The 61,938-nt window shown below is 33.8% G+C and overlaps 1 protein-coding gene across 1 annotated transcript; it reads left to right on the top strand.

Moving 5' to 3' along the window:
• Positions 1 to 32,624: 32,624 nt before the first annotated feature.
• On the top strand, positions 32,625 to 43,922 carry LOC128550001 (uncharacterized). Its single transcript, XM_053527822.1, has 3 exons — positions 32,625 to 33,285; positions 33,477 to 34,076; positions 43,852 to 43,922. Exons 1-3 carry the CDS (start codon positions 32,625 to 32,627, stop codon positions 43,920 to 43,922), a joined length of 1,332 nt encoding a protein of 443 aa, XP_053383797.1.
• Positions 43,923 to 61,938: the final 18,016 nt, after the last annotated feature.

Consider the following 61,938-nt stretch of genomic DNA (forward strand, 5'->3'; position numbering starts at 1 on the left):
ACTCGACTAGACTACAGTTACGACATGCCACCAACCTGTGTTTGCAATTGCCAAATAGATGCAGTGGAAAAGGACAAGTCATGTCCATGAGCTTGCTATATGAAGTTTGTGTAATCTACAACACAGTGCATTGAATTCTTAGTATCTCTCATAGCATCTTCATAAGAAGAAACCGTGTCATATTTCAAACCACTTTTCAGAAAACAAACCAATTGATTGTCCACAAATACAATGTTGGAGGATCCCGGAAATTTGATGAAACTTAATGCTAGCCTATGTAAATAATTTCATGTTACATTTAGGGATGATTTACCTTGCCAGTGAAACAATTAATGCATAGACGTGAACACTAGTAAGTATGTCATGGAAATGATAACAATTCATTAGGTGAACGATCGTTAACTAATACATAACTGAACGCAATACTATTCCCTCGAATACAAAATGCAAGACTTGTATCCACAATATGAAAACGTATAAACTTAATTCTTATCACACTTAATTTTTCTCTGTATATCTGATTGATTTAAAAGAATCACTGTTTTTCATTTTTATGGTATAAAAACAATTCCGTTCCAACATTGCCTGAATAATTAACGGCTTAAAGAATATATATCTAACATATTTATCACCTCTCTTGTTCTGTTGGTTTTCATTCATATTATTAATTTATCAGTTACAGTACTAATTACTTATTGAAAGACAGTAGTAAAATATTATTTCCTTAGTAAGTTTTTTAAAATAAGTTTTATAATTAGCTCACCAGTCACAAAGTGACAAGGTGAGTTTTTGTGATCGCGCAGCGTCCGGCGTCCGTCGTCCGTGCGTGCGTCCGTGCGTGCGTCCGTCCGTGCGTGCGTAAACTTTTCCTTGTGACATCTCTAGAGGTCACAGTTTTCATGGGATCTTTATGAAAATTGGTCAGAATGTTCATCTTGGTAAATTCTAGGCCGAGTTCGAAAGTTCGAAACTGGTTCACGTGCCGTCAAAAACTAGGTCAGTAGGTCTAAAAATAGAAAAACTTTGTGACCTCTCTAGAGGCCATATTTTTCACAAGATCTTCATGAAAATTGGTCAGAATAATCATCTTGATGATATCTAGGTCAAGTTCAAAACTGGGTCACGGGCCTTCAAAAACTAGATCAGTAGGTCTAAAAATAGAAAAACCTTGTGACCTCTCTAGAGGCCATATATTTCATGAGATCTGTATGAAAATTGGTCAGAACGTTCACCTTGATGATATCTAGGTCAAGTTTGAAACTGGGTCATGTGTCATCAAAAACTAGGTCAGTAGGTCAAATAATAGAAAAACCTTGTGACCTCTCTAAAGTCCATATTTTTCATGGGATCTGTATGAAAGTTGGTTTGAATGTTTATCTTGATGATATCTAGGTCAATTTTGAAACTGGGTTACGTGCGGTCAAAAACTAGGTCAGTAGATCTAAAAATAGAAAAACCTTGTGACCTCTCTAGAGGCCATATTTTTCATGGGATCTGTATGAAAGTTAATCTGAATGTTCAACTTGATGATATCTAGGTCAAGTTCGAAACTGGGTCACGTACCATCAAAAACTAGGTCAGTAGGTCTAAAAATAGAAAAACCTTGTGACCTCTCTAGAGGCCATATATTTCATGAAATCTTCATGAAAATTGGTCAGAACGTTTACCTTGATGATATCTAGGTCAGGTTCGAAAGTGGGTTACGTGCCGTCAAAATCTAGGTCAGTAGGTCAAATAATAGAAAAACCTTGTGACCTCTCTAGAGGTCATATTTTTCAACGAATCTGTATGAAAGTTGGTCTGAATGTTCACATTGATGATATCTAGGTCAAGTTTGAAAGTGGGTCACATGCTTTCAAAAACTAGGTCAGTAGGTCAAATAATAGAAAAACCTTGTGACCTCTCTAAAGGCCATATTTTTCATGGGATCTGTATGAAAATTGGTCTGAATGTTCATCTTGACGATATCTAGGTTAAGTTCGAAACAGGGTCATGTGCGGTCAAAAACTAGGTCAGTAGGTCTAAAAATAGAAAAACCTTGTGACCTCTCTAAAGGCCATACTTGTGTATGGATCTCCATAAAAATTGGTCAGAATGTTCACCTTGATGATATCTAGGTCAAGTTTGAAAATGTGTCACGTTTACCTTGATGATATCTAGGTCAGGTTCGAAAGTGGGTTACGTGCCGTCAAAATCTAGGTCAGTAGGTCAAATAATAGAAAAACCTTGTGACCTCTCTAGAGGCCATATTTTTCAACGGATCTGTATGAAAGTTGGTCTGAATGTTCACATTGATGATATCTAGGTCAAGTTTGAAAGTGGGTCACGTGCTTTCAAAAACTAGGTCAGTAGGTCAAAAAATAGAAAAACCGTGTGACCTCTCTAAAGGCCATACTTTTCATGGGATCTGTATGAACGTTGGTCTGAATGTTCATCTTGATGATATCTAGGTCAAGTTTGAAACTGGGTCAACTGCGGTCTAAAACTAGGTCAGTAGGTCTAAAATTATTTAAATCTTTTGACCTCTCTAGAGGCCATTTTTTTCAATGGATCTTCATGAAAATTGATCTGAATGTTCACCTTGATGATATTTAGGTCAGTTTCGAAACTGGGTCACGTGCGGTCAAAAACTAGGCCAGTAGGTATAAAAATAAAAAAACCTTGTGACCTCTCTAGAGGCCATATTTTTCATGAGATCTTCATGAAAATTAGTGAGAATGTTCACCTTGATGATATCTAAGTCAATTTCAAATCAGGGTCACGTACCTTCGAAAACTAGGTCAATAGGTCAAATAATAGAAAAACCTTGTGACCTCTCTAGAGACCATATTTTTCAATGGATCTTCATGAAAATTGGTCAGAATTTTTATCTTGATAATATCTAGGTCAAGTTTAAAACTGGGTCACATGAGCTCAAAAACTAGGTCACTATGTCAAATAATAGAAAAAACGACGTCATACTCAAAACTGGGTCATGTGGGAAGAGGTGAGCGATTCAGGACCATCATGGTCCTCTTGTTTTAAACAGGTGACCGAGTATTGCAGTGGCAATACAGAAGTCCCCTACCAGTGGAAAACTTTGTTAGTGTTCGTCCCTTGTGGTTGTTGGCAACAGTGTTAGAACTAACATGCTTCAAGGCATTTTAGAGCTAAGAAAAACACTATTTTTACTACATTTTTATAGAGACCTTGACCTACAAGCACAAATCATATACGCACAGATCACTGCCTCACCAAGGAGAACGTTTTTGTGTGCAGTTCATCAGTGCACATAAAAGTTATGGAGCAGAAATAATTTTACTTGACCTTCAATAGTGACCTTGACCTTTGATCGACAACAAATGGTCATGTGCATGACGCATAGACTAATCATGTGGAACATTTCTGGGATGATTTACCAGAATTTATCCGAATTAAATTTTGACTGCGACTTTCTGCTTGACAGCACTGCTACAGTAGTAGAGCTATCAATCATTGACACAAATGATAATTTTACCTTGTATTTATATACTCACCTGTATGACATCACTTAAAATGAACAATGAACTAACTGTATGGTTGAAAGCCTAGTGAAAAGTCATTTCATTGTAATGTCAATTTTCAAGGTAAATATGTCTTGTTTTCCCATATGATGTGTGATATAGTACAATTAGCATCATATCTAAATTTCAGCTTAAAAAGTGTATCTGAGTTCCTTTTCTCAGACTTACAACATTTTCTGATGTTGTACAATATGCATTCATTTTACAATTTTTTCATAGTCAGATAAATCCAGTGATAACTGGGGATTTAATATATATCAAGGACTCGGAAGGTTTGACTATCTGTAAGAGGGGCTGCATGAAAAATAAATTAGAAGTTTCATAACTATAGCTTCAATAATATGTTTAAAATGACCTATCAAGACCGTGAGAGGTGTTTCACATTTCATTACCTCTCATGAACAGACTCAATCAAACCGAGTCTGCTATTATTCTGCTTTGTTGCATGTTATGCTTCCAATATATCATTCTACAGATTTTATTGTTTTGTACTATACTTGGTCTTCAATGTTACATGTAAATACTCAATGTTAGAGGGTTTTTTCATTGGTTTTAATATTTTTTAAATTTTAGGTACTATCTCTACACTACAACATATATATTACTCAAATTTGATATTTGCTTAAGGCCATACCAAATAGATAATGTCGTTCGTAGAAACGACCGCATCAGTGATTTCATTCTTGAGAAACACATATAGATATACGGATTAAACATAGAATTATTGTTCATATATAATTTTTATTTCAAACCATTTGTTCAGTGCAGTTTGTTAGATCTAGAGCCAAAGATGAGTTTTATCTTAAAAGAAGTTTGTTTCACCGATCAAGTAATTTTTCTCAGCCCAAATCATTTTGAAAGTAACATTTTTACTACAACAGTCAAATATTCTGTCAAAATGCATTTAGTCAATTTCAAAAACGGTTTAGCTTTTCAAATAAGTCGTGTAAAATATAAGAATTACTCCTGATAATATCTGCCCTATTGCAACCCCAATTTTCCCTGTCTGTATCTTAATTGGCTGTGTATTGACTGAGAGAAATAAATTAAAACAAAACAAAACATACCTACTCAGCTGTAAAATTCTTGGTAGATCAAAGCACAGCAAACAACATTTTTAAGGATGGCCATATTGGGATCATTCTTTGTCCATCTGTTATCATTTTTGCTTGAATGAACCTCTACCACAAAAATTCAAGCTAGCCTGATCTGTTAAGAAATTATCCCCCGCCACCCCCTGGGATTCGGGCAATATCAAAGCATTTTAATGTCCTACTCTGTTTGGTCTCTCTGGTCGAGTAGTTAATCACTTTCCCCTCACCTCTGTTGGTTCGTGTTTCACTAGGGGCACAAAGCTGCTCATGTCTCGAAGTCATCTAACTGGGTTTCAGAAGATATGTGGTTCCACACAGGTGCCCGTTTTGTCTTAAATATTCCTCATCCTCTGCCGTTAAAGGGACACGCCTTCAGATTAATATAGAAAAATCAAAATTAGAAAAATACACATATTACTTAGTAATTGCAAATAAAAAGAAAAAAAACCAAAGTGTTCAGTGAGATTTTGCAAGAATTTATTTGCAAAAGCACTCATGTAGTCTTTAAACTATGTAGATAAGCTATCTGTGTTAGTCGCACTGTAAATTTTTTATTTCTGTGTTATTTCTAAAGAAACGTTCCCGTCATGTATAATCATATCCGCCTCTTTAAGGGTCTAAGTTTCGAAAAAAGCAAACCGTTCGCTCCATGTAAAATCTACCTGCCTCTGAAAAAGTCAAAATTGAGAAAAAATAATATGAAAAAAATTCGTTTGCCCACTCCCTTTTTTTGAAAAAATTTCCGAATAACTATTAATCAATTGGTTATAGGCCTAAGTAAAATATTTTTCACTGCAAACGTTCTACTTACTTGATAATGATTACTAATCGTCAAGAAAAACTACCACAGTGAATGTAAATCGCTATAAAAAAAGGACATATATTAAACAGGGAATGCCATGTTCCAAAAACAAAGAAATTTTCATTTTTTTTAAGTTTTCATATTTAACTTGTGACTACGTAAAATTACAGTGTTTGGAGTTGAGTATTTAATTTATTGCAGCAGGAACCAGACAAACGCACCTGTATATGGCGTCATTGTCAATAAGCAACATGGCAAAAGTGTCAATCAATACTAAATCAAGCACTTCCAATGGGAGAAAGCGTTTCTGTAAGAGAAGTCCCATTTTAATGCGAAATAAATTCTATTTTTGTGTAAAATATTGATTCACGGACAGATAAAAATGATAGATAAACACTTGTAATAAAAATAAAAGACATAACGATTTGTTTTATGAATAAGTAATGTTGTCAATAAATTAATCTGCGGTCCAAACACAATATGAGGAAACATTTATTGAATCAATACCCGTAATACATTTGTAAAAATAGCTACCTGTTCTAATAGCCATCGACTGATTTCCTGTATATCTCTATTGTCAGCGAAGAACGAGCTCGCGCATTATGGATTCGAACAATATTTGCAAGTTCAGTAATAGTTTTGTCTAAAGAATACATTAATTTATCATCACAGGGGTGATGATTAACAAAAAGCTCCTGAAAATTATAGTACCTTGAATGATATGCATAATTATCTGGTTGGCTAAACTGACATAAATCCCTTTTCATTTCTCTGCTTTGACGTCAACAAAGTAAGACAAACGTACTATATATATATATAGTAGAGAGAATTTATACGAACTAAATCACCATCACAATATACCAGACCAATTACGACAAAGCGCCTAGCAGTACAAACGAACACGCACATGCCACAGCAAGTCCACTAACCCAATAAGATTAGTTTCGATGCTGCTTTATATACGAGCCCAAATTGCACTACACATTCGTACTGGTTCAACATTTACATATATATACTCAAATCTCTGTTTTCATGTCTCACAAATCAGTAGTGACATTTTAGTCTTTTTAACTGATTGGGAGTATATATATATATATATATATATATATATATATACTGCCAGTGGCCGTTTGAGAAAACAATGTCATATTATTATTAGCACCAGCGAAACAATCAAAATACGATTGCTAAAGTGTCATACAAGAGAAAATTAATTGGTTTCAGTAGTATACCTATGAAATGTCATTTATAACATACTTTCTTGCTGTTCGAGGAGTTTGTTTTAATTCAAAAGGGAGGTAGCTACTTTGCAAGAAAGACATCGTGTTTACTGATGTAACATGAACAAAATATTGAAAACAATCTTCTCGGCAAACTTTGATAAGAGAATGGACGTTTAGAAAAGTATTTGTCTACAGTGAGAAATGGCAAATAAATAGGTTTATGTGCTGTTATACATTTCTTTTTATATATTTTTAGTAATGTTAAAACATTTAAACAGTTATGTTGCAAGTACGTTGAAACTCTCCTCTTTGTGTGTTTTTTTAAGAAAACAGTTTAGCTTTTTAACATACTAAAATATCAGAAACATTTTTTTAATATAGAGCTGTAGTGCTTTCTAGACGAAAGAAACGAACACTCCTCCGGCTGAAATTGCTATATTGTTTTCCAAGGACGTAATCTCAGACATTTAACTTAACTAACTTTGTGAATCGATTAAATATATTAGTGGAATTCACCGTCAGAAAGAATACAATAATTGAAATATATGACCTTTTTGTAGACAAATTACAAATGGGTATTGAATAATAGATGAACTGTAGATTTGCTGTTGATATTTATAGAATATTGATACTAATCCCCAACGATAACAAGATTCCCGCGCTAACGTCAGGACGAGTCGACTTTATAATAACGGACAAAACAGGAGTTAGGCTATTTCCAGCATCAGTAAATATGTTTAATACTTCTGTTATACTACTATTTACTATCTGGCGCGATAGCTCAGTTGGTAGAGTACTACGCCCATTACTTATTACATCGCAGGTTCGAAACTAGGTTTTTGCTGTATTTTAATTGTATAAATGCATGTACTTTTCAACTAGATAATTATGTTACCTGCGTTTTCATAATTAACTTTACCCCCTTTTCCTTTCCTTTTATTCTTATTTCGTTTATTTATTTTATTTATCGATATATTTCATATTGTATATATTATTTCATTTTTGACATGTTATTTTAAGCATGAAATACATGATATAAAAATATTATAATCAATTTTCGTCTGCCGTGTCAGTTTCAGAATTTTCTCCTTTTGAGGCAGTATCCGTTGCTTCGTCACTGGAGTCTACTAAAAACTCAACTTTGTCCATTTCTTGTTCGACAGCAATGTCTTGCTCCCAATAAGACCGTTCTGCATCCTCACCATGCTTACAGCAAGACTTCCAGTACTCACTGGTCACATTCTGGAGGGCTTCTTCAGCCAATTTTGAAACGTCCCGCCAGTTTAAATGAGAAGATTTTGTCTGCGACTTCTCTTTTCACTTTCGCCCAAACAAGGTCTATTGCATTAAGATTTGCATGGTATGAAGGCAGCCTGATGCAGTCATGTCCGTGACTCTTAAGTATTTCATCAATTACGAACTTTGGTTGACATTTGTATTTCTTGCACTGTTGCAAAAGCTCGGCTTTAAGCATACTTTCTGAAAAAGGAATGTTATTTCTACGGAGCCAAGATTGTATATCTGACTTCTTCATTGCCTGTGTCGGACATCTATCAACCTGGATACTGTGGTAAGGTGTATTGTCAATCACAACTACAGAGTTTGCAGGTAAATTTGGAATGAGTTTATTTTGCAGCCACTTCTTAAAGTTTTCAAAGTTCATGTCATCATGATAGTCTCCGCTTTTTGACTTACTTTTAAAGATTAGGTCCGCTCCATTAACAAAACCATTCTCTGAACCCGCATGTACTATTATAATGCGTTCTCCTTTGTTGTATGGGACATGATGTTTAGTATCGGAAGACTGCCAACATTTCTTTGGTGAATGTCCAGCGTGTGTGTAGGTTTCGTCTGTGTAAATGACTGGCCTTCCTGTAGCTCTCAATCATTTCATTTTTCTAAGAAACTGCGCAAGCAAAACAACTATGTCTGTTAGCTCAATCAGTATTTTCCGGTTTGTTGAAATCCGTGACCACTCAAATCCAAGTTGATGAAGGGTATGACGGATATGTTCTACTCCTCCTCTGTAATTTACCGACGATTTAAGAACTTTGTGAAGTGCTGGAATAGTGGGCAGAATTTTATTTCTTGTTATCATGTCATTCACAGTCCTTCGTATAACACACTGGTCAAAGTCATCCAGCTCCAATTTGTCAGACCTTTTCTTCCTTTGACCTTTATCTGTCATGTGGATAATTCTAGATACAGTCGTTTCTGATACGCCCGTCATGTGAGCAGTACGCAACACTGGTGCCGTCAATGGAATTTTCAAACTTGCGCTAGACTTCTCCTCTGAGCACACCTGAAAGTAAAGGAAAATAGAAACAAGAACAAAGAAAATGTGAACAAGTAATTTTTGCAATAATAAATTTTCACGACAGTAATGATAAAAACCTTGTAAACATGCCAAATGATCTTTTTAGAATCATTAGAAAATTGTGAATAGTTTCTTCTTTCATTTTCTTTAAAACCCTGTGACATTGCCATTTTGTGTCCACTTTGAAATAAAGTATGTTTAAGTCATGCGTTACCTGATTTTCGCGCATCTTGATTTTCACGTGCAATTTGGTAATAACGCCGTGTGCAAAAATGACGTACACGTGATTTAAGCTATCAAAAATAAAAATATTTGATACCATATATGAAACAAGGAGTGATATTACTGTATACACTCTTTTATTCCTATGAATAAAATTGATTTTAAAATAACTTTCAAGAAAAAGAAGTCGCCGTTAGGACTCGAACCCGATCGTTGAAAAATAACAGCTTGTAAAGCGACATAGCTTACCACTGCACCAAGCCTTCACCGATGATAAATTCGTACCATATTTGGTATATAATAATACCCGTTTTGTTTCAAGAAATCTTGCATACTAATCCCCAGTGATAACGTGATTCCCGCCGAAACGCGAGGACGAGTCTAATTCATGATAACTGATGAAATAACCATTCATAATCATAATGCTTGCACATTACTTGACAAGCAAATATTAGTATTTCTTTCATTTCAAATATCCACTAAGTATATGGCAACATAGCTCAGTTTGGTAAAATGCAGACAATAATTGGGTGTAAGCAGATCGTTTTGTGGGTTCGAATCCTCACGAGGGTTGTTCTTTTTTAGATTTTTTTTTGTTTTTCCTATTCGTTTTCATTTTTGCTTCCGTATTTTTGTTTCTTTTTTTGATGGTTTGTTGACGAGAACGCTTGCGGTGAGCTCGATATAGTCGCTACTTTCGGTGTATGTGCGTGCGTGCGTTCGTCTGATTTTATCCGGACAATAACTTTGACATGCATGGACCAATCTTGTTTATATTTCGCATTAATGTTTAACTCAATGAGAAGGCGTGTCATGCGCAAACCTCATGTTCCTATCTCAAAGGTCAAACTCGACATTCTGCCCGTGGGCATACTTGTATTTGTGTATATGTTCATTATTTGCATGGCTAAGTGCATGCATTTAATCAATATCATCTTTGTTATGTAATAAACTATTCTGATCTGCCATATCGCCTTTAGATACCTGTCTGTCGTGTTGTCACAGAGCTCATGAAGGAATCTTGATTTTTATGCAAAAGTGAAATAAAAATTTAAAAAAAAATTAAATGTCGATGCTAAGTTTCGAACCCACACGGCAAAAGATCTGGTGAACATGGACTTTATGCTTTACCACTGAGCTAATTCGTAACTGGTACAAACCTGGAAATATTTAGATTGTAACATGTTGAATTCCCGATGTTCCATTATAATCTATTTATGGCCATGTTTGTAAATATCAAGTTATTGTTGGGGCATAGTACCCTAATTTCTGTATTGATGTGTTCAAAATCTATTTATAGCCATAGTATGTTTATGCCAATTCCCACTTTATGTTTTATTTTATTATTATTATACCAGATTTATATAGCGCCCTTTTCATGATAAACACGTTCAAATAGCAAACGCAGTCGAACAGGGCGCGAAATTCATCCTCTACTAGTACAGACATAGAGTGATCTGACCAGAGGTACAGAGTGAGATAAAGCCCCCAGAACAGATAGAGAGAAATCCTTTTTAGATACAGACTTGTCCGGCTAACTTAGCCTAGCTCTTTTCGAATAGACAGTCTGGTTCTTTAACGTGCCTGGTGTATAGTACCGATACACGCGAAGCCGTCTTTCCTGGGGAGAACCAGTACAGGCCTCTAAGGTTGGTGGGAGACACTGAGGAGCATCTCAGAAATTTCCAGTGCCTGGACCGGGATTCGAACCCCGGACCTCTGGATTGACATTCAAGCGTGTTACCACTAGACCACCGGCCCATCTTTTTAGTTCAATTTCAATTTGTTATTAACAGGTATTGATGCCGAAAGTTTTATTGTTTCTGTATGTTTAATCTAACCCTTGGCGGTGCAATATCTTTATAAAAAAACCAGAGTGATTTTAAGTCTAAACATCTAACTTTAGACGCCGTACCAGTGTGCCATATTTGTTGAATGTTTTGAAAAACTGCCTTCTCTCTGCGTTCTAATGTAGAACCTTGGATTCGTATTTATATCATATATGTTTACAGGTCATTAAAAAGCTATGAAGGAGATATATATTGTAAAAGGAGAGCAAAAACAATAAATAATATAAATAAAAAAAAAACAAAAAAAAAAAAAATACAACAACAACAACAGCAAAAACATGTTTGTTTTTTTTTGTACATGGATAAAAGGCTATGACAGATGAGATGTTGAGTTATAAAACAAGGGCCCTGTTTGTAGGAATCAAACTCTTCATATGTTTTGGTCCACTATGTCTGGGAAAATGGTCGTCCATAGAGTTATCATAGGTAGACCGTTCCGTGTCCCATCATAGCCATCACATACAGTTATTTGTTTTCTTAAAAACACCTAAACAATAGCTGGAGACACGCTATTAAAATGGATGACGGGATACTTGATATGTCTGTCTGTCTGCAGGTCTTTTTTATATAGGACTGTTATTTTGTAATATATTTATATATAATATATAACTTCACGAGCGCTCGACTGAATTACAGCGATCAAAGCACAAACAAACGAAGGGATGAAGGGTACTTGTTCTATCTTTCTGACTACACATTCCTTTCTTGCTATATTTGCTATTACTCTTAATAACTTAAACATTCGATTCCAAGTAACCGCATAGCATCGACTTTACGCGTAACCGCATAACATCGACTTTACGCACATAGATATATATTATCCTTGATTAAAATAACACCAAGGCATTAATCATATTGTAAATTGTAGACAAAGAATTTAGATTGCATTCAATCATTTCTATAAAAAAGAAAATAGGAATACACAATTTGAAGGACTGTTTATTTTCTTCACGCTTATCTTGACTTTGTCTGGTTATCAAAATGTTTGGTATTGTTAAAGGAAACGAGTTTTAGCTATTTCACATAAAGCTCAGTATTTCTATTTTGGTAAAGTTTAATGAAATAGAAACAGTTCAAAGCAAAATACTGAATTAAAATTATAGTAATGCTGATTAAAGGTATGAATAATTTAACAAATTAGACTTCCAGGTGAATAAATCAATCTAAAGTGCGGAATTATTGTTACAGTACAACGCCGTCAAATATTTGTGTTTTGATACATGCCGCCGTGTGCTTTACGGCAAGTTTCCCCCAACATCCAACCGTGTTATCTACGCCTTACCCCCCCCCCCCCCCCCCCCACACACACTATTTTTCTTCATTTTGCATATACTTAAAATGTGCTTGTTGTTGGATGTTTGAAGCAACCCGTCGACAATATTTTTCGGTTACGGCTTTTTTTTGTTAATGGTCTACTTTGTGATGAAGGCTCCATGGCTTTGTTTGAGGGTGTTCTCTGCTTCCTGGAAATCTACCCTTACCTTTTATCTTTAGTAATAATGATGTCAAAATTTTAATTAGCTAATGTTAGCAATACTTATTTCTCGTCGTCATCAATATACATTACCAAACGTGTACATCAACGTTCCTTGAATATCAAAATATATTGTCGCTTAAGGAACATTGATGAAGAGTCTTTCTAGAAACAAACATTTGTGTGTGCGCGTGAGCACGCTTGAGTTTGTTTGTACGTGTTCGCAGTAAGAGATTTTAGTTTAGCAGTGTGATAACATTTACCATAATAACATTTATAATTTACGTACCTAAACCTTTGACTCTGCTAGACTACGAAAAAGCGGTTTTAAAAAACTTGTTGAAGGATGTACGAGTGTTTTTCTTTTCAGGATATCAGCCATTTTGAAAAACTGTTTCTTCGATTACTTTTTCTAACAAATTTGAAGTCGAAAATAAATGCTAAATAATCAAAATATGTCTAATGATATACAATTTAACCAAACAGATTCTACTTGTTGCGAAAAAATAATCAGCCTTACTTTTGACTGACATTTGCCTCAAACTGATGTAAGGTGTACACTGGGGTAATGTCGATATTTTCAAAAATCTATTCAAGTGGATCAGGTTTAGTTCTGATATTTTTCTGACTGATATACCTATAATGATAAGCTACTACTGAAATAAATGTTTTCAACATAGAAATCTAGCACTTTATATTATCTAGGAAGTATGAATTAAAACAAGAACTAAAAATATCAAAATTCTCCAGTTTTTAAAGTTTTTTCTTTTAAATATATCTCTTAGATACACGGCGACTCTAATTTTCTTTCCATTTTGAAGAATTTTTGTGTGTCATTAAAGCAGCAAAATATTTTTGAATCTTAACAATAGAATTTTTTGTAGATGTAAATACTTTTTCCATTGAAAATGTGGTTGGGGTAAGTATGTCAGCTTGTTTAAACGAAAGAGGTTTGTTAGTGAAATTTATGCTTATATAATACTGATATCACCATATATTCATAGCAATCTATAAGACCTTAAATCCCTATAAAATTAAGTGGAATATTATATGTTTTATAAAGTACCCCCATTTTTTTAATTTTACTGAATTTCAGAAATGCTTACACAGTGGATGAAGTAAATGCCCTATAAAATAAAAACGAGTGCGGTCGGTGACCTGTGCTTCTTCTGCTCTTATTTGTCTTAGAAACATCCTAAACAGATTTTATTCATGAGTATGCGCGCTAAAACATAATATGAAGGCATAAATATGTTGTACTCAGTACTCTATGTCAAATATTTTTTGAGATACGTGCGATACAACTCTTTTCATGCAAATATTTGACTGCCAATGGTCATTACTTTTCTCTGTGTGAGTGAAATCAAAAACAAAAGATGCAAAATAAGAATTCTATACGATGTTTGATGACTCCAAGTCAAATATTTAGAGATCCTCCAATCACCACAATAATGTTGCGCATGAAGAGAAAACATCTGCTATAAAATAAATTTACTTCACGCCTTCAATATTTATGGGAGAAAGAAATAATAACCATAATTATACTACTTTATCAAAACATATTTGCAGCAGAATCCTCTGATTAAAGATTAGTCGCCCGACATCTGTTCAAGATAAGGTGGTAATTTACTAAAATACATTAAAGGAATACAATGATGAATGCAGTCATATCTCCTGCTTGACAGATTTCAAAACTATTTTACTGTACTTTAGACTACCCTTCTTCAGAAAATAAACTTATCCTAAACTTAATGTAAAATTCCTCAAACAGTGGATATTGTGACCATTTCATTTCTAATCTACACAAAACTTATCACAAAGTTGAGAGGCAAACTTTTTTTTCTCTATTTGATAAGGGTTTTCTTGTCAATGTTATTAAGAAACTGACAAATTTCTTTTGAAATTTTATCATTCAGCAAAATGTTTCCTTTACAATAAGGCTTATTATATTATGTTTAGGTTTCAATGGAAGGAAGTTGACAATACTTACAATATATTACTCTTTGTTAATGGCATGTAAATAATAGCTAAACAGACGATTGCTATTGATATTGATAGAAAAAAGTGAATCAACCTAAAAAAAGCATTTGATTTCATTTATATAGTAATAGTACTACTGTTTAAACCACCTTTTCTAAAATAAATTGTTTTCCTGATTTCTTTTTGAATATAAGGCACCAACAATCCTCATAAAATGGTCATAGAAACTTTTCAAACATTAAAAAATCTTGATAATTTTTGTATTTCTTAACACGATATTTACCACTGTTGACAAACCAACACTTTTTGAATATTTACCAAACGTTCAAGATATCTAATTTAATTTTACAGCTTTTTTTTTTCAAACACTTCAGAATAAACGCATTCACCTATTTGGTCATTAAATTGATAGTATTCATTGTCAGCACAATCAGAGAATTTTAGAATGAATAGATATTAGGTATGGCAGTAGATTTGTCTATGTTCGATTTTTATATTATGTTCAATAATCGGATACATATGCGTTTAGTTGTTTATATTTCTGTTCGATTATCGCACACAAATAATTATTTTCATGTTCAGTTTGTTCGGTGATAAAAAAACAAAATGTATTTGTCGCACAGACTTTGTTTTTAACTATTTATATGTCTAATAATCGAAGACATATATAATACATTACTATATATATGCGTTCAATAATCGAAGATATATATAATACATTACTATATATATGCGTTCAATAATCGAAGACATATTTAGTACTAACTTTAAATTTTAAAACGACAAACCGTTTTACTACAACATAAAAACTATAAAGCATAGAATGTTTTCAAGTCGAAAAAAACACACACACACACAGACTAGGCTTGATTGAGACTGTTCTTAAAAGGTTATGATATGTGCAACACGCTTAACATGCTCGCATTGCTTAACCTTGAATTCTATCTATGATAACAAAGGAACAGAAATACTTAGTAAAACAACCTTTCAAAATGAATATTGGTACCATAATGGTATATATTAAATTACAGAATTCCTTCTTCGTAATTTGGTCCCAAGAGTTTCAAACATGTCTTTAATTTGTCCGAGATTGAATAAAGAAGAGTTTCAGTTGACAGTAATTGTCATTCAAACCGTGTCGTGAGATGTAAAATGAAATTTGTTGTATTAAAGAAGACAGAACACCACACAAATATTTCGTTTAAAATTTCTTAGTGATTCATATATATTGATTCATTTCCTTTTTTCCATGTTTAGGCGAAATGTCTCTAAATCTCAGTTACTATTTCAAACATTGCAAATAATGTATAATTAAATATAAATGTATATGATATTTCATGTGTGGAAACATATATAAGAAGATCCTTTGGAAGCACAGTACGCATCCAAGAAATATAATAATAGTAGGCTCGGTTTGACTGGTCATGAGAGGTAATGGAATGTGCAACACCAATTACGTCCCTAGCACCAGCTTAAGCAGAATTCAGTTACAGTAAAAACATGAAGGCGCTGTTCACCTGGCTTACGGCAGGTCGGTAGTTATACACAGGTGCCCGTCTATGCCAGTAATAATGCATGGAGGGGCCCTCGGTGTCTTCCTTCTCCATCAAAAGCAGAAAAAGTCACTATATGACCGAAACTGTGTGGGTAATACTCTTAACCCAAGAAAAACAAAACAAATTATGTTAAAACTGAATGTGTCTCATGATTTACTGAGTCCATGTATGGCCTTTTACAGCCGCCATACTGCACTTTAATATTATTTCTGTGACTTCTACCCCGCTTCTGTTTAACATCGAATTTATACTGCGTTGCTGACGGAACAAAACGTTTTATGTAGATATTTTTTCAGGCTACTTGACAGTTATTTTGTACAAAATTAATATCTAGCAACTTCTAAAAGATGTACTGTTTAAATCTCAAATTATATTTGGTTCATGTCTGGAGGCTTGCAGCTTATAACGAGTTAACTAATCTGAGAAAAAAAAATGTAAGAAATCGGCATGCAATTTGAATTAGGAGAAGAAAGTTGTTTCGGTAAGTGTTTTAAAACTCCTTGCTCCCTCTTTAGCAGGAGAGGGAGTAATTCATAAGTCCAACATAAAATCTAGAAAGTAGATCCCTCGGAAGCACCGAGATCAAGGCAAACAGTGAAAATTGCAGACTCGGTTTGATTGAGACTGTTCATGAGCAGTAATGGAAAATAATTAACTGAAACGTATCTTTCTTCTTTTTGTCATCTGTGTTTCTCTAATAATGAAAATACGAGAGCCAAAGCGATATTCCTCTCAGAGGGAATAATTGGAAAGACGGACTGTAAGCAAGTTTAATACTATTGACCTTAATGAATCAATCAAGTTATAAATTGACAGAAATGAAAATAAGATTGCATTCAATAGTTTCTATAATAGGAATTTCCTATTGAGGAGGAAGTAATGAATGGTTTCGAAGCCTGTACAAAAATAATCTATACACGTCTTAATGCTGTTCAGCACCAACTGCAGGCTATTGTATACAGATGGTACCTAAAGCTATGTTTTCAACGACGACAACAACAACAAATCACTGCAGAACTGAAGTGCATATCGCCTACCTCACACTAGCAATATTTTAACATAGCACCGTGCAGTAAATACGGGGACTTTTGACAGCGACATCGGCTTCGTTGTTTTGGTGGATTAGCTAAAGAAAGGTGATTGTCATTTCTTTTTCACTAACACAACCATTTTATTTATACTAAAGAACGTCTGCATTATATTAACAGAAGTTTCGGCAATGGCAGATTCCGCAAGGTAAATGCGATTCCGCACACCTCAGTCAATAATGCAAATTAGGTACAATTGTAAACACAAGGTGCGTGTCGTAAAAAGTGCACAGTTTTTCGTATGGTTTTGGTGTTGCCATACGACAGAATACACATTTTATATCGTTCTGTTTTTAACTCATACATTTTGAGGCCTTGATTATTATTGGCAAACGAATTTTGTAAAATGTTCAGGGATTCGATGTGGTAAAATTCATATAGTCTGTTTATATTTTTTTCTCCCGAATAATGTTTTCTTTCCTATGATCATACCATAGCTGTAAATTATCGACAGTAATAGATAAATAAAAATTTCTTTGAATTAATTCGTTTGAATATGAAAAATAATGCTCAACGTTTTTGTTGCATGATTATTCATAGATCCTGAAGTAAACTATATTTTTGGAAACACATCCGAATCTATGCATACTTTGTTCAGATAACTAAATAGTCCTAGAAGTGTTAACTGTCACTGGCTTCACTTTTCCAAGTAGGACCAAATTTTTCGGATTAAATATTGCCTTTTAGAATGAAAAATGAAATATGAAAATTAAACCATTATATAATTGAGGCACTCCGGTATTAAGTTTCCAACAGAAAGTAATATCAAATGCAATTTGAATTTTTAGGTACCATCTCTACATTGTAGGGACTCGTCACAAGATGAATGTCGAAATATTTGAAATTGAAAAAATATTTTATGTCAGTTTATCAGTTGTTAATAAAATAGGAAAAGAGAGTTATCCAAGGAGTTTCAGACATCAATGAACAATCTTGTGTTAGTCAAGGGGGAAATCTAGATATTTTTGAGGACGTAAAAACAAACTCGTTTAGTCGCAAATTTATTTTACTTGTATGCAAGCCATGCCTAAGTATTCTCTTATAACCTTAACATGATGACTTCGGATGGCGTATAACGTTTATGAAAAAATATTCTATAACATTTTAAATTAAAGGGTTGGATCTCTTCCTTTATATTTAGGGTGTATGAGTATATAAACCGTAAACATATACAATTTTGGAATTGTAGCACAGATTTTTGAACAGATGAAACAAATTTGATAACAGAGCATATATTACAGCAATAGAAAAAGGTAACTAGAGGGTATAAAATGAATAACCCATTGTCACATTTTGAACAAAGCTTACGAGAAGTAATAACCCCATATGCTAAAAGCTGTCTTATAAGTCAGATATCCATATTTATAACACTTTCTTCGTTTATTTAATTATTTAAGTAAATCCGAACTGTAAAGGTCTAGGCAACGAAAAATGTTAGTTTTTATCTGTGCCTTGGTATTGTAAGAGACTCTTTATACACAACATTCTTGGATCGATTTCCATTAGCTTGCGGCTATTTGAGAGTCTTTTTGCTAAGTCAAACGATCTGTATTAAGATATTCCCATTTTACGTTTTCTACCAGATTGGATCCTTTATCAGATGAAGCAGATACGTTTTGTCCATAAGATGTTTGATTACAATATTGTATAGAATTTCGTAATAACAACCGTTAATACAACTTCTTTCTGACAAGTATCTTTCATTTCAACATAAAGTATTAATAATAAGTTCTAAATGCGTAAAGAGTAAATAAAACTTTCCGACACGACAGTAAAGAATTAGTAAGCATCAGCTAAAAATTGTTTTATATTCTTTAGTCAAAACTTCCGTACATTATTTTCATATTTGAATCTTTAGATTATTCAGTACACATACTTTTTTGCCAGGGTCGTATATTTACATAACATTACTGATGTCGTAGGCCCTGATCAAGGACGTAATGCAGTTAATTGTCAACTCTATCAACATGACGCATTTCAAGGTACACCACAAATTTCAAAGCATCGAGCGTTTTACTTCAAAATGACCGAAATTCAACTGAAACTGATATTTTGTGCACGTGCTCTCGGAACAGGGCTTTGTTTAGTCATCATGTGTTTTCAAGTTACTTCTGTAGTTCAACTAGTTTGTGCAAATTATTTGTTGTGTAACGTTGTATTCAGACTGTCTGGGTCTATACATCTTCCATGCACTTATAAGAAATGTTAGAATAGGACACAGTACTGACAAGAATTTTCTTAGCATATGAGGCCCTGCATATCTATTCTTAGAGTTCTAAGTTGGAGTTGCGTAAAACAGCCAGACCTTAAATACAAACCATGTGAATTTTATCATTGACTTTGAGTTTTTATGGTACATTTGTACTCGTTTTTCGGTTAACTGTTGCGTTTGATGTAAAAGCGATACGATTTTTATATAATCGGACTTAACTTAACTATAGTTAAGCTTGTTTAAAACCAACAGTCTTTTAGTGCCCCGTGAAAGCGTCGTCATACTTGGATTTAGGTTTTTTATATTTTCTGATTCTTTTGGATCATTAGATCTGTTCAGTTGGACTATAATAGAGTTCCACTTAACCATTTTACTACAGTAACTGCTTTTATGTTGCTTGGTTGAATTCTGTTGTGCCAAACGATCATTTTATATATTCCATTAACTAACAAACTTTTAACAGTCTTTTTGTAGTGTTGTGTCGCGGCTGTAAAAAGTTTCCAATTGCTTCTTTGTTGTTTTATTCTCTGGTCCTTTGGGTTTCAGTTTTTAACATGTATTGATGACCAAGCCATAAGCTGTATTGTTTCAGAGAGTTTATTCTTTATTCTAACCCGTGTCGGAGCAGTATCATAACAAAACAACAGAAAGGTTGAAAAACAAATACATATTCCTCTCTGTGTATTTAACTGAACAGCGGAATTACTTTTCCGAGCATTTAACATACGTAACTTTGTGAATCAATTAATTTTATTAGTAGAAATCACCGTCAGAAGAAACACATTAATTGAAATATATTACTTTATTATAGACAGATTTCAAATTGGTATTGAATAATAGATGATCTGTGGAATTGTTGTTGATATTTATAGGACATTGACATGTTTATGCCAATTCTCACCTTTGTTTCTATTTTCAGTGAAATTTCTTTTTTTATTTACATTCATTGATGACCAAGCCTGGCCCATTTGTTTAATTGTTTCAGGTATTTATTCAAACCCCTGTCGGTGCAGTAAATTATATATAACAAAGCAACACAAGGCTTTAAAAAACTACCTATTAGACACTGTACCAGTGTACCGAATTCATTGAATTACTAATTGAAAAGACTGCTTTGTCACTTCCGTTTTATATAGCCCCTTATGATTCTATTTTATATTTATAGGTCATTGATGAGCTATTTATGGATAAGTTATATCTTGTTAAATGAGAGTTGTATACAAACGCAAAAACATAGTACTTTTGTAAATGGGTAGAATACTGTGGTAGTTTAGAGTTATAAAACCGAGAGGGTGTAAAATGAACAACCCATTGTCACATTTTGAACAAAGCTTACGAGAAGTAAAAACCCCATATGCTAAAAGCTGTCTTATAAGTCAGATATCCATATTTGTAACACTTATAATTTAAGTAAATCCGAACTGTAAACGTCTAGGCAACGAAAAATGTTAGTTTTTGTCTGTGCCTTGATATTGTAAGAGACTCTTTATACACAACATTCTTAGATCGATTTCAATTAGCTTGCGGCTATTTGAGAGTCTTTTTGCTACGAAGTCAAAAGATCTGTAGTAAGATATTCCCATTTTCCGTTTTCTACCAGGTTGGATTCTTTATCAGATGAAGCAGATATGTTTTCTCCACAAGATGTTTGATTACAATATTGTATAGAATTACGTAATAACAACCGTTAATAAAACTTCTTTCTGACAAGTATCTTTCATTTCAACATAAAGTATGAATAAGTTCTAAATGCGTAAAGAGTAAATAAAACTTTCCTACACGACAGTAAAGAATTAGTAAGCATCAACTAAAAATTGTTTTATATTCTTTAGTCAAAACTTCCGTACATTTTTCATATTTGAATCTTTAGATTATTCAGTACACATACTTTTTGCCAGGGTCGTATATTTACATAACATTACTGATGTCGTAGGCTCTGATCAAGGACGTAATGCAGTTAATTGTCAACTCTATCAACATGATGCATTTCAAGGTACAGCATAAATTTCAAAACAAGGGATCAAGCGTTTTACTTCAAAATAACCGAATTTCGACTGAAAATGATATTTTGTGCACGTGTTCTCGGAACAGGACTTTGTTTAGTCATCATGTGTTTTCAAGTTACTTCTGTAGTTCTTGTGTAGCGTTGTATTCTGACTGTGTCTGGGTCTGTACATCTTCCATGCACTTATTAGAAATGTTAGAATAGGGCACAGATACTGACAGGAATGTTTTTAGCATGTGACGCTAAGCATATCTATTCTCAGAGTTCTAAGCTGGAGTTGCGTAAAACAGTCAGACCAAAAATACAAACCGTGGTAATTTAATCATTGAATTTGAGTTTTTCATGGTATTCGTTTTTCAGTTAGTTGTAGCGTTCGTTGTAAAAGCGAATGTGTATAACAAATGTGACACCAACAGTCTTTAAGTGTCCTGCGAAAGGGTTCTTATATTTTCTGATCCTTTTGGATCATTGGATCCGTTATAGAGTTCCATTTAACCGCTGCTTTTATGCTGCTTTAAATAGTTGAATTCTATTGCGCCAAAGTCCATTAACTAACAAAATAGCAGTCTTTGGTTTTAAAATACAATAGCAATTTAAAGACACTTCTGCAATAAGGTATATCAAAATCCGTTTTTATGGGGATGTGGTTTACAAACTGCGTAAAACTTTGGTTCATGGCAATTTTCCAGTTGTATTTAGTAAAGTTATTAAACGTTTTATTAAAAGAGGTTATGACGTTTTATTAAAAGAGGTTATGACCCAACTGTTTTGAGACACACAGTATGTTTAAAGTTCAGCCCTTTTAAAGTTGGATGCAACGCTTTCCTCTTTGATTTTGTCTGACGGAAAAAGTGGTGGACTCTATGATAGGTAGTTCTTAAATCCCACCAGTACTGAGCTAATTTGATTTCTGTCTTCTGGGCTGTTTCGTGGGGGCTTTTAAGGGTGTTTCCCTTGTTGCTCTGTCTTCTGCAAATGCATTAAGTACATGCGTTTTAGGTTCTTAAGGATTACATTTATTTATTTATACAAGAGCATTTTTGTGTTTTACATTACATGCCTTTTGTTGTCTTTGCGTATCTTTTACCTAACGGGAAGGGATACCTTTTATTTACATTGTTCTGTGACTTTGGAACATGGTGGGGGTAAGAGTGAGGTTAGGTGCAACATAAACCTGTTAAAGCTCCCAAGTGGTGGTTTTGCCACGGACCGTTATAAGGCGGTGCTCCACTGTGTTCCTTTATTTGTTTGTTTCGTTCTTGTATGTTTAAAATATGTGTGTGTGTTGGTAGTGTGCGCGTCCGCGTGCTGGGTTAACGTTTGGGGAGGCTGCGTTTATAGAACGTGGATTTTCCTGTTGGTTATTGTTTTTATAGTGTTATGTAGTGGCTGTAAAAAGTCTCCACTTGCTTCTTTGTTGTTTTTTTTTGTCCGGTCCTTTGGGTTTTTGGAGTCATTCAGTTTACTGTATTAGAACTCCGTGTAAGCTAGTGCTATGGTGCTTAAGGTTATATATTTCATTTCTTCTCACAAACAGTCTCAGTCAAACCCAGTATGCTGTTATTTACTTTCGGTTGCGTTCTATGCTTTCCAATGTCCATCTTATAAGCTTTTATTAGATAAATTCAAGCCATCAGTGATGCTTTAATTTAGAAAAAAAACGAAAATTATATTTCCTTATACCCTGTTAATGGTTCTAGTTATAAACTTTAAAAGAGATGGAAATTTATGTATTTACGGCAAAATGACTGTCAATTTGCAGGTAAATAAAAGGTTAGAAATTGTCAGACTGGATTCCCAGGCTAGACCGAGCCATAAGTTGTATTGTTTCAGGGTGTTTATTCTTTATTCCAACCCGTGTCGGGGCAGTATCATAAAACAACAGAAAGGTTGACAAAACAAATACATAATCCTCTCTGTGTATTTAACTGAACAGTTTAATTACTTTTCCGAGGACATCATCTCAAGCGAATCAATTTATTATATTAGTTGAATTCACCGTCAGAAGAAACATATTAATTGAAATATATTGCCTTATTATAGACAGATTTCAAATTGATATTGAATAATAGATGATCTGTGGAATTGTTGATATTTATAGGACATTGACATGTTTATGCCAGTTCTCACCTTTGTTTCTATTTTCAGTGAAATTTCTTTTTTTTATTTACATCCATTGATGACCAAGCCTGGCCCATTAGTTTAATTGTTTCATGTATTTATTCTAACCCCTGTCGATGCAGTAAATCATACATAACAAAGAAAGAATTATCTATTGGACACTGTACCAGTGTACCGTATTCATTGAATTACTAATTGAAAAGACTGCTTTGTCACTCCAGTTTTATATAGCCCCTTATGATTCTATTTTTATGTTTATAGGTCATTGAGGAGCTATTTTGGAGAAGTTATATCTTGTGATAGGAGAGTTGTATACAAACGCAAAAAGCATGGTTCTTTTGTACATGGGTAAAATGCTGCACGGTAGTTTAGTTATAAAAGCGAATCCCTGTGGTAAAATAATATTCAACCATATTATTTGTTTCGTATTTATATGAAACAGCTATTTGTCTGCACAGAGATCAAACCCTTGTTATGCTTTTGGCCAGTAAGATTAGTAAAATGGTCCTCCATAGAGTTATTATAAGTAGTCCTTAATGTGTCCCATTATAGCCATCACACACACTTGTCTCTTCATAAGAACGCTTTCTCAATAGCTGGAGACACGCTGTGAAAATGGATGACGCGTTCCTTGAAATGCCTGCCTTTCTGCAAGTCTGTCTTTATATCTGACTGGGGCACATAATTGATATGTAATATGTAACTTAATATGTCTGCACGCTATATCAACTTTGTCTGTTTATCAAAACGTTTGACATAACGAGTTTTTGCTGTTACACATAACGTTCAGTGTTTCTGATTAGGTCAAATTTATTTAACAAAATAGAAATAAGAAATTGGTAAAACCCGGCTTTGTACTGAATTGTTCCAATGTTACCTTCGATTGGATGTGTGAGTCATCGGTGTTTGGGGTATGGATACTAAAAACATCTTCAAGAAACAAAAGAATTAAAGCTGAGAGAGTACAAATAGATTAAAGTTATTTTTTCATGGGGTGTAAACCACAAATAAAATATGAAATGGTAAGAGTAGACTCTCTGAAACTATTAAGCACTGTCAAGAGCCATTACTCTGGTCAGACTTAGTGCAATTACAACCAAAATCTAAAATGCAATATTTCACATGCTGAAGAATAGTTCTACATGAAGTTTGACGACTCTAGTTAAACTATTTTGAGATATGTACGACACAAATTCGGACGGACGGACGAAACTATATCTAGGTGCTTCAAAACGCACCCCTCAACCAATACAATAATGTTGCTCATGCAGAGAAACATCTGAAACAAAATAAATTGATGTTCATTATTTATGAGAGGAATATTTACAATATGTTACTAAATCATAATATGTTTGCAGTAAACCCGTCCTATTAAAGATAATTCGCGCGACATCTTTTGGAGATAGGATGTTTGTACAAGATTATACATTGTATGCATTACAATACAAAATGAATGTAATCATTTTACTGTCTGTTGAATTTCAAAACCAGTTAATTGTAATTAAAAATTATACTTAAAAAATATGTTTATCCTGAACCAAATGTTGAGGTGTACACAAAAACTTATCACTATGTTAGTTTTGGCTGCGTTCGAGACAAACTTTTCCTCTGTAATTAATAAGAGTTCTCTTTCTAAATATTATGATGACACTAACAAATTTCATTTGAAATTTTATCATTCAAAACAGTGTTCTTTTGTTCATATTACTAATGGATTTGAGTGATAGTTTGTTAACGATACTTTAGATTTTTTATTCTTTGTTGATGGCTTTTAAATAATGATCTAGCGACATTGTCTATTTCTAAGACAATCAGGGAATGAACACTTCCTTAATCGTTTTCTCAATCCATCACTGGACAGACGTGGTAATTATGAGAGACAATTGATATAAATTGGTAACCCATGGGATACATAGCTTTCTTAAAACGTGTCCTTTGACACAAAAATCATTTAACAAAATGTCAGGATCTTTAAGATGTTTTCAGCCATAGTATCACACTTTAACTGGATTTGGCATATCTTGAAATTGTTCTCAGGTACCCCAAAAATCTGAAGGTTTTAAAACTACATATCCGATTTGCATTAAAATACATTTGGTGACAAATATGGTTTCCATATACGAACATTTAACAAAAACGAAATATGGTAAACACTTTAATACTTTCCGTTAAATAATATTTATACACTTTAACGAATATTTTGTCGACAAATCAAATATAGTGTATACTGTTTGTGTTTCTTATCTGGCAGATATCCCTATTTCATAACAACGTCTAGCCAACGAAAAATGTTAGTTTTTGTCTGTTACTTGGTACTGGAAGAGACCCTTTAGATTTAGCATTCTTTTGCTGCTATTTGAGAGTCATTTTAGATTAGGTTTTTAGTACGACTTGTAAAATACTCCTATTTCAGTTTTCTACCAGGATTGAATTCTTTATCAAACCAAGGAGATGTGTTTTGTCCGTAATATATTTGATTACAATATTGTATAGAAATACGTAAAAACAACCGTTAGCAAAATTTCTGACAAGCATCTTTCATTTCAACGTAAAGTATTTATTAAAAATTGTGTAAAGTGTAAAGAAAACCTTCCTACACGATGGTAAAGATTTAATAGGCATCAGCGACGGTTGTTTTATATTCTGTAGTCAGAACTAATTTTTTTTTTATCATTTGAGTAATTTATAGCAAACTTTAGATATTCAGTATACATCCTTTTTACAAGAAACGTTTATATATTTAAGTAAAATTTATCTGTTGATGTCGTAGGCGCTGATCAGGGACGTAATGCATGTATCTGGCAACATAGAACATGAAAGTCTATCAACACGACACATTTTAAAGTAAGTACAGTTGAAACTCGGTACCCCAAATTTCAAAGCACCGAGCGTTTTACTTCAAAATAAACGAAATTCGACTGAAACTGATATTTTGTGCATGTGCTCTCGGAATGGGACTTGAAATATGTCTTCTAAATAACAGGAATTTCGAGATATGCGAAATTGATACCGTTTTTATAATTCAGTATTGTATACAAAGTCATGCAGCTAACCTAGATACAGTCGTTTACCAAAAAATAAATAGGTGCATGCAGCATGTCTTGCGATGCGATTAATTATCTTTTCACATTTTTACCGACAGAGGACTACAATCATTGCAATATATGTAGACTGATGTCAAATGGTTATTGAACAGGAATCAATAATATATGGATTATAAAATTACTGCTGCAAATGTCGACAGATGATAACGCTAAGTTCACGAATAACAAAATGTCGGTGTTTGTTGGATTGACTTTAATATCAAAGTAAATACTGTCTTGCAGGAATGTATAATTTGATGAAAGCTCTAATTTAATATTTTCTCTAGTCATCATATGTTGTAAAATTACTCTTTAAGTTAAACTTGTTTGTGCAAATAATTTCTTTCGTAAAGTTTTATTCAGTTTTGTGTTTTGGGCTACAGATCTTTGATGCATTTTATCAAATACAGTGACACGCCGCTCGCTCGAGCATCGATTACTCGAGTACCCGGGCTCGCTCGAGCAATTCATGTGGTCCCGGCCGATTTCCTTCTATTTTCTATGTGAAATTACCACGGCTTGGTCAAGCACCGATAACTCGATCGATCGAGCATGACATCTAGTCCCTGTGTATTAATTTACTCTTTGTTGCTTCTGGTAAACTCGAGCAGAGGGGTCAAAATTTTTCACACCTTCGGTGGTCAGAATTTATCGGTTGATTAAAAATTTCCACATACCGTGAGAATTGCGTGTCTATTCCACGACTATCCCAAATGTTTGTTTGTCGGTTTATTTGATCTGATAATGAGATTAATTATTGATAAATGGTTGAACAAAAGTTTTATTGATCAGATATAGATGAATTACTGATTATTTAAATCTTCTTTTGTGCGGGATCGAGAAGACTGTGATGAGATCTTAGTATTTCAATCAGCAGTTGTCTGCATGCAAATGAAGGAAATAATAAAGCATTTTCATAAAGTTGAGACGATAATTTTGACTTGCACTTGTTGATAAATAAAAATAAAAAGTCCTAGTTGTTTCTTCGCATGTGTCATTTACAAATTACGTATTGAAACGTCTATCATAGATATCGTTTGTAATACGTTTTTTTATGTCACAAGCATGTTATTATTACGCATCACCGTTTACTCTGCAAATGGTCGCGATGACAATTTGATATTGGTAAAACAAACTTCAATATTCTTCTTATGTTGGTCAATGTTCGAGTCGCTCGAAACCATGGATAACTCGAGCATTTTGCTCATCCCCTTGCGATCTCGAGCGAGCGATGTTTTACTGTATAAGAATAGGGGCCAAATACTGACAGCAAAAGTGGGCCAAGCATACCTATTCTAAGAGTTTTTGAAGTTGGAGCCGTGTAAAACAGTCGGTCATAGAATGCATACCATGGCAATGAATTACATCATGCATTTGAGTTTTTCATTTTATTCGTTTTTCGGTTACTTTTACGTCCGTTATAAAATGGATACGTTGCGGGGCGATTTCGACTCGTAATATATCGCGCTTAACGATAGTAAAGCTTGTTTGTAAACATTGTTACACCATCATTCTTTTAACTCTATTATAAAGATACTGAATGGACCCCATGATCCCTAAGGACAAGAAAGTATAACAATACTGAATCCAAGTACAGGTTTGAGGCTTTACCACTGAATTTGCGAATCATATCCCAAACTATTTTAACTGATGATCTAGAAATTAGTTTGAAAACGTATGATTGCCAAGACTTTTTCTTGCTTGTTTAATTGTTCTGCGCGCTTTTGCTCTCAAAATTTTAACTGATAGTAGATTTTGTTTGGTTCAGTGTTTGGGGAGGCTGTGTTTTTGGTACGTGGCACTCCCTGTTTGATATTTGTCTTTGTTTTTTGTTATATTTTCTTGTCCTGTGGGATCATTAGATCCGTTCAGTCGGACTATAACAGAATTCCGCTTAACCGTTTAACCACTGCTTTTATGTTGCTTTATTACATTCTATTGTGCCAAATGATCATTTTATATATATTCAATTACCTAACAAAACAGCAGTCTTTAAGTGTCGTATGGCTGCTGCAAAAGATCTCCCCTTCTTTCAGTGTTTTATTGTCTGGCCCTTCTGGATTATGATGTCCGTTCGGTGTTACTATAATAGAACTCAGCGTACGCCAGTGCTTGAGGTGTGAGGGTGTTGCATATTTTATTTCCACTCATGAACAGACTCAGTTAACACCGTCTGCTATTATTTAATTTTGGTTAATTGCGTTCTATGCTTTCCAAGGATCTTCATTTGAGCTTTTATTAGATAAATTCAAGTCAGAAGTCATGTTTATATTTAGCAGTTATAATTCTTTTATCGGTAACCAGCCACTTCTATTTTGTAATCTTTCTACTACAGCAGAAGTTTAAAATATTGATTCAGTAAAAGAAGAGGAATGCATCTTGTTTCTAAGAAATGTCGTTCAACCTGAAGATATTACTGAAACCTGTAGTAATGTTGATTAATGAATCCTAGCTTTAAAGACTTTATTTTCTTGTAATTTCCTTCAGATACTTTAAAGAGTATATTTCACAAAGCTAAATGTCAGTATGTTGTATGTTTTCCCTGATGCATCGTATATATTATTAAGTAGCTCCATTGATTTTTATTATTCAAATGAACCATGCTTTGTAAACGATCTTTTCAGCAAATTGGATAAGTAGAAGGACGTTTTTTCAAGTATTTAGCTACTTTGAAAACTTGAAATTAAGATAAAATGAAAAAGGATCATTTAAATGTTAAAGTAGTTCTTTTGCAGGTATATGTAAACTTTCCTGTTGTTTGTGCTTTTTTTTAAGAAAAACGGTCTTTCATTTTAATGTCTTAAAATCAGAAACATTTGTTAAATTGAGAGCTGTCGTGCTTTCTAGACGAAAACTCATTGTTAGCAGAAATAAATACTTCTCTGGGTATTTAACTGACCCGCGGAATTTCTATTTCCGAGGACATACTCTCAGACAGTTAACATAATTAACTTTGTGAATCAATTTGTTATATTAGCTCAATTCACCGTCAGAATAAATAGAACGATTGAAATATATTACCTTTTTATAGACAGATTACAAATGGGTATTGAATAATAAATGAATTGTAGATTGAATTACTATTGATATTTATAGAACACTGACATGATTAATACAATTCTCACCTTTGTTTCTAACATGTATTGATGGCCAAGCCATATGTTTTATTGTTTCAGGGTGTTTATCATAACCCTTGCCGTTATATATAACAAAACGACTGAAATGTTTTATGTCTTTACAACAAACTACTGGACACTGTACCCAGTGTACCGCATTCGTTGAATTACTAATTAAAAAGACTGCTTTGTCATTCCCGTTTTATATAGTCCATTGGGACTCGCATTTATATGTTTATAGGTCTTTAAAGAGCTATATTAGATACGTTATAATTGTGATAAGAGAGCTGTATACAAGTGCAAAAATATGTACATGGTAGATAATTATTACAGATAGAGTTATAAAAGCAAGTCCCTGAGGTAAAGTGTTATTTAACAATATTATTTTGTTTCGTATTAATTTGAAACAGCTGTTTGTCTGCACAGAGATCGAACCCTTCTCGTGCTTCTGGTCAGTATGTTTAAGAAAATGGCCCTCAATAGAGGTAGATCGTACTGTTTTCCATTATAGCCACCACACACACATACAGTTGTCTCTTCTTAAATACGCTTTCGATCAAAGATTCGGGTGATTGACTTGTTCTGTCTTTCCGACTATACAATTATTTCTTGCTTTTGTTTCTATTACCCCTAAAGGCTTAACAGTACGATTTCTAGGAATCTCACAACATCGGTTTTACGTACATAGCTAATGTTGTGTGTTGTCCCTAACTTAAATAACTTCAAGGCATTAAACGGATTGTCAGTTGTTGAAAGAGAATGTAGATAGCATTCAATCAATTCTTTAAAAAGAAGTTCCTATTGACGAAAATAGAAATATAGAGTTTCAAGGTATGTTTATTTGTTTTCACGCGTATTTCAACGTATCTTTGTTTGGTTATCAAACGTTTGATTCTGCTAAACGAGTTTTTGCTATTTCACATAAATTTCAGTGTTTCTATTTTGGTAAGATCAATCTAAATATTTCAAAGAAAAATGGTTAATTTAAATATTGTAATCTAGATAAAAGGAATAATTAATTTATAAAGCAAGTTTTCCAAGTCAATAAATAAATCAAGTGAAGAATTAGTATTTCATTACGACTTAAGTGCGTCAACGCCGTTAAATATCCTGTAACTCTCCTAAGTTATCAAGGGATGAATCTGTCGATTATTGCAAAACATGTTTATTACTAACAAATTTTGCATAAGAATTATTGAAGAGCCTTTCAATAAAAAAGCATTGCGTGCGTGCGTGCTCAAAAGTTTTGCGGACCCATGTTCGCTGCCAGAGATTTAATTGTGGCAGTGTTATAACATTCACCACCATTTCACATAAATGCATAAATCATGTTCAAACAAGTGTTGACAGCTTTCATTTATATTACTTGATTTTACCAGACTACTCTTTAAGCACGTCATGGGTACATGTATCAAAAAACCTGCAAACAAAATGTTCAAACTTATTCCATTAGGTTTTATTCATGAATATACGTGCTAAAGCATGTCATGAATGCATAGCTGAATTTAGTACTTTACTCAGTCTAAATGTTTACGTAATGTCCTTCATGTAATCAGCTATTTGATCAGGAGTCTCATCAGTTTCCGTCTCGAGGAATTATTCACAGCAATTTTGTCAACTGGTATTACAGTATTTTTTTCAGCAGAATAATAGTAACCTGTCATAGGTTTTTAGATCTTTAATGTAATATACTGACTTGGAATGTTTGCGTATAACTCGAGTCGAAACATATTGCCGGTAATATTCCAACAATGTGTAAGACCCATCTTGTACTGACTTTCTCCCATGTTATCTTCGGTTGAGTGTGCAGGTCATCAGGGATGGGGGTATCGATACTACAAAACATCATTGAGAAACAAAAGAATTAAAACTGAGAGAGTAAAAAACTTATGAAAGGTATTTTTGCGGGGGAGGGTGTTAAATCCCAAATACTATATTAAACAGTAAGAATAGACTCCCTAGAACTATTAAGCACTGTCAAGGGTCATTATTCTGGTCTGGCTGAGGTAATTTCTCAAGAAAATTTTAGGTGCAAAGTTTCACATGCTTAATTCTACGAGACGTGTGATGACTCAAGGTCAAATATGTTAAGATATGCATGAAACAAATTCGGACAGATCGGCGATTGTAAGTCTAAGTGCCCAAAACTCATCTCCAAACCAACAAAATAATATTGCTCATGAAGAAAAAGATCTAACATTCATAGTTCCAATATTTATGGGCGGAATATATACCATATATTACTTAATTAAAATATGTTTTCTGTAAAACCGTTTTATTAAAGATAATTCGCGCGACATATGTAGGAGATAACATGGATATACAATGTATGCATTACAATAGATGATGCATTACAATAGGAGTCAACAGACGTAATAATTACGTGCCTGAAAAGTCTACAAAAAACAGAAGATTTGTACTAATACAAAACAGGAAAAAATGGAAAAAGCACAAGAAACATCAACAGGAAGTGGCGAGGGGGAAAAAGACAGTAGTTAACCTTTCGGGTCGCAAACTTACAAACACAGAATACAGACTCTTAGGGAAAGGTTTGACTTTTTGTCCAAAATTAAAAAATCATGACAAGATCAAGTTTGCTGAACAAACTTTTAGATTTACACGTCGATTGCGCCTTAAAGAGTATTTCTATGACCTGTCTAATAATGAGAGTCATAATCGTAGTACTAATAATTTGAATAATGATTATAGTGAAATGCCTTTTTTCAACAAGAAACAGTCTACTTTTACGCCAAAAAGTGGTCGTGACAAATATTTGGACTTCTATATTGAGGCCATTACACAAGAAATTTTAAGTTCTGTTTCCGATAAACGCAAGCATACAAATATTTCCCAAGATGAACTTGCATGCTTAAAGGGCCTGTCTCATGACCCAAGTATAATTATCAAAAAAAGCTGATAAATCTGGTTCAGTAGTAGTTATGAATAGAGAAGACTATGTAAAAGAAGTTCAACGGCAATTGGATAATGATCAATATTATGAGAAGGTACAAACTGACTTCTCACCTGCAGCTATTCAGAACGTTATCAAATGTGTCGAAGAAATTGAAAACATCGAACCTAACATTAGGAATGAATTTGATGTTTTTCCAGAAAATCTGAGGACCCCACAATTTTACATACTGCCAAAAATCCATAAAACTTTTGATGATAATCTACCTCTTGGATACCCTGGCCGACCTATTGTGTCTGCATATGATTCATGCACGGATCATATATCTAAATACGTTGACCATATTCTGCAACCATTTGTGCAGTCCCTGCCGTCGTATATAAAAGACACAAATGATTTTATTACGAAGCTTAAACAGCATAAACTAAGCAACCATAAAACATTTCTAGTTACATTGGATGTTAATTCTTTGTATACAAATATCCCACACACTGAAGGTATAGAAGCATGCAAATATTTTTTGGAAAATAGTAACTATAATGGTAGATTGTCAGTGGACAGTGTATGTAAACTTATACAAACTGTATTAGAAAACAACTTCTTCAAGTTTAATAATGATAATTATCTACAAAAAACTGGGACAGCTATGGGTAGTCCCATGGCTCCATCTTTTGCTTCCTTATTCATGGGTAAACTTGAACAATCTTTTCTTAATAGTTGTGAGTTGAAACCAGATGTTTGGTTTAGATTCTTGGATGATATTTTCATGCTCTGGAGTCATTCTTTAGATGAGCTTAAGAAATTATTGAGTTGTTAAATACAGTTCATCCAATGATTAAGTTCACATATAACATATCTGAATCTGAAGTATCATTTTTAGATGTAGATGTTAGTATAGATGATGAACATAACCTCAGCACCAATGTACATGTCAAACCTACCAATATTCACCAGTATGTTGATTATAGTTCGTGCCATCCTAAAGCATGTAAGGATGGTATACATTACAGTCAAGCTAAACGGTATCGCCGAATATGTTCTGATGAGAATCAATTTTTTGGTAATATCGAACAGCTTCGGCAACACTTCCTTGTTAGAAACTACCCAGAGTCTGTTATTAATACAGCATTTGAGAAAGTTATGTGTATGTCACAAGATGATGCACTTAGAGCCTCTGTAAAACAAGATCAAAATATTGTGCCTTTTGTAGTTGAGTACAACACATCTCTTCCTAATATTGGCAACATTATTAACAAATACTGGGATTTACTTCAGCTGTCAGATAATCCTGCTGTTAAAATGTTACATTTGTGTAAACCTACCATGGCTTTTAAACGTCCTAAGAATTTGAAGGACATTCTAGTTAAAACTGACTTTCATATGTTGCCTGATGTTAATTTTACTTCGTCTAAATGTAATCGTTCAAGATGTTCACATTGTTCTTACATTACTGAAAGTGATAGTTTTAATAGCTCTCAGTGTAAGAAGACTTTCAAGCTTAAGAATAATGCAACTTGTAAAAGTTCAGATGTAATATATCTAACCACATGTAAGAAGTGTAAAATGCAATATGTAGGCCAAACTAGCCAGCAAGTTTCAAGACGCATGAATAAACATCGTTTTGATATTACAAGTTTTATCGATCCTGCATTTTCTAGTCATGTAGCAATTCATTTTAATCAAAATGGTCATAGCTTAAATGACTTTAGCTTTATGCCTATTGATGTTATCCATGATGATATGAGGAGGCTTCTAAAGGAAACTTACTGGATTCACAAACTAGATACTATTTTTCCAAAAGGAATGAATTCAAAAGTAATGTATAATTTTTCATAAATTTCTTCACTTCATAGTGTTTTCTGTTATGTAACACAAACTGTGGTTTTCTTAATGTCAGTTAGTACTGTTTTTGCTGGTATTTTCTTTTTTTGTCTATAACACAATTTACCCAGTCATTTCGTATCTTTGTGATCCTGTACTTACTGTTATTATGATTATTAACATTATTATTTTAAATAATGTCTATAATCTTACGATGTATTAAGTATAACCACTTTTAATTTTACTTTTGTCATAATATACTTTAAACAGTACTTTAGATATACATTTGTGTAAACATTATGTAGCCTATTGTACATTGTAATTTTTACGCCAAAACGTTTGTAACGTAACGTCATCTTTTATGACGTCATATATTCACGACGTTGTTTATTTCATATCATATTTGTTTACTTCCTGAAGAAGACTAATAAAAATAGTCGAAACGTTGAATGAAAATGGAGTTAGCTTTGTAATTCTCCTGTTCTCTGAATAGATGATGAATGTAATCATTTAAGTTAAGAAATAATTTATAGCAAAATTGTTTTACCACTATTCATACACGATGGGTGGTTATAAGTCGGGCGTAATAATTTAACGAGGGCGCAGCCCAAGTGCAATTAATTCGTACGACGTATAACAGCCAGAGTGTATAAATAGTGTTAAAACACTGTTTTGCTATAAGTTATTTCGATTCTAATACATCTTTTATTGTAACATTTAGATGCATGTATGGCACCATTGGGCAGGTCGTCACGCTCCTGGAGATGGTAATACGTCTTGCGGAATAGTTCCAATAGGGCGCAAATGATGGCGAATTATTCTTCACAGTGAATAACCAGTCAAATATGTGTGTGTAAATTAATCAAGACTGTTGTGTGCTATGTGACATTTTGATCAAATATGAAAGCGCTATTTCTCGACGCACACATGGCGCTAAATATCACGTCGACATGACGTCAACATAATATCGTTGTGTTTATTTAAAATTAATATATAATCGAAATAATGTATCTCAAACACTGATTTGTCATTTAATGCAAAGGAATTATATCAAGAGGGCGCAGCGCGAGTGATATAATAATACGCATCTAAACGACAAACAATGATTTTATTCATGAGCAAATCACTGTTTGAGATATATTATTTCGATTCTAACACATTATCAAGGATTAGTATGTACGTCCTTGATATATATCAAATATTTGCCTGCTTTCATTTGATTACTTTTCCAGCGCACCGCTATGCCGTCTAACGTTATTAATCCCCCGCCGTGGCGGAGGGATTATAGGAATGGTCTGCGTCCGTCCTTCCGTCCGTCCTTCCGTCCGTAACAAAATCGTGTCCGGTCCATATCTCCTAAACCCCTTGAAGGATTTTCATGAAACTTGGGTCAAATGATCACCTCATCAAGACGATGTGCAGAACCCATGAGTCAGTCATGCCGACTCAAGGTCAAGGTCACAACTTAGGGTCAAAAGTTTGAACCTTCCATTTTGTGTCCGCTCTATATCTCCTACACCCCTTGAAGGATTTTCATCAAACTTGGGTCAAACGATCACCTCATCAAGGCAATGTGCAGAACTTATGAGTCAGCCATGTCGGCTCAAGGTCAAGGTCACAACTGAAGGTCAAAGCCTTCCATTTCGTGTCTGCTCTATATCTCCTAAACCCCTTGAAGGAATTTTATAAAACTTCAAATGATTACCTCATCAGAACGATGTGCAGAAATTATGAGTCAACCATGCCAGCTCAAGGTCAAGGTCACAACTAAGGGTCGAAGGTTTGAGCCTTCCATTTGGTGTCCACTCTGTATCTCCTTAACCCCTTGAAGGATTTTCATCAAACTTGGGTCAAATGATCACATCATCAAGAACTCATGAGTCAGCCATGTCAACTCAAGGTCAAGGTCACAACTGAAGGTCAAAGGTTTCAGCTCATTATGTCCTAAACCCCTTGAAGGATTTTCATGAAACTTTGGTCAAATGATCACCTCATCAAGACGTTGTGCAGAATTCATGAGTCAGCCATGTCAGTTCAAGGTCAAGGTCACAGCTAAAATCAAAGGTTTTACCCTTTCACTATCCATAGCAGTGGCGGGGGATTTAGCTGTCTTTCAGACTGCCTTGTGACGTAATAGTTGTGACGTCAGAAAAAATGAATTGTTGAATAATAACACACAGTTTTTAGCCTTCTTTGTTTATTAAGAAAACAAATCGGGTCGTGTTAGAATGTTTGTTAAATTTCAAAACTAATGTGTTGCAAATGAAAATTAATATCAAGAAAAGAGGCTTATCCGGAACAAAAAGTTGAAATCTCCAAATACGTAAACAGTTTAGCGGTTTTTGTGACCGTTTTATTACTGAATAAGTTATCTGAGTGTCACTATGTTAGTTTTGGTTGCTAGCGATGCAAACTTTTACTCTACTTTATAAGGGTTCTCTCTGTGAATTGTATTAAGAATTTGAGCTTTAATCATTCAGAAAAATGTTTCTTTTGTAATAAGGCTTTTCATATTATTTTTGAATTTTAACGACAGTAAGTTGACGATACTTGAGACATATAACTTTTTGTTACGGGTTTCGAATAATAGATAAACAATAGATTACTACTATTATCTAAGGAAAAGATTGAATCAACTTAAAAGCATTGGGTAACATTTGTACTAAATGTTTTACCCTTTATACCATCTTTTCTAAAATAAACTGCTTTCCTGATTTCTCATTAAATTTAAGACACCAAGATTCATTCTATAAGGATGGCCATAGTTTTTTTTATACATTTAGATATTTAGAAACATTTTGTTTTATGGATAGAGTACCAGTTTAAAGTTCAGTGATTTTTTGTCGCCAAACAACTTATTTGGATTCATTTATATTGCTTTTATAAAATGTTCCGAATATTTTAGATACTTTTAAAACATTTTTTTTTTCAAAAAGTTTAGAATTTTACACATTCACATATTGGCCATAAAACTGACGTTGCTTAATTAAAAAAGAATTTATGTCGAAATAATATAGAACTATTGCTTAAGATTTTGGTATTCTTAAGCAAAAGGCGTGATAATTTTAGCAGCTCTAAGCTTACTTAGTACGTTGAAACGAAAATAGATTTTTCATTTTACAACAAAAGAAAAATTATAAAGCGTTGAACGCAACCAAGTCGAATAAACGCAGACTAGGCTTGATTGAGTTCATGAGAGGAAATGATATGCGCAACACTCTTAACATTCTCGCACAGCATAAAGCGGACAAAAATGCACAAAATATTGACTGCTACCTTTGATTACAAAGGAACAGAAGTATAACAGTATAACAACCTTTCAAAATGATTATTGGTTATGTTAAATTTAATTGCAAAATTCTTTGTTCGTAGTTTGCTCCGCCAAGAGTATCTTTTTGAATACCTTTTTTTTAAGCAAAGGGCGCAAACAAGCAAATAATAGCAGGCTTGGTTTAATACGTGTTAATAAGAGGTAGTTGAAAGTGCAAACCCGATCACACACCCCTCCAACACCGGCTTAAGTGGAATTATACAGTTAGGTTATAAAATACAGCTACCACCATTCTGTTTTACATCGAATATTTACACTGCGTGGCTGACGGAACAAAAACTAAATATCTAAATAAGTCCAGATACTGTTTACGCTTCTTAGCAGTGATTTTATACCAAATTAATATTTAGCTGTTACTAACGAATATACTTCTTAATCTCTAAATATATTTGGTTCCCGTCTGGTGGCTTGCCGTTTTATAAATGAGTTAACAAATCTGAGAAAAACAACGTACGAAATCGGCATGAAATTTAAATCAGGAGAATGTTGTTTTGGTAAGTGTTTTAAAAACCTTGCAATCTGTTTAGCAGGTGAAAAATTATTCATACATCTTCGTTATAGATTTATGGAAACACATTTCGTTGTTTTTCATCTATGTTTTCCCTATCAATGAATGCAAAAGCAAAAAATTTAATGCAGTATTCCTTTCGGTAGAAATAATTGGACGATACACTGTTAAGCAAGTTTAATACTACTGACCTTAATGAATCTATCAAATTATAAATTGACAGAAATGAAAACAAAACTGCAATCAATAGTTTCTATAATAGTAGTTTTCTATTGAGGAGGAAGTAATGAATGGTTTCCTAGCATATAGAAACATTCATTTGAACACATTTTTATGTTATTCAGCACTAACTGGAAGATTCATGTGAAGACCATAATAGAGACTCGTCACACTATTTGAATTGAAAAAATATTTTATGTCAGTTTATCATTTGTTAATGAAATGTGAAAACAAAGTGATCCAAGGTGTTTCAGATATTATAGTACAAATTAGACTGGGAAATCGAAACATTTATGAAGACGTAGAAAAAGATCGTTTAGTTGCATAGTTTCCTTCTTGGTATTCAAACTGAAATATTCTCATATATCCTTAACAAGATGACTTCATATGGCTTATGATTCAACAGTTTAGTGAGAAATAAAACTGCTTTTGTATAAATGTGTAATAAATGATTAGTAGCAAAAATGATAACGCTATTGATCTCTACAATGTTGGACTGACGTCAATATAAAAGTAAATACTACTGTATTGCAAGAATGTATTACTTGTTCAAAACTATCATTTGATAAACAAAAGAAATGTTAATTATCGTTAGTTGTCAAGTCATTACTTAAGTGAAAAGTTCAAATATGTTATTTCGTTCAGTTGTATTCGGACCCGTGTCTTGGGCTGTAGATCTTTTGCATTTTTAAAGAAATGTTAGAACAGGAGCCAGATATTGACAGCAACATGTTCAGCAAGTGATCAGCCATGCATTTTTAAGTTGGAAGTTGCGCGAAACAGTCAAACCTATATTACAGTCCGTGGCAATGAATTATGTCATTGCATCAGTTACTTGCAATCCCGATTCGTTAAAAATCAATACGATGCGGGCCGATTTCATTGGACTTAACAGTAGTCGAACTTGCTTGTAAGCAGTCGTTTAGTGCCCTGTAAAAGTATGCCCATACTTTGATTCAGTTCTGTTATATTTTTTTTTTCGTCGTTTAGGATCGTTGGGCCCGTTAAATGTGATTATAATAGAATTCCGCGTAACCGCTAACCACTGTTGTTATGTTGCTCTGTTGGATTTTATTCTGCCAAAAGAGCATATTAAAGATTCCATTAACTAACAAAATAGCAGTCTTTAAGTACTATATGATGCCTGTAAAAATTAAAGTCACCCATTACATGAATTGATATAAATTGGTCATTTTGGGCCATGGAGGTTATTCATTTTTCCTATTATAGAACTCCGCGTAATCCCGGGTGCATTTTTCTTATCATAGAACTCCGCGTATAATCCCGGGTGCATTTTTCTTATCACAGAACTCCGCGTATAATCCCGGGTGCATTTTTTATATCAAAGAACTCCGCGTAATCCCGGGTGCATTTTTTTTATCAAAGAACTCCGCGTAATCCCGGGTGCATTTTTCTTACCACAGAACTCTGCGTAATCCCGGGTGCATTTTTCTTACCACAGAACTCCGCGTAATCCCAGGTGCATTTTTCTTATCAGAGAACTCCGCGTAATCCCGGATGCATTTTTCTTATCAGAGCACTCCGCGTAATCCCGGGTGCATTTTTCTTATCATAGAACTCCGTGTAATTCCGGGTGCAGTAGTGCGTGAGTGTGTTGCATATTGTATTTTCTCTCATGAACAGATCACTAGTAGGCTACCATTTATACGTCTCTGGTATGACACGGCCAGGGATCGAACACATGACCTCCTGCGCTCGAAGCGGGCGCTGTACCATTAGGCTACCGAGGCGGTCATTTTCTGTTGTATGAACAAAATATCATAAGTTGCCCAAGGAACTAGCTAGCAATATATCACATATATTAGGGAAAACATACAAAACACTGACATTTAGTTTTGCGAAGTATACTCTTTGGAATGTCTGAAGGAAATTACAAGAGATGCTTTAACACTACATTTAATTGTTTCATTAATTAATACACACTGCCGGTTTCAGAAATGTCTTAGGGTGGTCGACATTTCTTAAAATCAAGAGACGCTGCTCTTATTAAATGAATATTTATAACTTCTGCTCTACTAGTTCTACAAAATGTGAAAGCAGAGATATTCATCAAAATTAAACGTTGGAAAAAAAAAACAACAAAAAAACAAAAAAACAAACAAAAAAAAAAAAAAAAAAAAAAAAAAAAAGAACAATTTGAAGCATAGATAGAAGATTTAGTCCCACGATATTTGCCATGCATATGTAAAACGACACATTTTAGAATATAAACAAATTAAATGAAATTCCTTATTTATGCAATGCCCTCTGTCAAAGCACACCCTAGTAGTGCTCCTTTTATAAAAATCCATAAACATAATTTCAAAGCTTTTGTTTTGGTAGACACTGCACTTTAAGTCAATTTAGTTTTACAAGGGTTTTCTTTTTGAAACACATTTGCCCCCATGTTGTCTGTCGGAGGTATTGATTATGTAAATTGAAGTCTCGAGTATGTTTGAAGTTGACATTTGACCTTCTTAATAAAATATATATTATTTATTAAAAATACAAAAATGCCGTCGGCAATAATATCCTCCAGCTATGATTGGAAACCTTTTTCAGTCACTGATCTTGAACAACTGGCACAAAAAACACACAAAAAACAAGAGGGTCATGATGACCCTGAATCGCTCACCTGAGTAATATGAACTACATGTTTCAAATGTCAAACTGAGGATAAAATATTAAGAAAGCCAGTAGGTCACAGTCATGGTCAATTAAATTCAGTTTTACGACTGGTGTGCAAAACTGTGTATATCATCAAAATTTCTAGTCTGTATCCTAAAAAACAGGAAAGTAGGTCATAAGGTCAAGGTCACAGTCAAGTGACATCATATTACTTGGGGTCATCAGGTAATTATAATTAAACAGTCTTGGAAATATGATCAGATGATTTTTGAAGTAATTTTTCCTGTACAACTCACATAATAACTAAGTAACCCCAGGGCGGGTCCTCTTTTCACCCCAGGGGCATAATGTGAACAATTTTGGTAAATGACTACTAGACAATGCATCATACCAAATATCATAAGCCTAGGTTGTATGGTTTCAGACAAGAAGATTTTTAAAGTTTTTTCCTATATAAGTCTATATAAAATTTGGGACCCCCAGGGAAGGGCCTCTTTTCATCCTAGGGGTACAAATTGAACAATTTTGGTTGAGGACCATAAGACAATACTACAAACCAAATATCAAAGGTCTAAGTGTTATGGTTTCAGAGAAGATTTTTAAACTTTTTTTCCTATATATGTCTATGTAAAACTTGGGTCCCCCGGGGCAGGGCCATATTTGACCCTAGGGGGATAATTTGAATAATCTTGGTAGAGAATCACTAGATGATGCTACATACCAAATATCAAAGCCCTAGGCCGTGTTGTTTTGTACAAGAACATTTTCAAAGTTTTCCCTATATAAGTCTTTATAAACCATGTGATCCCCGGGGCCATATTTGACCCTAGGGGGATAATTTGAACAATTTTTGTAGAGGACCACTAGATGATGCTACACACCAGATATCAAAGCCCTAGGCCCTGTGGTTTTGGACAAGAAGATTTTTAAAGTTTTCCTTTCGGTTGCCATGGCAACCAGAGTTTTGTATGGAATTCAATTCTTTGAACAATTTTGAAAGGGGGCCACCAAGGGATCATTCCTGTGAAGTTTGGTGTAATTCTGCCCAGTGGTTTTCAAGAAGAAGATTTTTTTTTCAGAAAATGTTGACGGATACATGACGCACGACGGACGACGGACATTGAGCGGTCACAAAAGCTCACCATGAGCTAAAAAAAAATATGGGTCATCAGCTGATCACAGTTGCAATACAAGTACTCAATAATATTCTTAATTGTCTCCAATGTCTTCTAACTAAAATGCACCGGTCCTGAAACGATCAATTACTGAGCAGTTCTTCGTCATTTCAGCAATTACATAAATCATAGCTTATGATTAAGTCTAACTGCAAAACTTCACTTAACTGCAGTGCCCGTTTCGAGAATCTCGTGTAGGAAATTGAGATATATGTCACAGAATATGATGCGAAAATAGTACTATAATGACCATTAAGTATTTTCCGTCAGACAGTAGGCAGTTTTTACTCGAGAATGATTAGTGTTGACATTAAATAGGCATTATCCGTAAGAGGTAGAATTTTCATCAGAGAGAGGCTGTCTGACTTATTCTCGTGCGATCTAAATAAATACGTTCACAGGGAATATAATTACTTTAGTAAATATTACATCAAGAAATCATTAAGCTGTATCATTAAGACGATATTTAATTCTTAGGAAGTCTTAAGTATAGACTAAAACCTTGTTTACGTTTTATCAATAGCTTATAGATACTCTTTATCTGTTTGAGATGGATCTCTCATGATGTATTTAAGCTATGTAAAGTTAGCCAGTTAACTTGTCAAAACATTTTTCTCTGGATTCTATACCAGAAAAGAACTGTAGACATTGCTTATTCTGTCCATAAGAAATTTGACACCTCACAATATGAATCAGGTTCGTACATAAAGAGTAAATTGTATCCATAATATACACATTCATAGTGTGATACTTACGCCATAATAAGTCAAATGGTTCAATCATTACATATACAGTATGCTTTTAAGTTTCGACTGATTAATACAGACCTCCAAATATCTAACTGATTTTTCTACACTACAAAATATCAAATAGGTGAACCTTGATTTAACAGTACTTTGTATGACATGTTTAATGCACATGACAAGAATGACAACAAAGAGTAACTTATCACATACCTACACATATAGTTTCTATGAAAAATATGTATTTCCACGTGCTTTTTCTTTCGAGCGGTAGCACGAACTAACACACACCGATTAAGGTCCTTTCTTTAGGTAGTTCTGCACGCTTGGCTAAATGGAACTGACTATTTGCAGCAAGAGCAATACAAAGTCCTTATCATGGATGGTATCTAAAATATGATGTGCTTTCCAAACCATAAATAATACAACCGTACAATCTTGCGGTCGGCTTCCCCAGTCGGAATTTGAAACAAAATTCAATAACTACTAGTATTTGGCTTTCAGAAGTTTCCAAAGTGGACATATTGATTTTTCGGATCTGATATTGCTCTGAATCGTCTAACTTTTAAAGATGATTATATAAAATGGTTGCAACCACCCAGAGTCCAAAAGATAATTTATTATCAGTTCTCTGTCCGTGTTTTAGGTTTAAATGAATCTTTTTTTTCTCACAAAAAATACAAATTAAATAAAAAGGAAATTGAATATTTAAGTCTTATGGTTGAACATTTTCGCCGTTGAGCAGAGTTTTTGTTTCTGACAGCTCCGAATTGGTACACTGATGTGTTCATTTATATGTTTGTTTAGTCTACTTTGTCTATATGTTTTAGTTTTTATGCCTATCATTGATGAATCTATACATACACTGTTGTATGGTTTTGATTTTGGTATTCCATTTTAAAGAGTTTCGTTCGTGGAATATGGCGTACAATTACATTTTTGTTTTTACCGACTTCGTGTTATGGTGTCAGCTACTCAACTTTGGGGTCGTGTGTCGAACCTCACATGGGTCAAGACCATGCCTTATAATATGTCACCAGGGTCCAGTTGTTCGAAACTTTAACCGGCTGTTAAACTAACCGCCGGTTAAATTTTGATTAAAAATATTTGTCTTGGTGGGGAAAACTTGCATGATGTTTTGCTTTTACTGCAAATACATTTTAGTGTTCATTATCCTCAACTCATACATTTGTTTTTCTGAGTCTTGTAAAATGTCGAAATATAACTTTAAAATTTAACCAACCGTTTGCTTAATCGCCTGTTAAAGTTTCGAACAACTGGGCCCAGTACTTGGCTTTTCAGGAAGCGGATTCAATAGTGGTTAAATAAGCTTAAAGCTCATATCACAATTGAGCTAAAATAAATTAGTAGAAACCAGATTATTTCCCTACATTGACACGGTTAATATTCTTGGCACTGATATTTGCTAATAATTTTCTACACATTACCAACTTGTAGTAACATCGATCTATCGGAAAATCGATAAATTTGCCTATATAAACAAAGAAGGAAAAAAACTTAAACTTAGATAGAAAAAGTTCTATTTGGAAATCAAAAATTCGATACCCCAGAAATTAAAGTTTAATTTATTCCGGATATTGTGAATATTTAAAAAAAATATATATATTTGGTTGGTCCTTTTTGACTTTAAATAGACCCACCTCAGTTCATATAGACTCTGTAGGAAACGGGTAAAAAAAACTGACTTTTTCAGATATAACAGATAAAATGAAATATTTTCCGCAAATAATCAAAAAATCGATACCCCTAAAAATGTAGAAAAATTATTCAATTTTCGTTATGTGTAATTTGTTTTAAATTTAATAATGGTTTATTTGGTCCTTTTTGCATTTTAGTGTGTACAGTTAACATTTCTTCAAAAATTCCGGCTTTTTCCGCCGTTATCCGTAAGTACTCGGAAGCTGTTACGGAAAATATTGTCGTCTGCTAGTCTGACTTTGTCGGTACAAATTGTTATAGCTCAAAGCCTATGAATTGTAGGCAACTTCACATTGACAAAAAAACAAAACAACTAAGATTGTAATTAGACAAGTTAAATCAAATTAATTGTTGAACTCAGAAACGCCGAAACCTAGGTCCGCTGTCGTTTAAAATAACGCTATGGAGGATTTAGTGTTAAATTCGCATTAAATATACAAATGCTTTTAATTTTCATCGCAAAAAAAAAAATACTTAAAGCAACTAATTCTCATGTGTTTCCGTAAAATATAGTCTGTCAGTAATTGAGTTTCAAAGCATTCTTAAGAAATATAGCGATGATTAATTTCCAGATACCTATATTATTTTTTGCCGAACGATCTGGAGACTTTTTTATTGCCGCGGCGGTCCGGGTCCGATCTCCGACGCGGTCATCTTTTTTTCTTCATATGGGATTTTTTAATAATTTTCTATTATTCATTATATGACCAAACTTTAATTTGAAAGATAGCCTTGATGAACTGATAATTCTGCTTCTTTCCGAACCTCCTTTGTATATATTATTCTGTATTCTTAAATTAATGCATGTTTATGGTACATTCTTTAATCATTCGTTTAAAAAAATGCGATATCTATTATTTGTTTGAGTCTCTAGATTGCGCACAATCACTCAATAATTTAATTGTAACAAATAATTATCCTATTGTGTATTACAATATTGCCTAGGGGTAAACAATATCCGGTCAGTGTTGTTTCAAGCCGGGTCATAAAAGATATGTTACCCCACTTACTAGAAGTGATAGGTATTTTTATGGTTTTATGGTTTTTGTCAGCAGTTCTTATTCAAGTCACGCAAATATGATATTTCTATTTAGGCACGTTATAAGAAATTACAATAATGAATTTGTCTATCTTTCAATTTGGACAGTACTATTAACTATGAAAAGGGGTGCATACCAAAAAGTTACTGGCTGAATGGCAGACATTGCAAATCATGTTCAGCCTGCACGGATGTGCAGGCTGATCATGATCTACACTGATCATAAAGGAAGAACCAATCGTGTCCAGCATGGTAAGGGTTAAGTATTTCCTTTTAAAAGTACAAGTCTTATTTCTATACTTCTTTTTCTTTAAAGCGACTGGCCTCCAGATCGTTCGACAACAAAAATACTTTTTAGATATCTTGAAAAAAAAAAGCTAAATTTCTTATGAGGGCTTCAAAACTTAATTACTGACAAACTTTATGTTACGGAAATAAAGGAGAATTTGCTGTTTTTACTACATTTTACGATGAAAATCGAAAAACGTTAGTGATTTAGAATTTTGAAAATATTTTAGAAACAAAAGCTCATATTCTAATGTTCATAATATGTGAAAGAAAGCGCGTATAGAGGAAGTATATACGCTTTCTAAATATTTTAGATAACATATTCATATTCTTGAATCTTTATTTTATTTACAGACAGTTTCTTGTGCGTAAATATTTCTTTTCTGTACATAGATATACGTTAGCATGATGTTTCATGTATTAAAAAGAAAGTATATCTATCTGTTCGATGTATAAAATGTAACGATTTCTAAATATTTTAGATAACATATTAATATTCCTAAATATTACTTTTATTTGACAATTAGTAAAGTATTATATAAATTTTTGACTTGTTCCGATTTTCACTTTAATAATTATTAAAACTTCATTCAAATCAAGTATATCGTTTAGCAAACCGCCCGCCTGTAAATGCATCAGATCATGACCAAAGCTGTTACTTATCGATTTTTCCCCCGTGTTACAACAACAACAACAACAATTAGTATGGAAATCAACGAATCCGTCCTGTAGCGATGATATTGGATTATTGGTTTTATTGATTTTTTGATAGGTAGATCTGTCCCGCTTTTATCGGTTTAGAGATGTTACTAAAAGTTGGTAATGTTTATGCAAATGTTAGTATGTCCTGGTTGAAACCCCACGGCCTAGTAAGGAAGAGAACAATCAGAAACGTTATATACCAGAAGCTTTTCTTTGAAGATATGGAGTGTACAAACAGTTCTGAAGATTAGATATACTACAAATGTAAAAGTAAACACTGTATAAGTATCTCACGCACTAAAAACTGGAAATTTAATAAACACACTGTTTAATTAGATCACTTATATAGGAGATTTTCTTTGCCTTTAAGTGTAATTGCTGCTTTATATATATATTAAGTATATATAGTAAGCTAGGTTAAATAAATTTGCTTTTAATCAATAAAAATAAAATACTTTTGGGTAAAATGGAAATAGTGTATCTTGAACGACCAACATAAATATTAAACAGAATATGATAAGCATTCCTGCGTCTTGGCAACCTGTTCAATCAGTACATACACTTTCGTAGTGTTTGAGCTTTCAACTTTATTTTATTACTGCAATCGTCAGATTTAAGCTAATTATGCTAGAAACAATATGCTAGTATCTATAATAACACCAGCAATTCTTCTAGTCCATCTATTATTTATTAACCGTTTGCGATTTGTCTACGTAAACAGTCATATATGTCAATGATTGTGGCACTATTTCGACGAAATTTGTTAAAATAATTGATTCACCACGTTACTTATGCTACATGTCTCAGACGGTTGATTCCAGAATAGCTCTTAGAATTTGATATACAGCTTTTTCTATTTACAGACATTTCGCTTATTTATAGTGTTATGTGTTTCTATAGAAACATTGTAATCAAGCCTTTTTACGAACAAAACATCTACTTGATCTTATAAAGAATTCAATCTTCGTATGAAGCGGGATATAATGACATTTTGTAGCTCTTTCATCTGACTGGCTGGATCTTATCTCCAAAAAGACTCTTTTATGCAAATAACAGCAAGTTAATAGACCAGAAATGACTCCAATCTTGTCGGCGTTGGGATATCATTAGAATATTGTGTGTAACAAAAAAGAACAAAGTAAACATTAATGTATTTTATTCCTCGGTATTTGGAACGAGGCATTCCCTGTTTGATATTTATCCTTGTTTGTTTTTTTTATACAGTCCTAGTTTATATTGTTTTTGATTGTATGAATGAAAAGAGAAACGCCTGACCGACAGAATAGTCATATACTGAACAGCAAAAGAAACTATCCAGATGTGTAACTGGGGTATTTGTTAATATAAGACTTCAATTTATAAATTTGACTTGTTTTCTTCATACCACTTTACACTTGAAGAACTTCACGTGTAAAATATAAAAAATCAATCAACCGAAATTTTATTGTCATTGGAAACATTGATGATTGACCCACTCGGAAAACAGCATAAAGTTAAAAACAAATATTGTTGGTTGCATGACACGATTGAATCAAATTCAGCGCGAGTGCGCAATTGGGATGTTACAATGCAACAGACGCGCAGAAGATATAGCCAGAATTTCATGTAAAACGGCTATTACTTCACGATTGATCGATTTTTAAATTTAACACGTGAAGTTCTTCAAGTGTAATATGGTATGAAGAAAACAAGTCAAATTAAAACAAAATTAAGTTTCTTATTAAAAAATACCCCAGTTATACATCTGGATTGTTTCTTTTGCTGTTCAGTATATTATTGTAATTACAAGAAAATATTACTGGTGATGTTTAGTGCTACCTTATTAAGTCTCGGACACGCTTTGCTTTTGTGCTTAATGCCACGGAACAAACTCTGGTGCTAAGTACATCTTAAACCGTGTTTTGTAGTTTTTGTATAGCTTAACTTTTGTGTTTATAGCGCGTGTGAAACCAAATATCTAAAAATATTACTGAGTTTCTAATACATTTATAAACACACGAGTGTTATTTCATAGCATTATAAATATTGTAATCAAGCACCTCGGACAAACCACGTCTTTTTTATTTGATAAAGAATTCAACAATAGACAACATGGAGTTTAATGATATTTTACAGATATATCTTTTATTCCACCATAAGATGAGAAGCATACAATTCACATCATAATAAAGAAATTATATGAACATATAATACATAGACAAAACATATCTATTGAACACAAAAGAAATGAGAAATGATAAGGTGTAAAAGCAATTTACATTGAGATAAATGACAATTTATAATTTCTAATAATGAATGTTTAAGAGCTAGTCCATGATATTATTTTAAGTGTACATAAACAACAATAATAGTGTAAAACATACGGCATGTAAATATTTATCAATATGCAGTTGTTTAGTTTCATAATTAGTAAGAAAATGTGTATTAAACATATTTTACTGAGTTTTCATTAATACATCAATTTTGAATGAACATTCATTATTGTCCTTTTGGATATTGCATTATAATTTATAACTGTATTACTTATACGTAATGAAACGTAAAATGCAAATAAATACATCCGCTGTAACCCCTCAAACAGAAAACAGTGTTGTTCTATTTATACAAAAAACACTCAATAAACACTGACCATTACAAACTTATTGATGGCACTGTATCAAGCATGCAGACTTTGAAAAAATGTTGAATGTTTCTAATAGTCCATAAATATTTCACGTACTATAACTACATGAATTAAGTTTCGTTTTTCAATTAGCTCTAACATATTCACTTTGATAATGACCTAATCTCGAAAGTCGAAAATATTAGACCACATAATGAAACATGTTAAAGAATTTTCTCATTAATCATAAGTATGTCCGTGCCTTATTTGTCTTAGAGCGAAAACGAAAGATTAAAAGGCAAATAATGCAGGAAATGTTTTATCATTCAAAGTTTTTTATCATAATGAAATAGCACAAACATTTATATTTACATAAGATAAGTTAATAGGCACTATAGAACTACACTGCATGTGATTTTAATTAAAGGATGTTTCATACAGTGTGTCACACACAACTTTCGAACAGTGTCATTTATAAAACGTAATCATAATATGTGTATACTGTCTAACAGTGTCATTTATAAAACGTAATCATAATATATGTATACTGTCTATATTATGTTTTAATGTATTGCCTTAAGTGAAAGGCACCTGGAAATTCAAAGATTTTGTGAGATGATGAATAAAGCGCACAATTATTTTATAGCAGGAAGTTCTTTGAGAATCGCTGATACTCATAGTTGGGAAGCCAGCTAGCATTTCCAGTATTTGATTTCGGAAATTTAATTGGCAAAATGTCACAAACAGTTCATTTGGTAGTGATTCATGTATTTTTCTCCAGAAAACTTGCCTCAATGTATCGTTTTCAGTACAGAACAAAATCAGGTGTTCTGCAACAGTTTCTGTACACAGTTTGCAGAGTGGGCAATTTACAATGTATGGCCTTGAAAATAATTTATTAATAACTAATACTACCGTCCTACAATATTTCAATTGATCCCGGTATATTTGACTAAAGTGCCATGGGACACATGGTTTTATTTCACTATGTATACTGAAAAATTCGTGCAAGCTTCTGTCACTTGATGCACGTGCTTCAAATTCTATGTTCGCTAATTTCTGTACTGCATATTTCACTGTCTTTTTCCATGATTCAAATACCGGAAATTCTCCATCACAAATATATCTGTTTAAAGTATCTAACAACTTATATTTACCCAGAATTCGGTATATGTCTGGTATAAACCCAGTGGTTTTACTCGGGCTTTTTAAAAATATGAATAATCTGTTAAGAAATATCTGTTTTACTTTTTTGCTAGTATCTAGATGACATAACTGACCAAAGAATTGTAATTTTCTTTTATCGATCTCGTGTTCAATAGAGGTGAATCCTAAGCAACAGAGCGCCACGTCGGTTCTGCTTGAGCGCGGAAGATTTTGCATATATTTCACGCACTGGCGATGCGCTCTTTCTAGGATTTGTACCTGCGTTGATGATAGATCATTCCAAAGTTCACAGCCAAAAAGTGCTTTAGGTATCACAACAGTCTCGTATAAATGCTTTTGTGTGACAGGATGAAGACCATTTACATGTACGCCACAATTAGATAAACTAAAGAATGTTTTCCGTAATTTGTCACAAGCATTTTTAATATTGTAATGAGTATCCATATATTTGTTGCACACTACCCCTAGATGAGTATAAGTTTCCGTCTCATTGACTTGATCGGGACCTAGGCTCCATTTACGGGAAGTGTTTTGAAAGGAGGCATGTGTCTCGTTAAAAACAATAACATTACTTTTTCTAGCATTATATTGATAGCGTTCTTTTTTCGAATTTTCATAACATATGTTCATAAGATTATCTAGTCCCGATTTACTGTACGATATTAGCACCATATCATCCGCATGCGTAGGGCAGCCATATCTCGTTCCATGCAACGTCATTGAATTTTGTGAATTGTCAATGGTGTCTAATAGGCTGTCGATAAATACTATATAGAGCAGAGGGCTGATACACTGACCTTGTCTTGTTCCTTGGAGTATTGGGAAAAAACTGGAAATATGTCCCTGTGATCGTACGCAACTGAAAACGTCATCAAACATGTTCAGGATTACTTTAAATATACAGTCATTTATGCCAGTTTTATATAATTTTAACATCAAAATAGTGTGGTTCACATGGTCGAACGCCTGCCGAACGTCCAGAAAACACGTATACAGTTTGCTGTTATGGTCCCTTGCGTGATTTATACTTTCACGTAACAAAAATGACGTCATAGTACAGCTAAACCTTTTTTGAAATCCGCCTTGCAGGCTGTTCACTTTCAGAGTATTGTCTGTTTGCATGATATCAATCAATATTTTTTCATACAATTTCAGCACCACTGAACATAAGCTTATTGCGCGATATGAGTCTGGTTCCGATTTCTTTTTCGGAGAGCCCTTATATAATGTTGAGATAATCCCTTTTTTCATGTCTGTCGGTATATATGAAAATTCTGTTATTTTCTGGTAAAGTCTTGTAATTAACGCTAATAAAGCGTTTCCGCCATGTAATATGTGTTCATAGTTTATTTAATCATAGCCACAAGCTTTACCGTTTTTACAAAGTTTCAAATTCTTTTCAACCATTTCTTTTGTAATATGTATGTTTTTTGACCTTTTGCTTGACAACATCGATTTTACCGTACACAACTCCGTTTCACATTCCATTAAGCGTTCGTTATCGAAAGTGTCATGCTCTGTTGGGGAATAAAGTTTTGAGAAATATGACCTCCAGCCGTCGTTAATATCTTTCGGAGTGTTGCAAATACGTCCCATAAAATCCATTTCAAATACTTTTGAATGGTTTCGCGGCTTTCTGTGTTTATTTATAAGCCGCCAGAACTCGTTGTTGTCTATTTCAGCTGCCATGTCTATTTCTAACTCCACGCTTTCTAAATGCTGATGTACCTTTGTACGATGTAACTGTCTGAATCTGTTCTTTGATAGTTTATAATCCTTGTAAGTTTGCGATGTTTCGGTTCTAGGTCTATTTTCGGTAATCCAGTGGCGTCTTTTTACTTGCATAGCCTCATGTAGTGCTGAAAGTTCCTGATCCCAGTATGGTTTGATGTAAGATTTAAATTTGACTCTGGGGATACAGGTATCGGTCGCGTCCCGAACACATTTAACTACAAGTTTATACAAGTTATCGATATCTTCTGTACATGATATTTGATTAGTCAATGATTCTTTTATACGTTCATCGTTTTCTAAAAATGTACGATATTTTTCTAGATCACATTTCTTTACATTTTTCCAGTTGATAATATTTTCAGGTCCATATGAAACTTCCGACAGAGGTATTTCAATCTTACATAAATTGGGCGGTGGTTTGAAACATTTAAGCAATTATCGTCTTTGATTTCACATGCATTGATGTAATCAATATAATCACTTTGTATCAGTATGTGATCAATCAATGTTTCCCTTTTGCTGTTATATGAGACATTACTGAACATTGCTCCAGTGCACACTGGTAAACCGTTTATAGCAACAAGTTGATGTCTTAGCATAATATCAACTAATAAATTGCCCCTGTTATCACAATGGAATGTGTTCTCGTGTCTCGAGGGAAGTTCAGTATTAAAATCACCCATTATAAGTAATGTACCTTTATTTCTATAACTACATAATATCCTTTCAACATCATCGATGCTATTCTTGTAGGTACAAATTGAATGGTTTTTACATGGCAGATATACTTGGAATACATATAAATAATTTCCAGGAGATGTTATTAATTTCTATCCCTATAATATATCTGGAATACAACTCCAAAGTGGATATAACATTGTCTAACCTTTTATGCCACATTATTGATAGGCCACCTTTACCGACACGTCTATTTCCCGGTATTTGTAAATCGGGGTCAGAAAAAGAATGGTTTTTATATTTGTTATGTATGCAATCGAGGAAGTGCAAGTCATGGGGGAAAAGCCAATGTTCGCTTAGCCCAATAATGTCAATATAAGATTTTTCAATTAAGTCACAGAGATAACTTGCACTGGACATGATACCTGTTGCATTCCATGTTGCAATGTTAAGACATGTACTCATTTAGTAGTCATCTATGCCCTCTGTGCTAAGCACACTATACCTATTGTAACTGCTTCCAGTTCCGTACCAGTCTTGTGCTGAATACTTTGATTGGTCTACTGCAGAATTGTATTCATTACCTGTATAATTGTCTCTATTATTGCGTCTTTTCAATGCATTATAAGGGAGCCAAGGTCTACATGTAACACCTGCTGGCCAGAAGTATGGATCTTCAGTAAGCAAAGATGCAGTATCATCGTCTTCGACATTTAATCTAATCACGACATTGTTGAACCTTCGTTTCCTGTAAATAGTTACGTTTGTTACTTTTGGCCCACGTCTGCTAACATAATCAGCAATTTCTCCTCTGATATTGTGGGCTTAAATCCTCCAACAAAAAAGCGTTTGGTTTTCTTTTGAATATATTTCTCGAAATTTTCATCATCATTTTCATGTCCGTGGGCGTCGAATTCTGCTTTGTCTGCATCATATATACGGCGACTATTATAAAATTCAAACATTTGTTTTCGACGTTTTCTACCAGCGGCAATCTCTTTGTTTATTATGCCAAAATTCATAGTTTTATTTCCTTTATAGTGTCTTGGGCCGTTGCTGTCTCGACTTATACTTGGGTGTCTATGACGACCTCGCGGCGTGACAGTTGGGATTGGCATACCGTCGGCGGATCTACTCCCCTCTACATCATTTTCTATTTGAGAGTAAAGCGGAATGTCTATTGTCTGCTGATAAGCCATCTAGTAGCTCCTGTTGCGTATCACGTGACATATATTCGGTAACGGGTGTCCGTCCCGGATGAAACATTGCAGGATTGGTAGGGTATTGGTCTGTCTGTCTTTTTTGATAACAAGAGTCTCTCTCTAGGCCAGAAGTATAATGAAGATCCGTCCGAACTATGTGATTCTCATTGTTTTGACGTTGAATAATTTCCTGAGACATTATAGCTTGATCATTTAATGTATGAGCATGATCATTTTTGTCAGACTCGGAAGGCAGCATCGAGTCGTTGCCACGCTGACTTGAGTATTGCTCTACAAACTGCTGAAAACTGTTTACTGTAGCAAATAAGTCAATTACTTTGTTTTGTAATGTTTTCATGTTATTAGAATTATCCAGTGATTGAGATTTACACCTTATTCGTACATCTGTTATTGTATCTTCAAGTTTTGTGATACTTTGCTTGGCCTTTGTTAAGCCTTCGGAAAGAGCATCCTTCGTTTCAGTGAAATTATTTTTAAGACCATCGATAGATTCTTTTACGACTTTCAGCTCTGAAGTTCTCAAATTTTCTGTTGCTGCTTGTCTTTGTTTCAGAAGGAGAAAGTCAGCTTGAAGTGATGTGACAGTGTCTTTAAGTATGTTTATTTCATTTTTGCACGTGCAACTTGTCTGGACTGGTTCACTGGGTGTTCTAGGCGTGCCCGCTACAGACACGCGGCTCTTTATCTTCTTTGGGTTGCTCAAAAGATCGTTGAGTGAATCGTAATCATCCCCCTCAATTACAGAAAGTAGCACATATATGTCTTTTGCGAATTTAACACTGACTGTTTCTCCCGATCGCGTTTGCATACGGCGTTTCATATCTCTGTTACGATCGAACGGGTAGTCGTCATAGTGGCGGACAATTTCAAACATCTTTGAACGCGCGCCTTCAAGTTTTGCTTCAGAGTTTTGGTATTCAATGATTATATGGTCAATAAAGTTATCAGATGTCATATTACTAAACCAACTCTGCAATTTATTAAGTTCAAGTATCTCTTCGTTTGACTCTTCTTGTAGAATTTCACTAAAATCAATTTCATAATTCCCATCGAAATGCCGAACTGTTTTATTTGTATTTGGCAGCATTGGGGTGATAAACAGACTATCACTCGCGTCGGGGGTCACATCGGTACTTGATCTCGACATTGGCACTTTGACCTCTGTCTGGTCACCGAGAGCCACCGGCTCTAATTCGATTAATTTACTGTTATTAGACATTTTCTTTTCAGTTGTATTATATCAGTCTATCTGGTGAACTCCTGTCACAGTTTGTTGAAATCCTTATGATTTCGTTACAATACCGTATAAAAGTTTATAGCCCAGGGCTTGTTGAACATACCACAAAATGTCAAAATAATGGCGGAAAATTTATATAGAAATCTATTGTTCAACAAGTTTTCTATATTTAAAGACAAATTACTAAAGTCTTACATTTACGAATGTCCCCATCATCTGGAGCAAAGATTCCCAATAATTTATATATAAATTGTTAATCCAAAATATGTTTAATTCCATTTAAATATCCATAATTTGGCGCAGCAGAAATTTTTCCACCTTCACACCTTTATACTATTTACCTGTTATATAAAAAAAGTGAATATATCCTGTTTAACCTAACGTCAGAGAAAACCCAAAGGTCTACATGCCTGTTATCCCTATATGCAACACATATTTTCATTCAGCTATAATTGTGATTATTCTTATATTCATATTGCTTTACTGATTCAGTGTTGCACACTTTTAAAATGATAAATGATCTAAAACGTCAATAAAACATCGGCATGAAGAATCGCTATGGACAAGGTCCAGTCGAGTGCACGTATCCTATAATATTTAGCTGATATATAGAATATAAACAAACGCGACCAGTCTACCGTTTGACATTAAAAACAACACGGTTGACGTCAGTACAGTCCATAAAGAAGTAAATATAATTCACGATTGGGAACCCACGTGAGCTATTGGTACAGATGACAGCTATATATTACTCGATTCAGGTAAGTGGTTTGCATACAATCTAAACTAACAATTTTTTACATAATACGAAAGCACAGATGGCACATGTCCTGTTTTCAAAACACGCAGTAATCTGATAGTTTAATGTTATAATATTATACAATATAGTACTATCAATGGCTATTTGTGGCCTTTTCACGCAAAGAGTATTGTTTTTCTGTCGGTAAAACCCGTCGATACAAAACAAAATGCTAAAAAAGATAGTAAGCTATGAGAGAGGCAATACCTGTGTAATAAAGTATCTGATGAAGATTTGAAGTTCCATATTTCATTAGCATTTATTCAGGCTTTTCATAACTACATTATACAGAATTACAAAAGAATTTTGATGAAATGGTTCAAATATGAAATTTTCTTTAGAACAATAATCTTCGATGTGGCATAATATCTAGGTATGGAGCATTATATAAATGAATAGGATTTAGTATACAAATTCTAGACAAAACAACATAACAGTTTCAAAATGTATTTATTAAGTCAGAATATTTGATTGTAAATTACAAGAAATGAATTTAGTAATTTCGTACGAAAATCGTAAAATAAGTAAAATACTTGCATTTGTAAACTTTCATACCATGTTACGGACAACACGTCCACATTTAGTGAAATTATCTAAACTCTGTAATGAAATGATTGTCATTTCTTATATTTCATAAAACACAATTTAATACGAAACAGCAATGTAATATCTGCTACCACAGTCTTGAGATATCACATGTATTTTGTTGTCTGCTTTCAATTAGCAAGACGAGTGTAGATTTACAGCACATGCTTAGCATTCGGACTTTTATTTATCAGCTGAGCAATATAAATTCCTCCGATTGTGTTTGATTATGCGATGGTGGGACGGGTGGGAAATTCCTTGGAGTGAACACATATAGCTCAAATTCCCAAATGTGTGAATAAGTTTGATAACTGTCTCCACTGCTAGTTCCCATACTGATATTTCTCTTTGTGGTCTTAATTCTGTCAAATGATAGACTACATACGCTTATGGATCCGTGATTTGTTTACTTTTACAGCTATACAGGAGCACACTTGTGTTTTACAATGTATTCCTGTAGTTACTATTCCCTACATGTAAGAGATTCACTTACATTGAAGAAAATTTATGACACTGTTTGTTATTTAAGAAATAATAAGTTCCCAAACGGAAGTCCTTAGGCGTAAAAGTATATCACGAAGGCCGTAGGCCTGAGTGATATATTATTTCGCATAAGAACGAAAAACTCGGGTTATTCTACGATAAATCACACTTGGGAACTTGTTATTTCGATTCTAACACAACATAAAAGTACAACAGTGTTAGAAGAAAGAGTTACTACCTTTTAAAACCGTGCTACGCACCTGTATCGGATGACGTCATTGCACACGAGTTGTTTATTGCAGAATAACCCGAGATAGATTTTGCTCTGCATATATGTAGGTTATTTGCTGGTCGTGTTAGAATTAGGAATATACTACAGAATAAGGGTTTAAAGAGTGACGTTTTACGCTAGTAAATTAGTTTAAAGTCCTCAATAGTAGTTTAGCCGCTGACCATTCCAAGGTTGTGGTTGTGTATTTCGTTTGCATTTGTGTATATTTACACGTACTTCTATTTTCATTTGGAATGGCATATTGCTTTGGTGGATACGTTCTTTCAATGAGAACTAGCCCTTTTATTTTTAAAGGAGTTCAAAAATACAATTACATGGTTTTGCTTTTGTTGGGTTTAACGTCGCACCGTCACAAATAAATCATATGGCGACTTCCCAGCTGTGATGGTAGAAGAAATCCCTGGTGCCCCTTTGCGCATTATTGCATCACAAGCGGGCACCTGGATAGAAATACCAACCTTCCTTAAGCCAGCTGGATGGTTTCCTTACATGAAGAATTCAATGCCGGGTGTAAGGCCCGAACTTACATCGGTGAACAAGTACATGAGGTGTAAACACTTGGAATACATGTGTTTATTTCACTTACTTTTTTGTTGCGTTTCTTTGTATGATTCTATAATCAGACTGTAATATTCTTTGCCATTTTACATAATGAATTCGATAAAGGCTTTAGTTTATACTAATTTATTTTAGCTCGATTGTGATGAAAGCTTCAAGCTTATTGGAACCACTTTCGAGTCCGCTTCCTGGAAAACCAGTACTGGTGTCATATGAGAAGTCATGGCCATGGCCCCAGTAGAGCTCGAACCCACGACCCATAAAGGATTTACTTACTTAAAAGTTTGTTTTATTATATAGAAAAGGCATTTTTATGTTTCAATGAAATTTGAACAATATATTATGCATTTGTCAACATACACTGCATTTCTTGCAGCAGAGGTATAATAGCTTCTGCATATTTGTTATTTCATTCATGAAATGTGCAATACCCGTTTGTCTAAAGAGAAATACTTTTACAAAATGATCCCAAGGGACAAGAAGCTTCCAACACTAGGATACTTTCTTATGGAAGCCTCCCAGCACTTTAGACCGCTATGGTTTTATGATCGAATTTGATTTGTTTGTGTTGTTTTCGGATTAACGCCGTTTTTCAATAGTATTTCAGTTATGTAACTGCGGGCAGTTAACCTAACTAGTGTTCCTGGATTCTGTACCAGTACCAGTACAAGCCTGTTCTCTGCAAGTAACTGCCAACTTGCCCACATGAATCAGGGGTAGAGGTCAAATGATTTCAGACACAATGTCTTTCATCAAATCGTCACGGAGAACATACGGCTCGCCTGGGAATCGAACTCACGACCCGCGATCCGTAGATCTTCGCTCTCCCTATTGAGTTAAGCGGACGGGCTTGTCTTTAGTTCTTCGGTGCCAGAAAGCACTAATAAAGACAAATAATATGTCTTACAGAAAAGGCATATCTTAAACATTAAATTTTGGCCTGTAGCATCTTTATTACGTCCTCTCCTAAATTGTTTCAAACTGATCTTAGGGGCAGCCAGAACTAAAAAAAGAACACCTTTAAACAACTTCTTCTCGTGAATCGCTCGATGGAAAACCAAAAATCTTGTCTGAAGCATCCTTGTAAGGCCCTCACCTAAATTGCTTCAAATGGTTCTACTTGACTGATCTAAAGAGCGGTCAGAGCTAGCAAAATAAAAAAAACAACATCGAAAACAACAACAAAAAACAACAACAACGTTTAAACAACTTCTGCTTATAAAGTACTTGATGGAATATCACCCATCCCGTTCTGTAGCATCTTTGTGTGGTTCTCTCTAAAGGCTATTAAATGGTTCCGTTTTATTGAGTTTAGTGAACGCCACAGCTAAAAACAGAAAAAAAAACATTAAACGAGTCTTCTCAAGAACCGTTTGATAGATCATCAGCAAACTTGGTCTACAGCATCCTTGAAAGGTCTTACAGTAGTTTTGCATGACTGATTTAACGAACCACTAAAGTTCAAAAAGAAACAAATCTTTAAACGACTTCTTCTGATGAAATACTTGGTGGAGCATCACCCATCTCGGTATGTAGCATCTTTGTGAGGTTCTCTCTCAAGTCTATTAAATGGTCCCGCTTTACTGAGTTAAGGGAACGCCACAGATAAAAAAAGTTAAACGACTCCTCTCAAGAACCGTGTGATGGATCATCAGCAAACTTGATCGGTTGCCTCCTTGTAAGGTCTTACAATAGTTTTGCATGACTGATATAAAGAGCCGCTAGAGCTGAAAAAGAAAAAGAAATCTTTAAATAACTTCTTGTCATAAACAATTTGTTGTGTATCACCAAATAGAGATAACACCTTAAAATTTTAGTTCGTCTTGACATTTTTTTCGGTGTGAAGTGATAGCTAGGTGCACCAATTTACTAAATATATTTATGCTTTCCTCCATTCCATGTAAAAATAGAAATATTTGATATTTAAAAAATGACCTAAAATATCTCAAGCAAAATCGACAACTCTTGTATTGAAAGTTTTGCATTGATTTTGGGATTTCTCAATTATAGTCTATATCAAAAGTCGAAACAGCTAAATAAATTCAAAAGAGTATCGTATAAAAATCTGTTAAAAGATCTTTTGGAAGCAAAGAATGCAACCTTCTTAGCAGACTAGGGTTTTATTGAGTCTGTTCGTGAGAGGTAATGAAATGTGTAACACTTCTCACGCCCCCTAGCACCGGCTTAAGTTTAGTCTTTTTACAACACTTTGAAAGAGCCTATACTGAACTTTCTTTTGTCTTTTAGTAAATTCAAAATCTAAGACTAATTCTGAGTGAAAGAGTATGACATGTTCTTTATTTAAGCTAACCAAAAACCATACCAATAATTGACCTGGAAGAAGTTACTAAAGATTTTATAATGTAAACAAACCCCTACAACATTTTACCATTAATATTTTCCACCCGTGAACGCACTCAATTTAGGTATAATTGTTGACATAATTGTAAATGAGAGGTCCTAACAAAAATATTTTTTCAAGTTATGTAAACAGTTGAAGTGGTAAATTAATGTGAACATCTCAGGTTACCCGCTTAGCTTGTTTACAACAATAAATAAAACATCTTACAGTTTGTCAAGGTAGTAAACCTGTAACAAAAACAGTAAAACTACATATTCTCCATTTGCTTTTTTAGCATTTTTCGTTGTTTTTTTACAATACGTTAAGCAGAGAATGTCGAATTGCTTACAAATACATAATTTCCCGGAATTTGCAGAGCACCATTACCTATCCATTACCTTAAAATGTTGTAATTACATTTGATGACAGTGACTTTTAGTGTGACGCTGTTTACAGCAAAGTTCTGCAGAACAGCCAGAGAAATGCTTGAAAATTAGTAAAACATAAGAAACACTTTCAAGTCGATTTATTGAAAACAGTCTACCTATGTTGGAGCACATATGTGGTACCAGTTTAATTATAACTCTTTTGTAATTTCTCGCTGTTGGATATACATTTTACATTTTAATTTATCAAAGTTCGTGTAAACCTTTAGTTATCACTATTTAGAACAACAACACCAAAAAAATAACTTTTGCTCAAAAGCCAAATTTGAATATTTGAGATAACGTTTTTTAATGTCGAAAATTGTCATGAAAGGAATTTACGCATTATTTGTTTTAGTTTTATGCACTTCTAAATTTTCTAGAACAGCTTTAACACAACTTATAAAATAATTGTCAGTGTAAGCCATGCATGAGAAAAGTTGCATGTTGTATATGAATATAAAGAGTTTAAACAAATATAGGTCATATGTTGTCTGCCTGATCAGTTGTTGGGTTAAAGGACCTATTTAGTTTTTCTTTTCAGAGTTGTTCTCTTTAGATTTTCTTGGGTAGGTACCGTCTCTACACCAAGCTTGATTCGAACATCCTGACTAGGTCTTCTTCTAAATGTATTCAAATTGTCTCACTTGACTGATTCTACGGTTGTCAGAGCTAAAAATAGAAAAATAAACTTTTACACAACTTCTCCTCATGAACTGTTTATTGGATCCTAACAAACTTGGTCTGCAGCATCCTTATATAAAGTATATCCTCATTTTTAAAATGGGTTTGCTTGACTGATTAAGAGGTTAAAGTCCTCTCTCAAATAATTTCATTTTCAGTTCGACTTGACTGATTTTAGGGACTGCTGGAGTTAAAATAGAAAAAACCATTTATATTTTACACAATTGTTCCCATATACATGTATGGTTCAGTGTGTCATACATACTATTTAAGGTGGAATAGTCAGTTTCAGGAGAGAGGCATAGGGCCTTAATGGCCCTCATGTTTCAAAAAGCATTCAAGATTCATGTATTACCGCTGT

The sequence above is a fragment of the Mercenaria mercenaria genome, chromosome 17 (assembly GCF_021730395.1).
Source record: "Mercenaria mercenaria strain notata chromosome 17, MADL_Memer_1, whole genome shotgun sequence".
NCBI lineage: Eukaryota > Metazoa > Mollusca > Bivalvia > Venerida > Veneridae > Mercenaria > Mercenaria mercenaria.

Coding starts and splice junctions, on each gene's coding strand:
- LOC128550001 (XM_053527822.1), top strand. CDS start 32,625: ATGAATAGAGAAGACTATGTAAAAGAAGTTCAACGGCAATTGGATAAT. Junction 33,286..33,476: donor TTTTGCTTCCTTATTCATGG/GTAAACTTGAAC, acceptor TATCATTTTTAG/ATGTAGATGTTAGTATAGAT. Junction 34,077..43,851: donor TAGTTTTAATAGCTCTCAGT/GTAAGAAGACTT, acceptor TATATGTTTTAG/TTTTTATGCCTATCATTGAT.